Source organism: Globicephala melas, chromosome 13, assembly GCF_963455315.2.
Source record: "Globicephala melas chromosome 13, mGloMel1.2, whole genome shotgun sequence".
NCBI lineage: Eukaryota > Metazoa > Chordata > Mammalia > Artiodactyla > Delphinidae > Globicephala > Globicephala melas.
The window spans coordinates 19989920-20062008 of NC_083326.1; the positions used below are offsets into that span (position 1 = coordinate 19989920).

A 72089-nucleotide genomic window follows, 5' to 3' on the forward strand; every position below is an offset into this window, starting at 1 on the left:
ATTTTTAGAGCATCTGATGTGCTCCAGGTGCTTTCTCAAATATATCATATTGAATTTTTACATGATAGGAAATATTAATCCTGTTTTAAAGATGAGAAAATGAGTATCAAAGAGGTCAAACAAGTTACACACTGGCATAAGGAAGAACCCTGGTCATTGAGAACTGCTTTTGCTTCTGCCCCTGTCCTGAGAGAGCCCTGTTACCCCATCATGCTGTCCTGTACATGGCTTACTTTTTTACAGGGATAGTTCTGGACAAACTAAAGAAGATGCTTCTGGATACTGTAGGGTACACTGAATAAGGAAGTTAACATTTATAAACACACTATCAATGACCAGAAATGAGGGATGCCAACAAGTATAACTGGGTTTTCCAGAGGCTTTTGGTGCCTTTATTTAGAGCTTAATTCTTAAATATCTGTTATTCTCAAAGAGATCTTAAATGGAGCAAGTTACTGTAGAAAAAAAATTAAATCACATTATAAAATTACTAAAAATCTCAAGAAAAACTAAGATATACTTGAATCTTCTGACATTTTGGGGAAAAGAAATTAAGGAGGAGATAAACAGAAACTGTGACCAGCTTAATTATAAGGACGTATGCTGTGCCAGCAGAGTTGGTTTATTGGGACAGTGACCCCTGAATAAGTGTCACGTTTCCTACTGATTTTAAATTTTAGCATCCCCAGCTCTGTTAGGTGAATAGCGAATAACTAGAATTCTAAAATAATTTTAGATATTTATCTGAATTTTCAAATCTTATTATGTGCTGCTTGGATGACAAAGTTGTTAAACAGAATAGTTAACTGCTTTTTTCTATCATTCCCTACTTTTCCTGAGAAAACAAAATGCTTTTCCCTCAATAAAGGATGGTATTTCTATCCTCCAACTATACTTTTACAAAAGGAAACAAAGACACCGTCTGTAGGAACACTCCTTGGAAATAAAAGTCCTCCATTTACAGCAAAAAAACAACCATTTGAAAATTTGGGGAATATAAACTTCATTAAAAATAGAAAATGAGTTGCATAGAACCCTGTGAACCTGTAGAAAATCAGTTTAAAAAACATGTGATTTAAATGCTCAGATATGTAAATCCTGTACTAGTTGATCGACTTTATCACCAGTTTATACTCTTATCATTGGCAGCAGATATCTGACTATATTCACTTTGATTTACTCTACAGAGACTTCTTCAGATTTAAACCTCTTTAACCAAGACAAATGGAGTGACAAATGCAATAAATTAGATATGCATTATACAAGCAGACACATTTTAGCCCTGTAGTTACTGAAAAATAAAAGGCAAAGGAAAACAAAGCCTCAGACCTATTCTTCATCTTTACTAAAAGGAGATGCCAAAGACCCAGTTGGGGAGAATGCAATTTTGAAGAAGTAGCAGTCATTACACAGGAGATGCTTCTGTGGATGTTGATGATACGGGTTCATTTTTTTCCTCTCCTTTCTATTTCCTTCTGCCTCCCCCACTACCCCACAAGACAGCTTGGAAAACTTTGGCAGATGTTACCCTTCCAGGGTAGTGCCAAGCAGCCATCTCTCTTCTGCTGTGACAGCTTCCACAGGAGGGAACTGCCTGTCCCACTTCGTTCAGTATGTTTGTGAATATTTGATTTTCACAGAAGACAAAAGAGGGTAAGACGTCTGGGATTCAATAGAAGGTCAGAACGGCGATCTATTTGCCTGGTCCAGCTTTCTTTTATACTCTGACATCTGGCACCCATTACCAGAACAAATTAGAGCAATTCCAAGCAGCAGCAGAGGAGGACTTCCTGTTCTCAGGCAGCACAGTTATCAACGTGAACACAGGAACTGAGGCTCAAAACAATGCAGCCTTAGAAATAGATTTGCGGCAATTGCTTTGCTGACTTAAAGCACAGCTCGTGGTAAGTGTAATTAAGAAGAAGATGTATTCTATCACAGAGTCGCAGTTATATTGATGAGTTTCTGCTAAATTTTCATGTTATTATAATATATGAAATCCAGCTATGTGGAATCCCACTATCAAAATCTAAACATTATATTATCAACTTTTGTTTATCTAGAGAGAAGATGATCACCAGAAATAGTATAAAACCCAAGAATTTAACTGTGCTCTTAGAATGCTACGGTGTGTTTACGTAGGTCATTCATAAAATTCATCGTTTAATAGGTCTTTCTTCTATTTAATTATTCCCATTTTCTTTATTACACATATTGGCTGTCTTCCCAAAATACCCCTTGGATTTTTCATGCCTAAATATTCAATGGGAGTAGCTAAACTCCTTTAATATTTGTTTTTCCTCTTTGGAAATAATTTTCAGCATCCTTTAAAAAATTCTTATTTATTCAAAAGAAAAAAAAACTCTTCTAGGGAATTGCTACAGACAAAAGTAGCAAGCAACACTATTTAAACAGAATATAGAAATGAAATTTCTGGGTAACTAACTCAATGACCATGCTAGGTTTTCATCTAATATTTTGTGATATTAAATATACAAATCACAGGGCTAAGTCACTAAATGGTGGCTTAGGATGGCATACTGTCTCATAAAACAATTTTGTGATTTATTTTTAAAATGTTTAAAATAAATTTATAGTCATGAGGGTGTATTTGAATTATATTTTAAATCACAAGAATAGGTGTTACTCTAATCAGTGGACAGAATGAAATGTATTCTCAGAGCTTTAATTTTTCATTATTGATTATATATATTTAAGATATATTTATACATATTCATATATGTATAAATACATAAACACATGTATACATATTCCTCATTTATTATCACAATTTCTACTTCTTTTCTATACAGGTTTCTTCTCTCTCTGCCTCATAATAGATTTATTTACGTTATCATTTATATAAACTTCTGACATCAGAGGTTTTTTTCCTATATATATTTGTGTTCTATATAGTAGGATGGGAATTTATTAAACACTAAATAACAAATTATCTCTTTTCTACTCAAACATACAGTTATTTAATTTACATGTAGGAAGCTAAATGCTGACACTTTACCTGTACTTAAGCAAAAGCCTGATGTCAAGAGGCAGAAAAAAATTTGGTGACTCACCAAAAATTGTTCTCTTACTTTTTATTTATTAATTTTTTTAATGCAGCATCGTCAATTTGTTGGCTGAACAGAGAGGGATACCTACACAATAGAGGAATGATACATTGTCCAGCTGCTCCATTTGCTGTGAATCCTATGGGCAGTTGTCCTGGACAGCTAGGACATGGGTGCATAGTGATTGAGTGGTTGAGGTTTTGACTGTTCTGCATTGTCTTCCTAGAGTCTATTTGTTTCTGGTAATTTAAAAAAAAACATTTTGTCTCTTTTTGTTGTTATTTATATCTGTCTATTAAATGCTTGACTAGTTGGGTCTATGATAGCAGTAAGATGGAAAAATCCTCTTGTATCCTTTTATAATTTCTCTACATAATCCACAAAGAAAATGAAAACTTAATCTCTCAAAATAAGAAATACATTCAGGGCTTCCCTGGTGGCGCAGTGGTTGAGAGTCTGCCTGCTGATGCAGGGGACACGGGTTCGTGCCCTGGTCCGGGAGGATCCCACATGCCGTGGAGAGGCTAGGCCCGTGAGCCACGGCCGCTGAGCCTGCGCGTCTGGAGCCTGTGCTCTGCGACGGGAGAGGCCACAACAGTGAGAGGTCTGTGTACCGCAAAAAAAAAAAAAAAAAAATATATATATATACATATATTCAGTTATTTAAACAGGAAATTCATATTCTAATGTGGAAAAATGGTCAGATGTTTCTATTCAATTTTCAAATATTCTATATAATAATGTTTTCTCATTACATGAAGTTTAGATTATTTTGTCCAGTTAAAACAATTTAGATTTTATCTAAATCTACCGTGGAATTTATTAATTTGTAGTAGATCAATGTTAAAATTCATGTGTTGAAACCAATCTTTAAGTGTGAAATATAATGTTTAATTTTTATTGCTATTTTACCATATAACTGTATGCATAACATTTTTTACACATATCCTTATGTCAGAGATTCACACATTCTACAAATGTCTATAGATCATAAATTCAATTTCAAAGAATTTAAGGAAAGCATGATATTATTTTAATTCATTAAGTTGCCAAGATATTAAAGCTTATAATTAACCATAAATGTCTGACCAATATTCAATTTTACAGGAACAATTTTTAAAAAATTGATAAAACAATCATGAGATATTACTAAATCATGTTGTTGAAATAAGCAGTGATTTCACTTTGAGTGTATGAGAAATACAATTGGAAAGGTCTTGAGCCACTAATAACAGCAAAAGCTAATTTGTGAGAATTCCCATGTTACACCTTTAAAATCTCATATAGTTCCCAATTATCAGTGCAGTGATAATAAATACAAGATCAAAGAAAGTGACACCTTTAATAGACTTTTGCTGATAGTTATGTAATTAAATATTTCTTCTTGGCTTACGTAAAATGACGGCTCAAAATTAATTCTAAATTTACACCACCCTTAATATTTCCATAGAATAATATTTTCCATAACTGCTGAAAACTTAAATTTTATATGTGCTATTTTCCAAGTTTATTAGAATTCTTTTTCCCTACATTTCAAGTAATGAAATTTTTAGATTGAATTAAAATTATTTTGATTACATATTCATCAGATATTTCTTGAGTATAAAACTTTTGCCCAGTACTGAAGTAGCTATAAGGTAGGATTGAAAACAAAGGAAATGTAAAATTTAAAAAGTTCCAATGGGGCTTCCCTGGTGGCATAGTGGTTGAAGGTCTGCCTGCCGATGCAGGGGACACACGTTCGTGCCCCGGTCTGGGAAGATCCCACATGCCGCGGAGCGGCTGGGCCCGTGAGCCATGGCCGCTGAGCCTGCGCGTCCGGAGCCTGTGCTCCGCAATGGGAGAGGCCACAACAGTGAGAGCCCGCGTACCGCAAAAACAAAACCAAACAAACAAACAAACAAAAAGTTCCTATGGCTTGGAAGCAGGGAGAGGAGTAACACATAAACAAATATAAAGTATAATAAAGCCTAAGTAATTGAAAGGCAAAAGAAGACACAACCACTTTTTAGTAAGCAGGGACACCCTCTTTGAACCATTTGAAAAAACAGACAATTGTTTATATAGATGATTCATTTATTCTTTGAGATTTTGTAATTTTTCTTAGAAATTCTCTTTGGTAATTCAACTTGGCAACCCTAGCTTTATAGTGAACAAAAAATTTCTATGAAATTTCTATGAAAAGGAAAATTATCAACATAATAGAAATAGCTTCCATGTTTCTCCAACTTCTTAGACTGACTTAATGCTCTTTATACTCAATATTATCTACAGTCCTGTCTCTGTTTTATATCTATCTACATCTGTATCTATATTCTATGTCTAGTCCTAAACATATCTATCACTATGCCTTTATCTATATCTACATCTGTAGTTTTATATACACATTTATTGTTTCCCTACTTAAAATGTTATTTATTGTGGCTGGCTTCATACAGCTGGTGCCTAAAATTTTGTCCCTAGCATCTAGTAAGCATACAATAAATGAATGAAATATTAAGCACGGAGCAATATTTAATCGCACTTCACTTATTTCAGCAATGTGTTTGTCAGTCACAAAGTAGTAAACATGACCCTGCTCTTCTCTGAAACTAGGATATTAAATGTATTCCTCTCATAAAAGATATTTAGTGCAGACTTATTTTGATGGTTTACACTTAGGCTACATGAAGTCCAACAAAAAATGTTGTTATCACCAGCTAACTACAACATCAAACAGGAAAGAGATGTCTATCTCTTTACAAACACCAGTAATTTTGCACATTTTCACAAAAAAAGTCTTCACAATTGATATCCTATCTAACACAAAAAGGGGAGGGGAAATAAAAATTGGTTATAAATAGGTACCTGTCTTTTTTCTTTTTTTCTAGTTTTATTATTGACATATATCACTGTATACGTTTAAGGTGTACAGCATAATGGGTCGACTTATATATATTGGGAAATGATTACCACAATAAGTTTAGCTAGCATACATCATCTCATATACAATAAAAAGAAAAATACGAGAAATACAAAGATAGATACAATAAAAAAAAGGAAAAACAATTTTTTGTGATGATAACTCTTAGGGTTTACTCTCTTAACATTCATATATACCATACAGCAGTGTTAACTGTAATCATAATGCTGTACATTACATCTGTAAGTACTTATTTATCTTACAACTGAAAATTGGTACTTTTCGACCACCTTTCTCTAATTCCCCCCCCCCATTTCCCTGGCACCTGCCATTTTCAAGGAGAGTTTTGTTTGTTTTATTTTTGTTTTTTTAAGCTCTGCAGCTGTAGCTTAGTTAAAAAGTGTGTTTGGAAAGATGCAACCAGGTATTAAAACACATTGCAGAACTTCTGGGATGAAAAATGCATCGGTTTGGGCTTCCCTGGTGGCGCAGTGGTTGAGAGTCCGCCTGCCGATGCAGGGGACACGGGTTCGTGCCCCGGTCCGGGAAGATCCCACATGCCGCAGAGCAGCTGGGCCCGTGAGCTGTGGCCGCTGAGCCTGCGTGTCCGGAGCCTGTGCTCCGCAACCGGGAGAGGCCACAGCAGTGAGAGGCCCGCGTACCAGAAAAGAAAAAAAAAAAAAAAAAAAGCATCGGCTATGTATGAGAAAAGAAAAGGTTTGCTGTATTTATCTTACACGTGTCTTACGTTATGTACAAGCCATATATGACTGTGTAAGGTCCAGTTTTGTCCTCATTGTGCCTTGTTTAGTACAATCAGTTAAAGGAAATTTAGTTAAAGGGAGCTAATTCTAAGGTCTGGAAAATGTTATTAGAAAAGAAAAAACTTGCTTTTAGCTGGAAAAAACATCATCTAGCTGGGGGATTCAGGACTGTGAAAAATGATCTCTTAAGAAACAATATTACTCTATGCAGTCTTAAAAGAGCTTCTGGCCTTTCTAGGAATTTCAAAGATTCCTGGCATTTAGCAGATAGAAGGTAGTTTTACTTGAAGCTAAAGCTAAGAAATACTTTGTTGCTTTCACCAATTTTGCAGCATAAAGGTCTATGACATATACTATGAGTTTGATAGATTCTAAATTCATGACTGTTTCAAGTAGAAGGGATGATCAAGTGCTATTTTAAGGTTTTGTATGATCAAGTGTGTATATAAATTCCTGTTAGCTTCATATAGGATTAACGTAATGCTTCCTGACTCAACTTGGTGCACGGGCTTGCTCCAGTAATTGACTTCTAGTTGGAAAGATAGAGGTTAAGTTGGTTCAAGGTCTACTGCAGTGTACTCAAGAATATTAATTCTTATCATCAGAAAATCTGCCTAAATAAATATTTCCATCATCCTTGCCAACCAATGATTATACAGTTAAGTTACTGTAAAACTCATTGCTGATAGGTGTGGTTGGGATTGTCATTGTTACCCTTTAATTGTAACACACTCCAAAATGCCCTGGCTTCAGGGATGAATTATATATTTACCCTACTTTAAGTCCATCTAGCAACAGCTAGTATATGTGAGTTTGGCAATAATGAAACTGTAGAGGGAGCAGAGTGGTGATATTGGTCATTGTAGAAAATTAGAAGTGTAATTTATCAAAGAGTAAAAATTATATTTTTACATGTAGTTTCCCTAAGCAGTCATAAGAAATAGGCAACAAAGAAGAGAATCTGTATGCCTAACTCTAATGTCCAAATATTTGCTCTGTTTCTATGTGCTGATTTTCTGTTCTCTGCTTTGGTTTTGCTTTGCTGGCATAAATTGTTCATACCATTACCTTATAATCCTTTTGTATCTTTGTAAGTTCCATAGTGATTTCCCTCTTTTATTCCTGATTTTAGTAATTTGAGTCTCCTCTCTTTCTTTCTTGGTCAATCTACCCAAGAATTTTCAATCTGTTGATTTTTACAAAATTGAGCTTTTGGTTTAATTCATTTCCTCTATTGCTTTTCTATGCTTTATTTCATTTATTTTCTTCCTTCTGCTTCCTCTGAGTTTAGTTTGATTTTTGTTTTTTTTATTTTCTTAGATTGGAAGGTTAATTCACTGATTTGTAGTTTTTCTTCTTTTTTAATGTAATGTTCAGAGCTATAAATCCCTCTTAAGGCCAATACCCTTTATGCTATAATTTTTGGTATGTTGTGCTTTTATTTCCATTTGCTTCAAAATATTGTTTAATTTTCCTTATGATTTCTTCTTTGGCCCACTGGTTATTTAGAAGTGAGTTTAATTTCCACATATATGTGAATTTCCCAAATATTCATCTGTTATTGATTTCTAACTTATTTCCATTTTGGCCAGAGAACATATTTTGTGAAATTCAATCTCTTTATATACATTTATACTTTTTTTTTAAAGTTCTAGTATATGGTATGTATTGGAGGATGTTCAGTTAGCACTTCTGAAGAATGAGTATTTTGCTGTTGTTGGATGGTGAATTCTATAGATGTCTTTTTGGTCTTATTTGTTTATAATGTTGTCAAGACTTTTATTTCCTTGTTAATCTTCTACCACATTGCCTTATTTATTATTAAAAGTGGGTGTTTTGATGTCTGTAATGATGATTGTTGAATGTGTATATCTTCCTTCACTTCTTTCAAGGAAGTGAATTCAATATGCAAGACTTTTTTGATTCCTGCATATTGGGGTTCTGTTTTTAGGTGCATGTATGTTTATAATTGCTGCTACTTCTTGATGAATGGACACATTTGTCATTATGAAATGTCCTCTGTTGCCTCTAACAAAAGTTTTTTTTAAAATCTATTTTGTGAGGTTGAAAGAAAAATGGAAATACAATCTTTTTGACCATGTTTGACTGCCATAGAGTTCTGTGTCATGGGGCTGGGTGGATGAGAAAAGTAGGTAGCCTGTCCTTCATAAAGTAAACCAGTCTCAGACTGAAAGCTGGAGGAAAATGAGACCCCAACTTCTTGGTCATGCATGCCCAAAATAAAGCACCGAGGCAGAGCTCGGAGAAGGATGATAAAGCTTCTTATTCTGCCATTCTGGAAATCTTTCCCTGTCCCCCTTTTTTTTTTTAATTTATAGGAGAGATTTATCTGAAGAAATACTACCATGTATAAAAAGCACATGAAGTCTTAATTTCCACTCATACAGTGGTAGATTTTACACAATGTGTAATAAAAAACTTTTAAAATCCAGAATGCACGAAGTGCTGCACAGTTTGATCACTAAGTCATTAGTTGATAAGAAAATGTTCACAGCAAAATTGAGTGGAAGTACAGAGTTTTCCATCTACTGCCTGCCCACATGCACCCAGACTCCTCCATCATCAACATCCCACACCAGAGTGGTATATATATTACAACCCATGAACCTATACTGACACATCATTAATACCCAAAGTCCACAGTTTACATTAGGGTTCACTGTTGGTGCTGTACCTGCTATAAATTCAGACAAATGTATAACGACATGTATCCTCTATTATAATACCATAGAGAGTAGTTTCACTGCCCTAAAAATCCTCTGTGTTCTACCTATTCATTCCTCCCAACCCCTTAACACTTAGCAGCTACTGATCTTTTACTGTGTCTATAGTTTTGTCTTTTCCAGAATGTCATATAGTTGGAATCATACATGTGTAGCCTTTTCAGATTATGTTTTCACTTGGTGATATGCGTTTAGGGTTCCTCCAAGTCTCCTCATGGCTTGATAGCTTAGTTCTTATTCTGTATAATTTTAGATATTTTCTTTTGCATAACAAGAAAATGAGGATTATTCCAAAGATGCATTTATATCTTATAAGTCAAAATATATTTTTCATATAATATGGTTTTCTCTGTTTTGAAAAATATTTCATGTTACCCTAATTTAGCAAGATTTTCTAGCAGTTAATTATGCTTGTGCTTCCAACCATTAGAAATCTCAGACTTTTGATGGATCCACTGAATTCACATCATGCAGTCAGGTTCTTGTGGAAAATTACAGCACATTTATTTCTCATCAATGCTGAAGTTACCTTCTGGTTAAGTACTTAAAAAACAAACACTTTTCAATCTTTGAAGCCATTCAGTACTACTGAGAGACAGTAAAATGTAAATGTTTTTAAAGTAATACCTATATAGGTATATATGCGTGTATATGTATAATCTGACATATATTATCCACTAATGAAGTTCATTACATAACATTGCCGCTCCGCGGCATGTGGGATCTTCCTGGACCGGGGCACGAACCCGTGTCCCCTGCATCGGCAGGCGGACTCTCAACCACTGTGCCACCAGGGAAGCCCATTGCTGTAATTTTAATAATGGTCTTGATTACTAACACAGTGAATTTCACTACCTTAAAGAAGAAACAGCATTACATCAACTGTTAAAATAAAGCAAAAAATATGCTAGTTACTTATTATCTGTCATATCTTTCATGATATTAAGTACTATTATCTCTCTGTTAAAAATACATTTTTGCATCTATTTTTTCCTGATAATACACTCTTTAATGTTAAATAGTAATTGTACATCATAACTATCTTGACAGACCACTAATAAGACTCAAGCATCGTGGTAAAATGATGAGTTAAAATTGTCACTTCTTGGGCTTCCCTGGTGGCGCAGTGATTGAGAATCTGCCTGCTAATGCAGGGGACACGGGTTCGAGCCCTGGTCTGGGAAGATCCCACATGCCGCGGAGCGGCTAGGCCCGTGAGCCACAATTACTGAGCCTGAGCATTTGGAGCCTGTGCTCCGCAACAAGAGAGGCCGCGATAGTGAGAGGCCCGCGCACCGCAGTGAAGAGTGGCCCCCGCTTGCCACAACTAGAGAAAGCCCTCGCACAAAAAAGAAGATCCAACACAGCCATAAATAAATAAAAATTAAAAAAAAGAGTTCCAATTTCAATGGTCAGCTACTCTTACAAATTCCCACAATCAGAAAATGCAAACTTTAAAAAAAAAAAATTGTCACTCCTCTGCCTTCTTTTTTCTTACTAAGAGCATTCAGAAAATATCTGATTGCTATAAAATGCTTACATGGCAATATCTCTCTATGATATAGTTTAAAAGCACTACCAGTTAAACATGACCCATGTGATGAATACCTACTACATTATTAGTAGTTGGAAATCTTTTTATTTCTATTCAGCTTTCTATTTTTTATTCCTTAAATTTGAATTTGGAGTAATTAATTTCTAGTTCCCCTGAGCAAACAATAACAATATTGGGGACCAAATAATAAATGATCTCAGGTAACTAAACCATGTCACGAGATTGTCTTACTGCAGTTTGATGTTTCTTGTATCATTATAACAAAGACCAGGCTGTTTTATGCACATAAAACTACACTGACATCCAGACAACCAATTATTCTACATTCTTCAGGCTTCTGTACTACGTATTTTTGTTGTGTTTTAGCTAGAATGTCTTTTTCCAATGCTGAATAGCTCACCCTTTGAATACCCAAAAATATCTTTGTAAATTTTCATACCAATGAAATAAGAAATAGTCATGAAATTTCAATTATACATGTCACAATGATTCAGTATTTAGGTTTCCATGTATCCCTAAAAATTTCTTCCACAAATATATAAATAACATTCTGTCTTTACTTTTTCCTCTCAGAATGTAATTCTATGTGAGTCTTAAAGAGAAGAATAGTGGTCTTGATTTTCCTAATTCATACAGCAGCAGACAGGGGTGTGCAAGGATAAATAGGCCATGTAATCTTCCATCCAGAACAGCACAGAATACTGGAAGAGATAGACATGTGAACAATTATGACAATTGGACAACTGAAGTAAGAGATAGCTACAAAGTACCATGCAAACACAAAATAAGAAGCACCTCAGCATCACTAAGGAGATAAATAACATCTTCAGATTGGTACATTTGAGTAATTGTGAATAATGAGTGGAATTTTTCCAGAAAGGTAGTCACTTTAAAAGGAGACTGAAAAAATACATATTCTCAATCAAATCCAAAATTATCAGTTTTATAAGAAGACATATACTAAACCAGAATGTCAGAAGCAGTGTGGGTAAATACTTTATTTTGCTGCAGAAGCTAGTTCCTTTACTCTATGACCCATGCAGGACTGGGGAAATATGCAGTTTCTACAAATAACTCCTCAGAGTGAAAGGCATAATCATTCTTGCATTGAATATGAAAACTATCAACTCATGTACTCTGCTCTTTCACAGATATATGCTTCAGGATATATTGAACTGTGATATGGAGGCAAAAGTTTAACATGGTTAAGACATGAAAAACCAACTGGGGGGCTTCCCTGGTGGCGCAGTGGCTGGGAGTCCGCCTGCCGATGCAGGGGACACGGGTTCGTGCCCCGGTCCGGGAGGATCCCACATGCTGCGGAGCGGCTGGGCCCGTGAGCCATGGCCGCTGGGCCTGCTCGTCCGGAGCCTGTGCTCCGCGGCAGGAGAGGCCACAGCAGTGAGAGGCCCGTGTACAGCAAAAAAAACAAAAAACAAAAAAACAACTGGGAACAAATGAGTAAGGTGGCACTCCAGAATCAGGGAGCAAGTGTATCCTGCACGATGTCATATAAGAAGGTCTAGCTTTGGGGGTGGCAGAGGGTTGAGGTGCATGAGAGTTGAAGGCAATATTATTCTTTTTTAATAAATTTATTTATTTATTTCGGCTGTGTTGGGTCTTCGTTGCTGTGTGTGGGTTTTCTCCAGTTGTGGCGAGCGGGGGCTACTCTTCATTGCGGTGCATGGGCTTCTCATTGCGGTGGCTTCTCTTGCTGCGGAGCAGGGTCTCTAGGTGTGCAGTCTTCAGTAGCTGTGGCACGTGGGCTCAGTAGTTGTGGTTCATGGGCTCTAGAGCACAGGTTCAGCAGCTGTGGCACATGGGCTTAGTTGTTCCACTGCATGTGGAATCTTCCCCGACCAGGGCTTGAACCCTTGACTCCTGCATTGGCTGGCGGATTCCTAACCACTGTGCCACCAGGGAAGTCTGAAGGCAATTTTTAAAAAGTCAAAATTCATAATATATATGTACAAATGAAGGCACCTGGAAATCCTGAGAATCCAATAAGCAAAACCTTAAACTTTAATATGAACTATTAGGAATGATTATTCCCATTAAATATTTTCTTCTATCTTTCTACACTTAAAAATAATTACTCAAAGGGGGTTACTTTCTTGGGCATGCTCTCTGGTCTTTTTGCACTTATTTTCTAAAGAGTAGCTATCTTATGGTAATTATTGGACTGATATTCCACCTCATACACCAGTATAGCCTGTTTACCAGTCTTCTCTGATTGGTTCATGTGTCCATGTTAATTGGATGGTAGATTGATTCTTATTGGTTGATGCTATTGCAGGCTAGTTGTTAAATACTTTCAATACCTCTCTTGGTTCTGATAGGCATTAAAAATATTAATAATACCATTCATTTTGTTTCATTTAAAAGGTTAACAATTAACTTTGCCCACTTTTACAGCATCTACTTACATTTCTCCAGTCATTTAAACAGAGTGACTTAATGTATTTTCTTTAAATAAAATCTAAAGTTTTGAAGTGTTTAATTTTGTTTCTTTGCTACAGTTTACAAGGGAAGTAATGAGAAATACAGGACCAACATTTTTCAGATAAGGGAAATCATAAATGTTTAGTCATAAAAATACATACATTGATAATACTATATGCAGGCATACACATTTCTAATTAGAAACAGATACAAAGCCCATTGGTAAATTGAAATAATGTTAATTTTTTTCTCTTTTTTTTTTTGTTTTTTGTTTTTGTTTTTGTTTTTGGCGGTACGCAGGCCTCTCACCATTGTGGCCTCTCCCGTGGCGGAGCACAGGCTCCGGACGCGCAGGCCCAGCAGCCATGGCCCACGGGCCCAGCTGCTCCGTGGCATGTGGGATCTTCCCGGACCGGGGCACGAACCCATGTCCCCTACATTGGCAGGCAGACTCTCAACCACTGCGCCACCAGGGAAGCCCAATGTTAATTTTTTAAAAATAATTTTTCTTTCATCAAGTAAGCAATTATGGCTTAAAATTTCATTTATGTTTTCTACTCTCTAATGTAAGGGACTTTCTTCCTTTTCATACATTTGTAAGAAAGATTTTTTTTTTTTTTTGCATATTACATCAACCAGTATGTGGGCTTGTTAAAAGCTGACAACTATATACATATTTGTATATTATATAAAGTTGGATGTATATGCATCAAACTTGAATAATATTCTCCAAACTTAAGCATATATACCACCTCATAAAATTAACTTCTAGATTATAAAACTATGACTGTATGTTTTATTTAATATATTTAGTATTTGAAATACAATAAAATGTTATTCATGAGTTTAAATCAAATGTGTTATCTCTCTCTCACATAGAAATTTATATACAATTTTTACAATAGCTGACCTTGAAAGAAAAAAAGTATAGAAACCTATTTCCCTCTCTATTTTAAAGACAAGATTGCAAAGTATCCAAGGAAAATGACAACAGACAAATTAGGTAACCTAATTTAAAACGTCAAAAAAATCATTTAATCTTTTCCATCAAAATATGTTCTGAATTGTACTTTTGAAGCTTTTCAATTTGTACATCAGTGTGTAACTTTCTCAAAGCAAATTACTTTGGTTTTATTTGAAAATAATGCTTCTCCCACAAAGTCCTCTTTTCTTTCCTACTAAAGGCAATTACATCAGAGTAAGGTCTTTGTTGCTTAAGGATTAAAATGCTTTAGCTACTTAGTCAGACAGTGTGTTCGTAATTTCCATGTCATGCAGTCAGTTAGTCATTGGGAATTATAACAGTACATTTTCTGGAATATTGGAATATTGGGTAAAAATGCAGTTGAAAGAAAGAGAGGATAATTAGTCCTGATTATCCAACTCTCTCTCCGGTATCATCAGGACTAATCCTTACATATCTTCAAGAATCCTACTCTTCTCTGATGACCCAAACCCTTCAACTCATCACCTCTTCAACACTAGTGTGGATTATGATCTTTACCAGCAAAAGTCCTAGGACACTGCTTTCAGAGGATTTTTAGAGTGGTTGTTGTATATTTCTAGCATTTTTCACACACTATAGTTTCTGGAAGTGAGATAAGTGACTTTCAATGGAAGCCAACCAGAGGATGATCCAGATACTGGAATTAGCAGATAAAACCTTACAGTAACTTTTAAAAAAATGTCTAAACAGTTAAAAAAAAAAAAACAACATTATGATTGTGGAACAGATGAGGTATCTCAGCAGAGTAATAGAAAAAAAAAAAAGAACAAATGAACATTTTAGAGCTAAAATTTACAACATCTGAACTAAAAAAATCACTGAAGGGACTTAAGATCAGGCTAAGTATGGCAAAAGGTAGGATCAGTGAACATGAAGATAGAATAATGGACATCATTTAATTCACAGAAAAGATAGAAAAATAAAAGCTTGAAAAGAAAAGTGAGGAGAGTCTCAGTGAACGTTCAGACAGTATTAACGGAGGTCCAGAAAAGAGAAAATGCGGCAAAACATTTTTTCAAGAATTAATGACTGAAAATCTTCTGGAGAGTAAATACTATCCAGAAGAAATATTCTTCAAAAATAAGGCAAAATGCCATTTTAGAGATAAAAATTGAGAAACATTTTTACCAATAGACCTGTACTTCAGGAAACATTAAAAGAATTCCTTCAGTATGAGCAGTGTTGACACCAGATGAAAACTCAGATTTGTAGCAAGGAATAAAGAGCACCAGAAAGGGAAAATGTGGGAAAATATTTTTAATACACATTTTTGTCTTAATTTATTTAACACATATAATTGTTTAAAGCAAATATTATAACTCTGTATGACAGCGGTTAATACACACACACACACACACACACAAATACTGGGAGAGGAGTGAATACTCTGTTTCAAGTTTCTTTTATTTTATATGAAATAGTATAATAGAAACTTTAAGTGGACTATGATAAGCTAATAATGTACAATTCCTAGAGCAATCACTGAAGAAATGAAATAAGAAAGTGAATGCAGTCATAGCTAAAAGTCAATAAAAATTAAAATGGCATGCTAAAGTTAATTCAAATAAATTTCTAAAAATTCCTTGCCCCTACAAGGACATTCAATCCATTGAGGTCCTGCCCATCTACTCCCTCATATATTCTCATTCCTCCTTTTCCATATAGGATTCCAAGACTTCTAAAATCAATCATTCCTTTGCACACACCTTCAACTCCCTTGTCTGTCTGTCTGTCTCTCTCTGTTACATTTCTCTTGAAAGCTACCTCTACTTACTCAATGTCTGTTTTTGAGCATTTCAAGATGAAGTGTTGACCATTCTGACTTATCTGAGTTAAATTTATCACCACAACTTCTCATTATGGGTGAATGAATCTTCTAATTTTCTCTAGTAAAAACACTCTTCCTTTTTCAAAAAGGATTTGTCTCTTTACATCTCCATCACAGTCTCTTCCTTTCATACTCACAGATGATGCCCTTGACTTATGTCACTAAGGAAGGAGAAGCAACCAAAGGAAATGGTTCATCTTGCCATCATTAGATCTTTCATTCTGCCTGGACCCATAACTGTACCCATATGCCCTCTTGTAAAAATGAATGCCTGTCCTGCCTATGTAAGGTTAACCACTCCACTTTTGCAATAGATCTCAAATAATTCTTACCTATATGAGAAAAATATTCCAGAAATGAGCTACAGTTTTTTTTTTATCATTTACTAGAACACTTACATCACAATACATTTTAATAATGAAAACCAATTAAATAAACAAGTAGCCAGTATTATAAACAAAAAAAAAATCAAGCTCAAATTGAAATAATGTGATTTTATTCAGGATCTCAGAATTCTTACTGAAATATAGAACTGTACTTCTTTTTAACAGGACACAGAAAGAATGAGGGATAATCTCAACTGTGAAGACTAAATTGTTTCAAATTTTCCTAAAGATTATAGGAAAAAGTATTAGTCATATCATTGATAAGATTTTGGCAAGAAAACAAGTGCAACATGAGATGCTTCAAACCGAATTAGGTAAAGATGTATGTGTCTATGTGTGTGTCAGTTTTTCGGGGTGAAATAAATGGCTATGTAAATTTGTGTGCTTTACAGTCACAGAAAAAGAAGAGACAGGAGAAGCTTATTTAATTGCAGGAATAGATTCATAATTACTCATAACTCATAAATATATCTTCTATATCTTTGAAATGTCAGTAAAACAGAAAAGAAAATATCAGATTTTATAATTCATGTTTTACAATCAACATAAGGGAATTGCATTTACCTTCTATAAATTACTTCATATCACAGCATCTTTTAAAATTTTCATTAGGCATCATACCAAATTATTAATAAAAGTTCTCTGATTTCTTTTCAGTATTTCTTAAATGCTGCAACATCTTTGTTTTACCAGAACTTGAACATCATTACTGAGAGTAAATTTTCATAAGTATGAAAGAAATGTGTTCAGAAATGAGTTCTGTCTCATATCTAAGAAGTTTAAACTTTTTCCTGCTTTAGAATGTATAAAATGGCTTCTCATTGCCTGTCTGTTAAATCTGAGCTCTTTTCATTTTTTCTGAGACACTCTCTGATTTAGTTCCACTCGATTATGACTTGCTTGTCTTGTCTGTTGCTTCAGTCAGACAAGTCATCTCTCAGCCTCCTCACAGGCCACTGCCAGTGAGTTCTACGCACGGGTAAAGAGTCTCAGAGAAAATGAGTGACTCTTTAGTTGAGGGAACAAAGGCCAGAGCACCAAAGGCAGCAGAGGTCAGGAACAGAATTCAATGAAGAGAAAGAAAATGGAAAAAAATGGTTGAGTGGAGGACAGTAAAATAAGGGAAAGATTTGTTAAATGTAAAAGGAAAAAATAATGTTTTTTTTCCCTTAAATAAAATGTTTGGCACAATTAATGCTTTGAAATAATCTATTTCATATTTTTTTTTTAGCAAATATTAGACACACTTCAAAAGAGAATTACAAACTAATGATTTAAATTTTAAAATATCTTTCCTAGAGCTGAGAGTCCATAGACATGAAGAAAAGAACATTTGGATTTTCACCATGCTTCGCCCTGCCTTTACCCAGGTATGGTCTGAAACAGCAGTTTACAAATGGCAGAAGAGATTAACGAAGAGTTGACTCCAATCATGCTGTCTTTAACTGACCAACCAAAATCCAGAGATACTAAAGGGGGAATATATCTTACCTGTTTATCTTGTTTTGGGCTGTAAATTCACAGAGCTTGCCAATATTTCATCTGAGGCAGGATAAATGTTTCCTCCCCTAAGTAAGTACAATGAGAGACAAATGAATTTGCATTTTTATTGCATTACACAAGCCATACTTGTTTGATCTTATTAGTTGCACTAGTTTGCCTTGATGAGTGCCGTATCTTCAATCTACTTATTATATGAAATATTAGCATTCAAGACGAGCATTTTCTGAATTTACACCTGAGAAAGATTGCTGACTTCCACAACAGTTTCACACTTTTACGTATGCTCGTGGTGACTAACGTTGATGCTTCAGATGGCATAGAGGTTGGATTTACTTCAGTCCTTTAGGATAGTAGGAATTTCAGTTTGAAAGGTGAGTGACACTGGAGAAAATGGAAAGTTAGGAGAGTCCTAGGAAGTATGACCACGCATAATTCAGGAAGGGGACTCTAGCAGGGACTGGGAAATAGCAGGGTATAGGGGAGTGAGTCTAGCAGGGGTCCAGGAGGCTTCTCTGCACCCTATGAGAACCTTTTACACTATCTCTAAATTGCAAAATGAAATGGAAGTATGATTGCACTGTATCTCTGCTACAAACTTAGCAAAGTAGCACAACTAATTGGAAAGAGTTAGCTAGTATTTGCTACATTAATGAGTAACTCTGGCTGTTTTGTTTGTTTGCTTGCTTGTTTTTAAAGCCCATTAATTATTTTTTTCTCAGCCTCAGGTTATATTGTCAATAGATATCAGACTCTTTATGAGGGAGACATCTTTTCCAATGTCATTTTATTCAAAACACTTAAAAATATAACGATTATCTTCATTGAAAACTCCCCCTTCTCCCTCAAAAAACATTACCGTATGAGATAAGCAATGTATTTTAGGCAACATTATAAACTCACTACAATCGCTCATATTTTTCCCCAAATGAGTGAGTTTAACAATGATATTAAAAACGAGGTGAGAAAGAAACACAATTTCAGAAGGCAGAGCATAGCATATATACGGGTGTCGCTTGTGAATGAAGCTATGTTTATGTCACTGATAGTCAGTTTCAGCATGTGCTGTCCTGAAGTCTACAAGCTGGACAGAAAACTGAAAAACAAGATCAAGATATGTGGTGTGATTGTTAAATGCTGGGAATCAATAAGAGGAGATAGCTCATGCTGGCGCATCTCAATCAGAAGTGGAGTGAAAACACAGGAGGTGGGTGTACCAAAGGTAGGCAGCTTTGCAAGCAAAGCCCCAGGAGCAGCTCATTCACTGCGCTCAGAGATCTGCCTTTTGCACAGCTGTTTACTGTAAAACTTGGGGGTTTTACAGTAGAATTTTTTTCACTAAAGCACAGAGTTGTCACTGATTTTGGAAATAATGTATAGAAATCACAACCAAAAATTAAAATTGAGAGGACCCTCTGAAATACCAGTAGGATGGATGATTCTGTCTAAATTCATTCCAGGTATAGTTAGTACAAGCTTTTTAGGGTACTTGGTATGTGAAAGGCATTGGGCTTGGTGTTAAAATTAAAAGGATGGATGAAACTAATTATTGTTCTCAAAAACAGCCTACTTTGCAAAGGAAAGAAATTCACATCAATTAACATTTTGATATGTTTTGGTAAATAACACAGTTGGCTTACACAAAGGGTCCTGTGGGAGGAATATCTACTATGTAAGACCAGTAGGAGAGCTTTGAGGGTCACCCCCTGTGCAATATTTTGCTACACAAATGGGTTTTAAAAAGGTGCTTGTGTTTTAAGGCATAATAATGAAATTAGGCACTGTTATGACAAAAACATTCATAAGAGTAAGTGGGGGAAGCTGAGGTCCTCATCAGAGCGGGGTGATGTAATCTGATGTACATGAAGGTGCCTGGTGCCCATGAATCACAGCCCTTTGTAGGTAGATCAGGGCTAGGTAAACACTTCCAGGTGGTTTACCAAACCAAAGATGACTGACAAAGATGGACTGTTTGCTTAATCAATTTAGTTTAGTCTAAAATTTTATTTATGTATTTATTTTAGGATGGTGGTTCACAGGTGGAACACAATAACTTCGATGACCTTGGGACTCAAATGATAGTTCGAAGTAGATAGTTGGAAATATTGCCTCGAGCAAATCAGGAATGCCTCCTAAGAACTTCTGCGGTAGTTTTTGTGTCCAGGAGTAGGATACATCAGGAGATTTATGGGGGAATAGAGCAGAAGTGTCAAACGCTTCTGAGATAGATATTCAAGGCAAAGGTGTGATGAATAAGAGGGTGGCAGAGGGATTCCTTTTTCCCCAGGGCATGTACAATACTATTCTACTGTATTTCTGTTGTTGTTCTTTTGTTTTGTTTTATCCCCTAACCTATCTATATTTTTGTCTTTTCTTTCCTAGATTTGAGTTCTCAGAAGCCAAGGTCCTCTTCTAAATGTCCGTCTTTTCCCAACACAGTGTTATGAAATGTTATGCTAAGGGAAATGAAGGGCAAAGCCTTCTGTATCTGACTGGAGGTAAACCTTGGTCACAGTTTCACTAACACTTGGACATTGCAGGTAAGTGGAGCACTCATCTGTGCAATACATGCGTGATAACCACGCACACAGCCAACAGGCTGTCCACTGTTGATCAAGTTCAAACATGCAGCACATTGAACAAACCATATATCCTGAAGCACACATTCACAATGATTGAGGAAAAATGACAAGACAAAATATTGAAAAGTTGGGCTTCCCTGGTGGTGCAGTGGTTGAGAGTCCGCCTGCCAATGCAGGGGACACAGGTTCGCGCCCCAGTCCGGGAAGATCCCACATGCCGCGGAGCAGCTGGGCCCGTGAGCCATGGCCGCTGAGCCTGCGCGTCCGGAGCCTGTGCTCCACAGCAGGAGAGGCCACAACAGTGAGAGGCCCACGCACCACACACAAATATATATATATATATATATATATATATATATATATATATATATATGTTAAATTTGATATAAATTGTAGATTTCTGATTCTCTCAACTGAAGTAAATACCTATACACAGAATAATACAAAATGATAGATTTATACTTGCAAATCAGGGAAAGGTACTGGCTTGAAGTCTAACAGACCATGTTCAAAACCACGCTCTGCCTTTGCTGGCCTCTGACCTCCAGCCACTTACTTAACCAAAGCCTCGCTCACTTAACACGACAACTGGACATCCTCACACAAGTTTACATTCAATGAATCTTGACTATTATTATTTTTCTGCAAGTGGTATAGATAAGGTGTTTCATTATATGCTTCTGAGGATGAACTCACAAGTTAAGTTTCAGAGATTAGAAGCCCTTTTGGAAAAGTAAGATAAACACATGAGAAATTTAATTTGGGAAGCAACAAAAATGTGTATGTGTGTGTCTTTTGTTTGTATATATTACTCTAAGTATATTAGAGGTAAAGATAGTACATGGTTAGTGTAGCCATAAGAATAAAAATATAACAATAAAATACAAGGAATACATGACAATGGAGAAAACTCAATATGCAATCTAACCTTGAAAAAGGTGTAGCAAATTTCACCAACTTCACAGATATTGTGGTATGTTAGAGACCGAGAATAATCTGATTTTTCAGCCCAGATTGGGGTAAGTCAAAAATAATACCAAAGCTTACTGAAAATTAAAGAATCTGATAGCAGATGGGGCCTAAACGTTCCCTACCATAGAGGTCAAGACAATATTGAAGGACACTTTAACGGAAGAGCTGGGAGTCCACCTATATGAAGGTATCCTAAGGGCAATGATGATTTCTAGTCCCTACTTCAGAGCAGGAATTGGATATAGAAATGAGTGCAGTTTGGCAGTATGTGGGCTGGACAATGGGATAGTATTGGACAGTTGTTCTTGCCTTTGACAGTCTTAAGCTACACCACTAACTGAGCTTATGATGAAGCACCTTCTGTGTTTTTGTTATATTCAAGCTTATTTTCCTGTAACAAGTATTTTTTCAGACATATTTTCTTAAAGGATTTGAATACTATTTCATGGAGAACAACTAATGACCATGTAGTTGGTGTTGACATCTTTATAAATGTCTCAGTATTTCAAAATAGAACATTTTATCATATATATGATGTTCAAAATATGTCCAGACTCGATATGCCGTAAATATTTGTCACACTCAAGAAATCAAAGCACAGCTAATGAATACAAAAAATAAAATTTTTCTTCATTTTCAGAAAAATTTTAGTCAGCAGTATTCATTTTTATTTGTCTAGTTTTACAATAGAATCATTTATGAGATTCTTTTTTTTTTTTTTTTTGCAGTACGAGGGCCTCTCACTGCTGTGGCCTCTCCCGTTGCGGAGCACAGGCTCCAGACGCGCAGGCTCAGCGGCCATGGCTCACGGGCCTAGCCACTTCGGGGCATGTGTGATCTTCCCAGACCGGGGCACAAACCCGTGCCCCCTGCATTGGCAGGAGAACTCTCAACCACTGCACCAGCAGGGAAGCCCCCATTTAGGAGATTCTTATCTTAACCCATCCATCAGTCTGTGTAATTTGTGAGCAAAATTTTATATAAGGGAAATGTACGGCATCAGGGTTACTTTTTCTAGCATTATTTGCTCTTCTCTTTTATTTATTCTTAGGCCACCTCTCTAGTCTCTGTAAGGTCTTAAATCATTTCTGATTAAAATTTACTATCTTGAGAGTATAATTTAGATTTCACCTCTGTTTTTCCTCTCAGCAACATTTAAATAAGGGAAACAAGAGAGGGATGTCTGTTTATCACCTAGTTTATCATTTTAGAGATTCCTTACTAGTTTTGATTAGAATTTGTACTGTTTTCCATAATATGCATCACACTTCATATCAATGTCAATCCATAGAGTTATTTGAAAACTTTATAAAATATTTCACTAGATGGAAATTCAGGGACCATAAGTGTAACAGATGAAAAAATTGAAGTTGATGGATGTTATACAATTTGCCCAAGAGTTAGTTGGCATAAGAACTAGAAATAAGACCATTATATTCTGAGTTAATCTATCAAACAGTCAGTAGGTAAATATGGACAACCTACCAAAATTATTATAGTTTTTCATTTTATTCTCTATGAGTTTTGCATTTTTCTACTTTAGCTGCAATTTCATGTTGCCTTTTTTCCCCTATATTTGATAACATAAGTTTGGCACTGATTTAGAGGAGAACAGCCAGGACAATTAAGAGGGATAGAAAAAAGTAGAGGGTGTAACTCAGAGATGGTAAACGTACAGTTCGGGGAATTCATGAGGAAACCTCCCCACCAGGACCCTACCCCAGTTGTGATTTCTTTTCTTCTTCCTTTTGCTACATCATTTCTCAGCCATCAGTTTTGTTACATTATTCTCCTTAAAGTATCATAGTTATTAACATTTGGGGGTATATCCCAATCTATATGTTTATACAATACACTGATAGAAAAGAGTAACCATAAAACATGCTATAAGCAATGTGTTGATGCTTTTTTTCATGCACATCTTCTTATCATTCCACTCATTTCATATTTTGTTTTCCATCATGTGATGAACATTTCCCTTATTTTGTAATGTTGCTTGGAAAATGATTCATAGCTCAAGGCTATGACCAAAGAGTATAAAGGCAAATTTGTTTCAAAATGCCATTTTTGTGATCTAAACCCCTAATGTTTCCAAAGCAGCAACTTGGGAACATTGGAGCTATTCAGTTTTGGTTCACAACAGTCAGTCTCCTCAAAGGTTGCATTGTGCTCTGCTTTTATGAATTACTTGCCTAGTAATATTACCTTCTCCAAACTCATAGCCACATTCATGTCCAAACTTCAGTATCATTCTGCTCAATTCTCCTAACAAACAATAAAATGCAATTTTTTTTTGCCTGTTCAGACAGTAATTATCAACTTTAAGTTAAATAAGAATCAATATTCCTTACAGAATGAAATGCAAAAGCCAATTTGAGCATATTTCTTAAATCTATAACATGTGAAATCTGGACCACTTGCTGAACAGGATCCTGATTTCTCAGGAAGGTTATTATACATTTACCATTCAACCATGGCAGGAATCAACTTCATCTTTGTGAAATATAAAATAAAACAGGACAATTATGAATCATGTTTCTAAAACAGATAGTTCTCTATAGTTGTTATACATGAAAACTAATAATTCAGTGACTGATTTCATAATACTCTTTAGCTAGTAAGATAAGAGCATAGAATGTCCTTGAATTAAAGGCTCAAACTTAATAGAAAGATCATGTCTTCTAAACTTGAAAGAAGAAACCAAGAAGGTTCAGTTAATTTAAGCAAAAAACAGCTGCTCATACTGATAAATATACTTTTCAGCTACCAAGGAGTGGCAGAGCAAGGAAGAGACATATACATTTGAGAGGAAAAAAATCATAGGAATGGAAGTAGTGTTTGTATTGATTATAAACTCTTTAATTATTCCCAATATGGGCCCTGAACTGAAAGCAGCATTTCGCTTTGGCTAAACTATTTAGTCAAGCAAAGGCAATAGAAATCAGCATTTGTTTCTTTGCTATTTGATTTTGTTTGTTTTGCACACATTTGTTTTCTTTCTCCTGGGGAGTCTGATTTCTATGTAACTGGGGACAGGCAGTTGGGCTGTTGGTTAGGAAGTTGGTGCTTTCCCAGAGAGTTAGATCCTTCGAAATAAACATGGGGCCCAAGGTATACCATGTGCCATGCCACACTGCTATGGAATCAATCTGTCCAGTGCAAATCATGAACAAAATATTAAAATGAGTATCATATAAGATGCACTGCCTTTGCTGTCTGATAGACCTAAATTTGAATCTTAATTCATTTTTTTACAAGCTATGTAGCTGCCATTTAAGAAACATATTTACCCTAATGTCTTATTAAAATAGGGATACTACATTCTACATCAAAGGGCTGTTGCAAGGATAGAAAATAATATAAGTAACATTAACTAGGCCAGTAACAAATACATCAACTTTCCTTCCATTTTGTGCAAACCATTCTATAAAGTATGCCTACTAGCTGCTCCACTGATTTGAGATTTTATTTATTACAAATTTATTTATGTTTAACCTATTTATGGTAGATTTATGGTAAGCTCTATTTATTTTATGTATCTACACAAGAGTTATTATTTCCAAAGCAACCTAATTCACATCTAGAGAATTATATAGCTGCTGAGAAAGTCAGTTCTCTGTAGCTTTTACAAATTGGCTCAACCAGGGACACTTTTACTTAGTTTTAAAGAAAATCATAATTCTTCCAATGAACTAAGAAACATAATACAAAACTTGGCAAGTCAACACTTAGATAAGGCTGTGTTTGGATGACATTTAAAACCAGACACTGCTACTGAACATATGCTGAAGATTATCACAAATTAAAGCTTTGATGGGGTCTTCTTCCATCGGTACATTTGTTGCTTGTATGTTTTTTAAAAACATACAATTGTATGTACAAACAACAATATACAAACAACAATTGTATGTACAAACAACATATACAATTTTCTTGTTTGTATACGATCTGGGATGCAATAAATGTTTTGGAAAGTTAAGCACACTAAATCCATTTAGCTTTGGCAACATCTGAATGTCTGTGTTTCCAAGTTTTATATTGATTCAGAAGCCTCCATTAATGTTTCTGAAATCTGAGAAAACAAAACAGTAAGCTGTTTTATTCTTGTTTTTCTGTGTCATTACTCATAAAATGTCAAGAAAAACTTTCTTTGAATGTTATGCAATTTAACACATCACATATCATTGACATCATAAAATAAAAGCATGAGTCTTATTTAGAGATACCTAAGCATACCCCTCTTATATGTGGAACTTTCAGAGCAAAGGCAAAGATATTTACTTTTTGGTTAAGAGAGTATGTTATGGAAAGTGATATAGAGCATCTTTAATGAACAAATACATTTGATTCAAAATGTCACAACTTTTTGTTTCCAGCTCCTCTATTGAATAGAGACATTGTGAAATTACATTCAGTGTAGGACATCATATATTCATTGTGACTTAAATCTGTTTCTTTAACCAATATTTGTTATGAAACAATCAATAAGCTTTCAGCAGATACAGCGTCTTTAGTTGGAAAGTTTATAAAGCATATTGTAAAATACAGAGGTAGAAAATATTTCATTTCTGAGTTATCTGAATATGAATATACCTGAATATGAATACACGAATAAAAATACATCTGAAACAAACTAAGAGCAATATATGATTCTTTTTTTTTTAATTGACTGAATTGTGTTCTCTCAAAACTTATATGGAAAATCGTAATCCTCAATGCCACTGGATTTAGAGACAGGACCTTTAAAGAGGTAGTAAAGGCTGAATGAGGTCATAAGGGTGGGACCCTAATCCAATAGGACTGGTGTCCTTATCAGGAAAGGAAGAGACACCAGGGAGGTATGAGACAGAAGAAAGACCATGTGAAGACACAGCAAGGTGGCCATTTGCAGCCAAAGACAGAAGTCCTGGAGAAATCAAATCTGCCAACACCTTAATCCGGCACTTCCAGCCTCAAGATCTGTGAGAAAATAAATTTCTGTTGTTTAAACTAACCAGTCTATGGTATTTTGTTTTGGCAGCCCTAGCAAACTAATAGAGTATTTAACTTTTTTCAATATAGAAGGTCGTTGACTTATGATGGCTTGACTTATGATTTTTTTGACTTGACAATGGTGCAAAAGCAATACATATTCTGTAGAAACCCTATTTCGAATTTTGAAACTTGATTTTTTCCCAGGCTAGCAACATGTGGTATGATCCTCTCTTGTGACGCTGAGCAGTGGCAGTGAGCTGCCGATTCTAGGCAGCCACAGGATCCCAAGGGTAAACAACCAATATGCTTACAGCCATTCTGTTTTTTACCTTCAGTACAGTAGCCAATCAATTATATGAGATACGCAACACTTCACTATAAACCAGGCTTTGAGTTAGGTAATTTTGTCCAACTGGAGGCTAATGAAAATGTTCTGAGCACATGTAAGGTAGGCGAGTCTAGGTGTATTACATGCATTTTCAACTTACAATATTTTCAATTTACACTGGGGTTATGGGAACATACCCCACTGTAGGCAGAGGAAGGTCTGTATTTAAGTTGGGATTAACCTCTTAGTTTATCTTTTTTAATCTTTATTTATTTGGATTATGACTGTCGATTTATAACCAAAACAAAATTCAGAATTTTGTTTGAAAAATACGTTCATGTCAGCTTAAGTAAAGCCATTGGACTAGCAATATTTATTGAATGCCAAATATTTTCCATGCATTGTAACAGGTTCTAAAAACACCAAGATTAATTAAGCATAATCCTTGTCCTCAAGGCACGTATGGTCTAATGAAAGATACTGACAAGCATTCCATTACTTGTATCAAGAGCTGCAGCCAGGAATCAAGTTGAGAATCCACTTGAATCTAAGCTTTATTCATAGGTGATATGGAGAAGTGTCTGATGAATTGGTGGGCAGGTTATATTAGCCACCTCAGACCACTAAACTCTAACAGGAGAAGGAGACACGTATGTTCCCGGAACAGAGTCTCTTCTGTCAGCAGCATCAGGGTCCCTTCAAAAGGTCTATTTCATTAGCTTTCCACATATTTGTTGCATAAGTAAGACATCTGCTGGAAAGGCATGTTGCCTTCTGCTCTGTCCTGAGGAGTAAGCCTTTATGACTAGGGAACAAATCCTGACTCTCAGACTTGAGAGATATTTTGGAATAAGTCACAAAAATATTCCATCCCACGATTAACAATATATTCCTTGCTAATATTACTCCCAGATACATCCCATGCCTACTCAATATACCAACCAATATTGAGAACACAGCTTGCAAATCCCAGATGATTTCTGCTACCTGAAGACAATTCCGTTGATTTGACTACTCACTCTTTGTTTTCTAACAATTGTCTGTGTAGGGAGGGTGGGGGAATGACTTTCTTCACATTTTCAGGATAAGTGCCTTGGAGACATTTTTACTTCTTCTTCTTTTTTTTTTTTTGGTACGCGGGCCTCTCACTGTTGTGGCCTCTCCCGTTGAGGAGCACAGGCTCCGGACACACAGGCTCAGTGGCCATGGCTCACGGGCCCAGCCGCTCCGCGGCATGTGGGATCTTCCCGGACCGGGCCACGAACCCATGTCCCCTACATTGGCAGGCGGACTCTCAACCACTGCGCCACCAGGGAAACCCGAGGACATTTTTGAATAGCAGTTTTCAGCCTCTGTAAAACCGGTAACTGCCCTTTATGAAGAAATTAACTGGAGTTACCAAAGTCAAAGACCTTACTTCCAGGGCTTCCCTGGTGGTGCAGTCGTTGAGAATCTGCCTGCTAATGCAGGGGACACGGGTTTGAGCCCTGGTCTCGGAGGATCCCACATGCCGCGGAGCATCTGGTCCCGTGAGCCACAACTACTGAGTCTGAGCGTTTGGAGCCTGTGCTCCGCAACAAGAGAGGCCGCGATAGTGAGAGGCCCGCGCACAGCAATGAAGAATGGACCCCGCTTGCCACAACTAGAGAAAGCCCTCGCACAGAAGCGAAGACCCAACACAGCAAAAATAAATAAATAACTTAATAAACTCCTACCCCCAACATCTTCTAAGAAAAAAAAAAAAAGACCTTTGTTCCAAATATCACCTTGCCATTGGAATGGTAGCGTCACATTTCCCTTTCCTGCATGCATGCTGGGTGTTAGACATGAGACCACAGAGAGAGCACAGTCAGAAACAAGGATGTATACCTATCCAAGCAACAAATAGCAGCCTGAGGAAATCAGAGGTGAGACAGCTGTTCTCTCTTTTTTTATATAAATTTATTTATTTTATTTTTATATATTTTTGGCTGCGTTGGGTCTATGTTGCTGCACGTGGGCTTTCTCTAGCTGCCGCGAGCGGGGATTTTTCTTCGTTGCAGTGCTCGGGCTTCTCATTGTGGTGGCTTCTCTTGTTGAGGAGCATGGGCTCTAAGCACGCGGGCTTCAGTAGTTGTGGCTCATAGACTCTAGATTGCAGGCTCAGCGGCCATGGCTCACGGGCTTAGTTGCTCCACGGCATGTGGGAATCTTCCCAGACCAGGACTCGAACCCGTGCCCGCTGCATTGTCAGGCAGATTCTTAACCACTGTGCCACCCGGGAAGTCCCTGCTGTTCTCTTGAGTTACTGAGTATTCCAGATGTCACAAAGATCCTTCTGTTAATTCATAGTCTGGGCTTCACTTTTATTTACAAAAACCCCTTAAAGAAAAAAAAAAAAGTATCCTTCATTTGGCTGTGATGATATAGGTCAAATATTGATATTACATTTGGGAAATATTCCCTTTAGTCCTTACAGGAAGTAGGAGAAGGTATCTGTGCCTTTCAGAAAAGGCACTTATTTTAAGGCTACAAAAGAATAAAATCACCAAAGAAATTTCTAGGATGAAAGATTCAGAATTAGTAATGCCCGATTCCTACATTTGGTTGTGTGCGCTGACAGCCATCACTGATATAGGGAATATAGCTACAACAAAAGAGTTGGAGTGAAGAATAACTCAGCCTGAGATTTGCATTTCAGATGCCTGGAAAAGCAAATTCAAGAACTTTAGCATACTGGTAGCTACACAGAACTTAGTAAGTAGACCGCAGTTAGGCAATCAGGACTCTGCATAGAAGTAGTAATTGTACTTCAATATGCTCTATAAGATGGAATAAGTCCTTGGCCAAGTAATAGTGTATGTAGAGAGGAAAAGGAAAGAGCTTACAAGAGAATCCGGGGTTGCAGTAAAAATCAACAATAAACAAAGGCCAAGGGGTTGGGGGTGGAAGGCAAAGGAGTAGAAAAAAGGAGAAAAAAAAGGTTCAGAGGAGAGAATGATGTCAAGGCAATCATGGGAAATGAAGATTTCAAGGAGGAAGAAATGATTCACTCAATTCACCTACTGCAGAATCTAATGTCAGCTAACAAGCAAAAGGGCCCTTTGGTGTAGGAATGAAAATGTAACAATGCACAGTGCTAAGCAATGCAAAATGCACTGTCTTTGGGGCCAGAAAGGTTTAGACTGAAAGTTAGGTTTGATAGTTTCTAGTTCCAGGACCACCAACAAGTTATCCTTTTTCAAACCTGAAATTCTCACTCTATAAAATAGGGGTAATAGTCTCACCCTCTTTTCCAGGGGAAAGGTAAAGAGTAAATGCGAAGAACTTGAGAAGTATCATTTCGCGGGTAGATTTCAGCTTTCCCTTTGAATGTTATCAAACATCTCACAAAGAAACATACCTGACTCCATAAGAAATTGGGTTGAACCTATAAGCTGCTTCTATTTCAACCTACAACCTCTGTGTCAAAAATGAGGTGGAGCTTGGATCCAGAACTGCTCAAATTCTGCCATCCATTTTCATTTCCCTTTCTCATTGCATGAAGCGTGAACACAAAATCTTTCAATTCAGGACTATGTGAGTCAACTACTTTTCAATTTCTAAATCCAGTCTTGATGAGCATGTGGAGAGGAATTTTCTCCCTCCTTTCCTCTTTCTCTGTCTTCCCTCCTCTGCCTCCCTCCCTTCCTTCTTTCTTTCCCTCCTTCTTTTTTATTTTCTTTCAGAGGAAGACAAAATTAGTTTTTTTTTTTTAACTGAAAGATGTTATGCAAATTGAAAATAAAGCCTACATTTGGTTTTCCTCTGATTTCTAAGTTGGAGTTTTTAGTAAATCTTTTTTTTTTAATGGATCTTTAATGGAGTATAATTGCTTTACAATACTGTGTTAGTTTCTGTTGCACAACAAAGTGAATCAGCCATATGCATACACATGCCCCCATATCCCCTCCCTCTTGAGACTCCCACCCATCCTCCCTATCCCACTCCTCTAGGTCACTGCAAAGCACCGAGCAGATCTCCCTGTGCTATGCTGCTGCTTCCCACTAGCCAACTATTTTACATTCGGTAGTGTATATATGTTGATGCTACTCTCACTTTGCCCCAGCTTCGCCCTCCCACCCCATGTCCTCGAGTCCATTTTCTATGTCTACCTCTTTATTCCTGCCCTGCAACTAGGTTCATCAGTACCATTTTTTTTTTTTTTTAGATTCCATATATATGCATTAGCATACGGTATTTGTTTTTCTCTTTCTGACTTAACTTCACGCTGTATGACACTCTAGGTCCATCCTATACTCTATAAATAACTCAATTTCCTTTCTTTTTATGGCTGAGTAATATTCCATTGTATATAGGTGCCACATCTTCTTTATCCATTCATCTGTCGATGGACATTTAGGTTGCTTCCACATCCTGGCTATTGTAAATAGAGCCGCAATGAACATTGTGGTACATGACTATTTTTGAGTTATGGTTTTCTCAGGGTATATGCCCAGTAGTGGGATTGCTGGGTCGAATGGTAGTTCTATTTTTAGTTTTTTAAGGAACCTCCATACTGTTCTCCATAGTGGTTGTATCAATTTACACTTCCACCAACAGTACAGGAGGGTTCCCTTTTCTCCACACCCTTTCCAGCATTTATTGTTTTTAGGTTTTTTGATAATGGCCATACTGACTGGTGTGAGGTGATACCTCATTGAAGTTTTGATTTGCGTTTCTCTAATAATTAGTGATGTTGAGCATATTCATGTGCCTCTTGGCCATCTGTATGTCTTCCTTGGTGAAATGTCTATTTAGGTCTTCCACCCAATTTTTAACTGGATTGTTTGTTTTTTTGATATTGAGCTCTATGAGCTGTTTGTAAATTTTGGAGATTAATCCTTTGTCAGTTGCTTCATTTGCAAATATTTTCTCCCATTCTGACGGTTGTCTTTTCATCTTGTTTATTGTTTCCTTTGCTGTGCAAAAGCTTTTACATTTAATTAAGTCCCATTTGCTTATTTTTGTCTTTATTTCATTACTCTAGAGGGTGGGTTAAAAAAAGATCTTGCTGTGGTTTATATCAAAGAGTGTTTTTCCTGTTTTCCTCTAAGAGTTTTATAGTGTCTGGTCTTACATTTAAGTCTTTAATCAATTTGGAGTTTATTTTTGTGTATGGTGTTAGGGAGTGTTCTAATTTCATTCTTTTACATGGGCTGTCCAGTTTTTCCAGCACCACTTATTGAAGAGGCTGTCTTTTCTCCATTGTATGTTCTTGCCTCCTTTGTCGTAAATATGCAACTCCTTACAAACAGAATAAAACACAAAACAGCAACAACAAAAAACAAGCTGGCTACGACTCTACCTTTAAATGGAGGTACATTCAAAGAAATGGCAGTCTGACCAAAAATTATTCAAAACAAAATTTTTTTATTTGATCTAAGTCTATGGAGAAAACGCCGAGCAGGTACTGAATTTCTGTACAGATCGTAAAAGAGAAACAAACCTCTAAAAGTCCTTACTCCGTCTTTGTTGCCAAGTCAGGGCTGAGACGGAGGTAAAGCAAGTGAGGTATGAACCTTAGGTATAAAGTTTAAGTAGGCACTGAGAATCTCTATAACAAACACAAATTGTATTTATTTCAATGCACTATTGAAAAATCAAAGTTAATGCCAAAGAAAATCATGATGAACAAAATACTGAGATTTTACATAAGGATGGGATCCAGTCTTGCACAATTCACCTCCCTTGTGTCACCTCTAGTCCTTGCTCTTTTGTTGCTCCAAACTTCTTCTCTCACACATATGCTGACAGCCTCTCCAAATTCTTATTCTTGGTGCACACTATGCTACAAATACACACACACACACACACACACACACACACACACCACTCCCCCTTTTAATTCCACTTGAGTTTGTTCTCTCATTCAGCCTCCTTTCTTTATCATATATTAGCTATTTTTGGCATAATATCCATAAAATCCTCTTGGATTTCTCTAATTTTTTAACCCCCTTTATTAACTGTATTTGGCACAATAAAGGAGGGACCAATGACTGACCCAGGGAGAAAGACTCTTGTCTTTAGAGGAACTGTATCTAGGATTTATGATGAGAGAGATGTAAGATAGAGTAATAAATGATAATGGTAAATGAACTTACATTCATAAACACGTGTTCATTTTTTCAGCACTTTCACACATGGTATGTTGTGTGTTCCTTCTCTGTGACTGACATAAGGAGGGTATTATTACTACCCCTATTTTACAGATGAGAAAGCTGAGGCAAAGAGAGGTATATTTCCTTGTTCACCTATTTAAAAAGCATCTATGCTTAGCAGATAAGTTGTGTAACCTGATCCTTTACTCACTGTTTTTTATTTAGAATTCCATATTTGTAGAACAAGTTAAGATTTTGATTCATAATTGGAGAATTATTATTCATGTGAATGCTTCCTGTGTGTTGTGAGAAATTTGATAATGGAATAGACTAGGTGAATATGCTGCATATAACAGCAATTATTCTGACTCTGCCTAATAAAACAAAAGTATACAATAGGTTTGTGTCTGTTTCCAACCAGCTTTGACAACAATGATGGTACGTGCTGTCAAAAAAAAAAAAAAAAGCACCATCCAAAAATAGTTTTCTTGCCTTTTGGGTTGATTTATCTGTCAAAATGATGAACCAATTGTGCAAGGAAAATCAGCATTTAGGGGGTATCTTTTTTACCTGTCACAGCAGTCTGTCCTGCCAAAGTGTAAGCTGATAAAAATGCCTGAAGTCTCTCCTTATCAGCCAACTATAGTCCTGATTTTAAAGAAGGAAAACTAAGTGCAGAGCAAGATGCTCAGGAAGTAATATAATGAAGTGAGTCCTGAAAATAAAGGAAGCAATAGCTTTTTAAATCTGTCTATATTACAATTCCTTGTAATTAAAAGAAAATAAGGGAAAATCAGAATGACAATGATTATTACTAACCCGTTTCTCATATATTCATCCATACTTGATACCAAACTCCATACCAATGTGCTCATATAAGAGTTCAACTGGCAGCCATTAAGGAAAAGGGTCATACCCCTCTGGAATGCACCAAAAAATGTATCAAATTATTTTCTAAAATAGCCCAAAGCAGCTCAAGTAGTTTCAGGTTGCTTCAGGCATTCTTAAATTCTTAACTGACAAGTGTTACGGAATTTAGCTGTAATCATCTTTTCATTCAAGAAGTTAATAATTGCAAAAAAATAGAAACTAGCTTCTCCATATTTGCACATTTTAAAATGGAGAACAAAGTGTACGATGCCCTTCAGATAATATTTATCTCTGACCAAAATTGCTAAATAATGCTGACTAGAGAAAACTAACAAAACAGATTTCTTCAGACAGTTCTGACTCTAGAAGGCATAATCTTCTTTAACGACAGCAACTGGGAAATGAACTGCAACAATAATTGTATTGGGGTGAAAATTATCATACTTGTATACAGTTTTCTGAAAAATAGTCTCTGTTAACTCACTAAGAATCAAGCAAAATAGATTACTGTGGTTTACTGAACCTGAGTCATTTAATAAAACTAGAACTCATACTAACATGTCGTAGATCCCATTATAGCTACATATTGCTGAAAATAATTTGGTATATTTTCCATATTCACTGACAGCCAAGGATCTGACTGTGTTCCATAAATGATTTGGGAACAACCTTGAAGGCAATAAAATGTGTCTTCTACCTCATGCTCACTTAGGGTAAATAGGCTGTTAAAGATCTCACATCTCTTCCTATCCAAGAATATTCCAGGGAGATAATCATTCACGTTCAGCATGAACTGCTGCTAATAGCAGAGAGCTTACTAGCCAGCTCTTCCATTGTCAGGAAACTATTATCCTTCTTTTTTTTTCATTATTTTGAGCCAAAATCTGCTAACCTTATACGTTCTTCTCATTGTTCTTAAGTCTGTCTTATGAAACAGTTTTAAATAATTATGGGATTTTTCCAAATATCAGGTCATCAAAATCTGTAAGCTGCTATCACCACTCTTCCCTGTCTTCTAATGCAACCATTTAAATATCTCCAATTTCCTCAACTGTTGCACTTATAGCATACAAGTTAGACATCTAAACTCCATGTCAAACTCCAGATTTCATTTTTGTATGTTTTCAAGTTTGTGAGACACAGGGGTGATCATAGAAATTCAAACATATTTATATAAAAATAGAATTGATTTCAGAACTAATACAGTAGAACTGAGCTCCTGACAAGACATTCCTCCCTCCTCCCTCTCTTTCCAAATTTAATATGGTGGAAATTACTTCTTCCTTCAGAATGTATTCAAATTCTGATCACCTCTTATTTCCCTCATTGCTATGACATGGGTCATCATCACTCGCTGGATTATTGTAAATAACCTCTTCACTAGGCTGCCTGCAACTTCCCTTGTTATCTTATCAAAGATAAGCCCTGGAGTCCAATATTATATCCGGCATTTCTAACTCCAATATAGAGCTAAGTGCTCTTCAATATAAAGAACTATTCTTAATCTTAAGTTTATAAGTTTATCTTTCCTAGTTTTTAGTGTGGATATAAAAATGAATTAACTTCAAAGTTTGAAATTTATATTTCATTCTTGTCAGTTAAAAATTTGAATTTTCAAAAATACATTTCCTTGGGCTCCCCTGGTGGCGCAGTGGTTGAGAGTCCGCCTGTCCATGCAGGGGACACGGGTTCGTGCCCCGGTCCGGGAAGATCCCACATGCCACGGAGCAGCTGGGCCCATGAGCCATGGCCGCTGAACCTGTGCGTCCGGAGCCTGTGCTCCGCAACGGGAGAGGCCACAACAGTGAGAGGCCCGCGTACAGCAAAAAAAAAAAAAAAAAAGTTACTTATGAAATGTCCTCATGTGGATTGTTACTAAAATGATGTACCCAAAAGCATGTTATAAGAATTTCAAAGAAAAATGAATCTGAGAACTTAGGTTTCAAATGAAGGCAAAGGAAAAAAAAATCTATATGGACAACTGAAATACAAAAGAGAGAAAAGTACTTATTTACCAAGTTGTTTAAACCAGTATATTGGCTGATAGCGTAAACCCTTCTGAATTCTTTACCCTGCCCATTCATTACATCTCTGTGTTCTGCTCGCTTTTATTTCAATATTTTTCTGAAATCAGTTCCTTCCTTTTCATGGCCTTTTTCACTCTACTGGCTTAAGTTATCATCATTATAGCAATATCTACCAAACTGGTTTTCCTACTTCTACTCCTGTAAAACACAAATTGATTTTAACACAGTAGCCACAAATATCCTTTGAAAATGAAAATATAATTGTGCCAGTTCTCTACTTAAAAACTTCTTAGTCAGTTTCCATTGCCTTCAGGCAAAATTCAGACTCTAAAACAGGATCATAAAGATGTGCATTATCAGGCTCCTGTCTCATAATCCACAGACAGCTTTCTAACCGTTCCTGTGAACTCAGAATTCACATTTGCTTCCTTAGTCCCCCAAATTCTCCAAGCAAGCATCTTTTCAGCTCAGAACATTTACATGTATCATTCTATCTGCCTGGAAGATTGGAACTACTCTCCATAGGCCTAAATCTATATTTGTCCTTCAGGTCTCAGCCTAAAGTTCACTAACTCAAAGAAGAGTACATGGATGCTCCTATCCAAATTAAGTCTTCCTGGTGATTCTTTTCAAGAATGACCTTTTCAAGGTCATCTGTACTATTTCTTCATAGAATTTATTTTAATAACTGCTTGATCTTAATGCCTGTTTGTTTACTCTTTTTAACAAGATTATAAGTTTCATGAAGGCAAACATTTTCTTTTCTGCTTCATTCACCAGTGTATCCCTGAAACCTAAAAAAAAAAGTCTAGTACACAGAAGGCACTAAATATTTTTTATTGAGCAAATGAATCTGAAAAAAATTTTTTAAATCTATTACAAGTACTTAAAATCATTATTGAACAATATAAATTACCCAGCCTTCAAAATAATGTATATGGAGATGTAGAAATTTTCAATCTACCAAACTAAGAGTCTGTTGAAATATGAGGAAGAAATAACTAAATAAAGCAGTTTCTTCATTTCTTTGCTATAATCACACTATACATAATATGTGGGAGATAACCATCTAAGTATTTTGACAGTTAACCAGTGTTTCTTCTACTACTCAAGTCATTAACAGAGATGTATGAGGAGGATGTGTGTGGGGTGTACATAAAAGGAAAGTGAGAGAAAAATTTAACATTAGAAATATACTTAGAAAAAAAATAGCATGGCATTAATTACCTGAAACAACTTAAATGTGTATTAATTAATACATTTCTTTGAGTAATTCAGAGCATTATCTGTAAATCTCCTTTCCAGACCTAGGAAGTCCTTGCTAATCTTTGCCTGCAGGCGCTGCTGTGTAACTGAACACTGGGTGGTAATAGGTTCATTTGCTCCACTGATTGCAAGACTTTCTCCATGGGCCTGATTTTACCACAACTGACATGTGCATAATTCCACCAGAAGCCAGTGGTAGTTTTGCATGATTAAAGATGGCAGAATCAGGACCATACATACATTTCCATGCAATGTGCTTGAGAAAATAGCATACAATACATTAGGTAAACATATTTAGAATGAATAAACACACTCAGGTAAATTTCAAACATCAAGCTCCTGGCAGCACTCCAATTTGCATACCTAACTCCTTTTTAAACAGGGCTTAATTTTGCCCTCTATATTATTAGATCATAGTAGCTTTTGAACTCCAAAATACATAACTTGCACTGTACAGATGATGCTAATTATCATTTATAAAATCCAACTGCACTCCCTTTTAGCTTTAGACTTCCTTCTGTCGTTGTAAGCGAGAAGGGCACAGCAGGGTCTATGACTGGGGGAGAACTTTTATGCATATTCCAACTCAATTCATGTGTTATCAAGAAAAGGACTGAGCCTTGAATTATTTGCCTAACTGTGCTTCCAGCCATATAAAAATGCAGAACTTCTAACCACAAGATGCATATTATACCCACTTAATGGCATAAACCTGCCATTGCTTGTAGTTTATGTACCCTAGAGTTCAAACAAGCAGTGTTGTACCAGTTTTATATTTTGTTTTCTATTTTTATTGAGCATTCCCTTCCATAATCTCTGCTAGTTTCTGCCAAAAGCCATACAAATATATAACATATAATCTAAGTAAAAATACCAGGGCTTGCTTTGAAAGCAAAGCTTCAGAATAAGAATCCCAGTTTCCTTCCAAATGGTGATGAGCCTGGAGCAGACAAGGCAGAGATTCATTTGTTTCCTTGGATAAGACCTGTTTTAAAAAGATGTTACTTGTGTAAGAGCTGTTAAGACTACAGTAGACCCTTGAAGAATGGGGGGGTTAGCAATGTTGACCCCCTCTTTCAAATGAAAATCCTCAAACTGCTATCTCTGCTTCAAACCCAGATGAATTGACAAATGACTCACCCAAGGGCAGGACACTGAAACAGTTTACATAGCATCAAGACTCAAACCCCAGTTCTATTACTCCATACACTGTGATCTCTAATTGAACAAAAACTTTCTCCCGTACTTAGTTACTTTAAAGATATGTAAAATGAAAACACAAGTACTATATTTATTGAAAAGTATTCATGTGTAACTGGATCTGTGCAGTTCAAACCTGTGTTGTTCAAGGGTCAAATGTAGTTTAAAAATGAATGAAGCATAGTAGTGTATGCCACCCCAAAATATTCCACTTTGACATAACAATTGTTTTCAGCTGAAGGTAATTAAGAAGCAACAAAGGCCGGAAAAGCTCTATTTTCTTCTTCTTCTGCCTAAAGGCAAGATATAAATTCTCCTTTTACTGGAGACAGGCACTTATTCCATTTACATTAAAAACCTTACTCTTGTAAATAGTGCTGCAATGAACATTTTGGTACATGACTCTTTTTGAATTTTGGTTTTCTCAGGGTATATGCCCAGTAGTGGGATTGCTGGGTCATATGGTAGTTCTATTTGTAGTTTTTTAAGGAACCTCCATACTGTTCTCCATAGTGGCTGAACCAATTCACATTCCCACCAGAAGTGCAAGAGTGTTCCCTTTTCTCCACACGCTCTCCAGCATTTATTGTTTCTAGATTTTTTGATGATGGCCATTCTGACTGGTGTGAGATGATACCTCATTGTAGTTTTGATTTGCATTTCTCTAATGATTAATGATGTTGAGCATTCTTTCATGTGTTTGTTGGCAGTCTGTATATCTTCTTTGGAGAAATGTCTATTTAGGTCTTCTGCCCATTTTTGGATTGGGTTGTTTGTTTTTTTGTTATTGAGCTGCATGAGCTGCTTGTAAATTTTGGAGATTAATCCTTTGTCAGTTGCTTCATTTGCAAATATTTTCTCCCATTCTGAGGGTTGTCTTTTGGTCTTGTTTATGGTTTCCTTTGCTGTGCAAAAGCTTTGAAGTTTCATTAGGTCCCATTTGTTTATTTTTGTTTTTATTTCCATTTCTCTAGGAGGTGGGTCAGAAAGGATCTTGCTGTGATTTATGTCATAGAGTGTTCTGCCCAGGTTTTCCTCTAAGAGTTTGATAGTTTCTGGGCTTACATTTAGGTCTTTAATCCATTTTGAGCTTATTTTTGTGTATGGTGTTCGGGAGTGATCTAATCTCATACTTTTACATGTTTCTGTCCAGTTTTCCAACCTAAGTGCCCATCATCGGATGAATGGATAAAGAAGATGTGGCACATATATACAATGGAATATTACTCAGCCATAAAAAGAAACGAAATTGAGCTATTTGTAATGAGGTGGATAGACCTAGAGTCTGTCATACAGAGTGAAGTAAGTCAGAAAGAAAAAGACAAATACCATATGCTAACACATATATATGGAATTTAAGAAAAAAAAATGTCATGAAGGACCTAGGGGTAAGACAGGAATAAAGACACAGACCTACTGGAGAACGGACTTGAGGATATGGGGAGGGGGAAGGGTGAGCTGTGACAAAGCGAGAGAGAGGCATGGACATATATACACTAACAAACGTAAGGTAGATAGCTAGTGGGAAGCAGACGCATGGCACAGTGATATCGGCTCGGTGCTTTGTGACCACCTGGAGGTGTGGGATAGGGAGGGTGGGAGGGAGGGAGACACAAGAGGGAAGAGATATGGTAACATATGTATATGTATAACTGATTCACTTTGTTATAAAGCAGAAACTAACACACCATTGTAAAGCAATTATACCCCAATAAAGATGTTAAAAAAAAAAAAACCTTACTATTAGTTTCCTCCCATATATTTACCTTCCCACACTTTGCCACGCTTAGAAGCCTAAAACTGCTTTCCTTTGTTCTGCCATTATTCTATTGATATATTATTTTTTGTAGAAGATGCTGTAAAAGCCAGAGTTCTAAGCCATCACTTTGAGTTAATTTTGTTTTCAGGTTTCTTTCATGTGATGCCTACTCCATGTATTAAAAAACTATTTGTTTTCCTCTTGTTAATCTTTTTGTTAAAAGGTCCCAGCTGCAAACCTACAATGGTTGGAGGTAAAGTTTGCATCCTCTACACTGAGTGCTTCTTACAAATTCTCTTTTCTCATTCTTATTCTCAGAAAAAAACTACATTTTTCACTTGTGAATCTTTAAAATATGGATATTTCCTCTAAAATCCAGGTACGTCTTTAAAAAATAAATTAGTGATGTAAATATTGCAAACAATTATAAAAGAAATAATTATTATAATTCACTTCAGTTTAAGTCAAAGTCATTTACTCACTTACTCATTCACTCATAATTACTTGGACCTAACACTCCACCAGTTTCTGGGGACATGTTTTTTAACTAAATATATATAGGCCCAGTTTCACAAAGTTTACAATCTAAGAGGGATACAAGCAAGATACAGTTAACATACGTTATGGCAGTTCTATGATGGAGTGATATCCAAAATTCAAATGCTAGTACAAACATTGTTTAAAATTTCACTGATTACAGATGGCTGAGTCTCCAGGCATCCCCACTAAGGAGCAAAGCCCTACAGATGTCTCCAAACCCATCTATCTGCCGGATTAACAGTCAATGCTGCTAGAGCCAAAAACTTGCCCAATTTGAATTTTTAACAAGCACATTTTTGAGATATAATAAAATGACTATTGTTTTAAGTCTTTATTTTAGAATAATTTCTGACTCACTAATAGATAACTAATATAACATATTTTACCTGGAAGTGTAATGCTGTTTTAACTAAAACTAAACTATAAATTTCTGGCTTTGGGACTACATGGCAAGCAGAAGCTAGAAGAGCCTAGAAGACCCCTGTTGTAAAAGCTGCAAGGCCTCAGGAATTCTTGAGGAGAGTTGAAAAGACAGTGAGGGAACTGTTATTGGAGGCTAGAGAAATGGGCAGGATGCTTGGTAACATAGTTGTCTGTAATCACATGTAAAAGAAAATATAGCTAATGGCCTGTTGGACTGGGCTGAGATTTCCATGTTGAAAATGCTAAATAGTTATCAGAGGTATGGTCATAGTAAGATGTGCCCCAAAAGTAAAGATTCAGTTTCAAGCAGATTTTAGAAAAAATATAAAGGAGCCAGTGATTATTGCAATCTAATTAAAACCATTTCTTAAAAAACAAAACAAAAAAAACATTTCTTATGACCAGTTTCTCCCTCAAAAAGCTCCTCAAGTAAAAAAAATGTCTTCAGGGTGGAGGTGAAATCCAGAATACTTCCTAAAACTTAGACTGAAGGTTAAGATCTTAACACTGACAACTGAAGAAACTTTACTGAGATTTCAAACAGATTTAAGGGCAGGCCTAAATGGGCCTCTAAGAATCTTAAGTGTGTTGTTCGCATTGTAAACTGACTCTCAGCACAAAGAAACAGAATTGTCTAGACTGAGGTGAAATATTAGTGTGACTTTTGTCTAATGAATTATTTCAGTTCACAGAAATGCCACGAAGTGTTTAAGTAAATTTTACCACTTTGCATGAAAACGACAGAGACAGTATAATGTATTATAAAAAGTTTAGAAAGGGGCTTTTGTATCTTCAAATTTCTATAAATAGGATGCCGGCTGAGAAAGCTACTCAGCTTTAAACCCAAGTCAGAGGGTAGAATCAAGAGCCCGAAGAGTGAAGTAAAGACCCACAAAGAGTATTTTCCAGGCTGTAGAACTTGATCCTATTCAAGAAACTGGCAACATGTGCCAGTAGATTGCAAAATTACTATGAACCATTAACGATTCTACATGTTTTTTTCTTTCTTTAAATGGAAATCTCTATTATAGTTACTCTACGCATGACTCATCATTGTGTATTATATGTATCAGGGCTGAGGGGGGAGATGATACATCTCTGTAGTTTGTAGGTCTCAGTTCAAGAGAAACTGTATTCAAAGAAGTGAACCTAAGAAAACACATAGAAGGGATCTAGCACACACCCAGAAATGTTACAGGTAACACCATCCTAGAATTTGTGTCAATGCTGTATTGAATTTGTGACTTAAGACAAAGTATATATGCTATACTTTCTCAGTATAACAAGTTAAAAGCTTCAAAATTAAAATTTACTTTCTGCTTTACTATAATAAATTGACCAAGTTGAAGGGTACTTAAAGGATTGAAACTGAGAAGGTTCATCTGTACCTAGAACTGATTTAGAGGACAAGATCCTGAACTTCAAACCAATGATGTAATGAAATGAGGCTCTGGGGGTCCTTGGAGATAACTGAGTTTCTTCTGTGTGTGGGAGGGATATAAATAATATATAACCAGTGAGAAGACTCTAGTATATTAAAATGGCCACAATATTTTGCTACTTCTCCCATTGAGAGATAGAGTTTAATTTTTCTCTTCATGAATTTGGCTGGTTCCATCACTGATTTACAAATAAAATAAAACATTATAGATGTGCACTGTCAATTTCATGGACTAGGTCTTAGGAATGTGGCAAACTTCTTTTATTGTCACTTAGAACACTAACTCAAAGTTAAAAAGCTGCTGTGTAAGAAGCCCAGCTACCCGGAGACCATCTTGATGAAGAGGTCATGTGTAGCCACTCCAAACAATAATCCAAGGTGAGTTTAGCCTTCCAGCTGGCTCTAGCAAGGCACTCAAGATGTGAACAGAGCCAATTTGGACCTTCTATTGCTAGTCCATCAGTCCTGAATACCAGTAAGTGACTTCAGTGGATGTCACATGGAGTGAGAGAATGGCCAAGTGACACCTGTCCAAATTTCTGATCAAACAAAACAAAACAAAAACAAGACCAAACAAAAACCATGAGATGTAATAAAATGCTTTAAGACACTAAATATTAGGCTAATTTGTTAAGAAAAATTAGATAATAAGAACACAAGTGTTGGGTTACATGAAGATAGCCATTTGAAAAATATACAAGATAGTGTTTGAACGTTACTTCTCAGTCTGTATTATCTTTGGGCTGGTTTCTTTTATTTTATATATATTTGAAATCCTAAATTATTTAAAGATACTGATTGAAGTATGCAGAATATTCAGATTAAAATTTTTTTCATAGAATGGAAAAAATGTAAGAACAATATTATCAGTTGATGTCTAAGAACATTTACAAGAAAAAATCTGCAACATACTGCTTTGGCTCACCTATTACTATACACTTTAATAACCATTTAGAGGGGTCTTCTGAGATACATTAAGCAAATAATGATGAGTATCTTAAACTCTACTTTTATATTTTTTATTAGGTAAACCACATGTCTCATTTTCAACTGCATTTTTCTTTTCCTTTTCAGTGATTGTTTAATTTATAATACTTATTAAAGGGTGGATCAAGAAATTCTCCCTATCTGAACTTATAAAAAAGTAGATAAACTATTGTCTATCCCTTCATAAGCCTATTGTTATCACCTTAGTAACATTCAATACCTAATAGTCTAAAGTCACATTAATAATTTTATAACCTATATTTTGGATATATAATACTTGAAGTGTAATGGATAAAGCTCACTAATCACAATAAAAATACATGTCTCATTATAAGAATTTTATTACAAAGGTCACTTCTCAAATAATAATATGAATTTAATAGATTTTTCAGAAAGATGGAAGTAATCAGTAAAATGTGAAAGTAAATAAGGTAGTGAGGAGTATTTGAAGTAAAAGTTTAGTAGTGTTACTCTCCTAAGTTTGTAACTGTCTGTTCCACTACCATGCCACATAATGCTGTCTCTGAATTTAACAAAAATGTGATGGTTTTCTAAATATAATTGATATGATTCTATATATGGTCTTAATAACATATTGATATAGTTTCTGATCGGTAACTAAGCAGATTTTAATACTATGTAGATTTTAATACTATGCAGATTTAATACTATGTAGAAAGAAAAGAGAAAGCTCTTCTACAGAGAGCAGATTAAAATCAGTGCTTCTAATTATTTTTATAGAAAGTATTTCCATGTAGATGTCACCAAGTTCACTTGTATTTTATTCATCCACAAAATGTTCGTAATATTATAGACATTTATTAAGTGTGCATGTGATAATTATGAGCATTAATATGATAAAATTTAATATGAATTCTATATATTATATAATATTAATATATAGATATTATTTTATATCTTTACTGTGAGTAATTTTCAGTTTTCACCTTAAGAGTATGTTAATATTTATACATGGAAGAATTTTGGCATCAAAAACCAAAGCCTAGGGACTTCCCTGGTGGTGCAGTGGTTAAGAATCCACCTGCTAATGCAGGGGAAACGGGTTTGAGCCCTGGTCCGGGAAGATCCCACATGCCGCAGAGCAACTAAGCCCACGTGCCACAACTACTGAGCCTGCGTGCCACAACTACTAAAGCCCTCGCACCTAGAGCCCGTGCTCTGCAACAAGAAGCCACCACAATGAGAAGCCCAAGCACCGCGACAAAGAGTAGCCCCCACTCGCCACAACTAGAGAAAGCCCACGCATAGCAACAAAGACTCAACGCAGCCAAAAATAAATAAATAAATAAATTTATTAAAAAAAATCAAAGTCTATTAGCTATATTTGAATATTTCAAGAATAAATAGAATGCCCTAATAGGTACCAATGGAAGCAATATGTTTATAAGCAAGAAAAAAAATCCAGTTCTTTTTAAACAAGATATGTAAGCATATTTATTGTTCAACGCCCCTTGAATTACTCTTTAAGGGGTAGAGCATATGTTTTTACCCTAATACTTTAATCTTTTCTTGCCAAATGACTCAAAATCTTTTTACATATTTTTGAGCCAGGGTAGAGGAAGAATTCTGTGGTAAAGTAATTAAGCAATAAAAACTACCTATGTAAGAATGAGACTCATTAATTTCTTTTCAAAAATGTGTGGCTTTCCCATACACTCCTCACTGTCTTTCAAGAAAATCACCAGTGACTACAGAACATATTTTGTCTATTGGACAAAGAAAACTAACAATTTGTGAGCACTGTACATTCTACAATCTACATTCAATTTTATTCAATCCTTACAATTTCCCAGTAAGATTGTTATTATAATCCTTACATTGCTGATAAGGAAACAGAGGCTCAGAAAGTTCAGATAATTAGCCTAAAAGTAAACAGAGCCATCATTCAACTTGAAAGAAGGTATGTGAATAAAAAATATCAATCTCTACCACTGTATCCATTTACCTTATACCAGTTCTTCCAATCTGTGTGAGCTTCAGTCACAGCATATAATATTCATAGACCGGGTGTTTAAATTTACAAAAAGTGACACCACAGCTAAGATAAATATTTTTTAAAGTCAAAACCAAATTATTTGTGTTAAATATTATACATTTTCATTTTTATTTTTCTGGATCCAATGCTGGGATTTCCATCACTCATTCTCCAAAATGTACCCTTTTATTTCCAATATTGTATGGGTTGGGGGCTAAAGTCTCTTTCTAATGAGAAGGGCTCAGGGGTCTCCATGGTATCTACATAGTTTTGTTGATAATATACTATGCCCTTCTTAGAGCAAACAGAAAATTCTGGGGTACGGTGAGGATGGAGCTCTTTAGAGCCTGATTTCCTTTACCTATTATCAGTCTATATTATATAGTCACCAAGATTATTAACAAATTTAGTACAACCCCTTGTGTTAAATCGATATTGGTATTGACTTCAAATTTGAAAAAATATAAGTGACTAAGTGGGTTGGCATGAAAAAGTTAACCTAGTTGAGTATATAACCAAAAAAAAAGGACTGAAGTACAGTTCTGCTTGGAATGACAGAGTCCATGGTCTTCAGTTAAGCTTGTAGCTACCAGTTCTGAGACCACCTGTCTGAGATGCTGTCTCTCTCCTGGCTGGAGGGAAAATATAATCAGACATCTCAGGGGGAGCTGTGAGCTTCTGAGACAAGTTCCTATTCCCCTCCCATTTGGCCATCCTAAAATGCTGGTGAGATGTTTTACTTCCATTTTCTCTTCTATATTGAGGGGCCATGGGTGTTGGCAATGAAATAAATAATATGAAAAGCATCTGCTTTCTTTCTCATGTCAAGTAAAACAGAACCTGAGAGGACAATGTAACCAGGTCACACAGCTGATGATTGAGTGACAGTCTATGGCATCGTTAATATACTCGGTCTGGCAAAACATTGTTCCATACCCTTAAGTAATACTACAGATGTGTGGGTGAATAAGATCTACCTTTATGTGCAGAACTCTGAAATAACTAGGTAAAACAAACTGAAGATGTTTGAAAGATTATGCCATTTAAAAACATCTTTTCCATATTTTTGACTATGTGATAATGCCAAGGCAGCTAAAGCTAATGACCATATTTACTGCAGCACCCACGTCAAGATTTGGGGGCAAAATATGTGTCTTTCAGTTGGATGCAAATCTGGGGTAGTTTATTTTGGGCAGGAAAAACGTTCACCAGAATAATTTATAATCATTAGTTCAAAAGAGATATCCCAGTCGGCAGTTTAAGTGAAAGAAGTGCTTGAACTCTATTATTGAGGATTTTATTGTCAAGTTAAATGTGCAGATTCTAATCATTAAATGCAATAATTGTAAATAGACCTACACAAATACTTGTCTCTTTTTTATGTATTTTTTTCAAACTTTTTTGGTACAGTTTTATTTATTTCTTCTTCTTTTTCGCATAAAAAAATGAACCTCTTGGGAGTTAACAAGGTTAATACTGGTAAGGTGAGATGGAGGTAAGACATAGAAAAGCTTTGAGCATCAAGGGACTTCAGACAAAATCTATTTTTTGTTCTTTCATTCAACTGGTGAATAAACTGAGATCCACAGGAACTAAATTCCTTTTTGAGTTCAAAAAGCTGGATTCATTATTTTATTACAAAACAAAAGGAAAAAAAAACAAGCAAGGGATGCAATAGAAAAACTATAAACAAAACAAAATAAAAAACAAACAAGAATGTGCCTCTTTTCTGATTCTCTCCATGAAAATTATTTCACTAGTTCCAAGTATTGTCTCTTTCCTCACTCCATATTTCTAAAATAGTTCATTTAGCCTTCACGTATATAATTACACATTGTTTCAATAATTCTAGCATTGTGAATCTTTTCCTCATTAGTTCATATAACATATATTCATTGAGTACATGCTATGTGTGCTGTGCTGGGAAGATTGTCCCTGAAAGGACTAAATTCTATTATGAACCATATACATTTAAATATATTAATATGGGCTCCCCTGGTGGCGCAGTGGTTGAGAATCTGCCTGCCAATGCAGGGGACGTGGGTTCCTGCCCCAGTCCGGGAAAATCCCACATGCCGCAGAGCGGCTGGGCCCGTAAGCCATGGCCGCTGAACCTGCGCGTCCGGAGCCTGTGCTCCACAACGGGAGAGGCCACAACAGTGAGAGGCCCGCGAACCCAAAAAACAGACAAAAAAACCCCCACAAAAATATATTAATAACAGTGAAAAGGATAAGTACACAATAAGATCCATGCAAAGTATGCTATGAGAATGCTGACTTCAGTAAAGTTAATAAATATCTGAGTGCCTCTTTTCTTTTAGGTACCGTGCTTCTACCTAGAGATCACATAAATAAATAAATAAATCGGACATGCTATGTGGCATGTAGCATAGAAATAGATACGTCAACGAAACATACCAGGGCAATATTATGCATTCATTTATAGCAGTGGGAAAAGAGCTACCTCCAGATGCATTTACGAACTGTGCATCTGAAGGAATAATACCAGACCGAACTCTTCAAAGATGAGAAGTTGGCTGATAAAAAATGGAAAAAAAAAAAAAAAAGGTCTCCAGGCAGAGGCAAAGATAGAGAGGTGTGAAATGGTATAGTGTGGTCAGGAAACTCTGGAGCAGTTTTGTACCTTTAGAATGTGAAGTGCAAAAAAGAAAAGAGGCTGAATATGAGGTGGGGATGAAGTCTTTGAGGTCATAACACTTTCTGTTATGGAGCCTAAGCAATTTTAGACTTTAAACTGAAGGGAGTAGAATGATACGGATACTTTTTTTAATGTAGAGAATGCATTTCTTTAGAAAGAACAAGAAGGGTGGATTGATGTGTAATCGTGGCAAAGAGAAAGCTGAGAGACTAGATCAGTAAGAAGAATATGCCTGAAGGAGACGTGTTTCGGAAAATGATGGTTTCTAGAACATATTTGGGATAGGCCATCAGCAGTATATCGTTTATTGGATGTAGTGGTTAAGAGATAGAGAAGAACTAAAAAGATAAAACAAATGCTTTGAAGGGAAAAATTAAGTTAATCATTGTTTTTTACATTATGTATATAATATTTATTGTGCTAGCCTCTGACATATAAATATTAATAAGAAACGGACCAGGAATTATTCCAGATTTTTTAAAAATAAATTTGTTTATTTATTTATTTTTGGCTGCGTTGGGTCTTTGTTGCTGTGCGCGGTCTACCTTTAGCTGCGGCGAGTGGGGGCTATTCTTCCTTGCGGTGTGTGGGATTCTCATTGCGGTGGCTTCTCTTGTTGTGGAGCATGGGCTCTAGGTGCACAGGCTTTGGTAGTTGTGGCACATGGGCTCAGTAGTTGTAGCTCGCAGGCTCTGGAGCGCAGGCTCAGTAGTTGTGGCGCACGGGCTTAGTTGCTCCGCGGCATGTGGGATCTTCCCTGACCAGGGCTTGAGCCCATGTCCCCTGCCTTGGCAGGCGGATTCTTAACCACTGCATCACCAGGGAAGCCCATATTCCAGATATTTTTTGAAAACTATATAAAATAACAGAATATAGATCTAATTCTTAGGTATTTTATAGGGTATTTTATTAGCTTTCATTCTCTGAGAAAAGCTAAGATGAGCCAGAAAAGACAGAGCTTTTCTCAGTACCAAGATATGGCTCTTCCACTGTAAAGTTACTTAATTTATCCTGATTTTGAATGATCTTATCTACAAAGGAGACAGAAAATCCTTTAGAGTAAAAAGAGTTTGAGTGTGTTTATGGTCAGAGACTGCTCAGATTAATCAAGTTGTCAAACTCCCAGAACCATTATACTGATCAAGATGTTGGAGATACCTAGTAGAAAAATAGAACGTGTATCTTTTTTTCTACGGTAGGTATTAGAGAGTTGAAATGACTATATTATATCTCAGCTGTAGTGAATCCTTCCTACGCTACACTTGTAGAATACCTGAATAATTATGATAAAGAAAGGTAAGATTTTTACCCAAACAGTTAGGATGATTTTCATACATTAAAAAAATTCATTTACAGAGCCTTGAGTTTTGAAAATATCTGGAAAATTGCACCACGTCAAAACAGGGATCCGTTGGCTTAGCAGGTAAGTGTAAAACAAACCCACAGAAACATATGAATGTAGAATTTCATACTGAAGGGACACATGGTTAGGATCCAGAACTCCAGAGTCTGTACTAACTGCTAATTATACTTGTGGGACCTTGAATGCATCATTTCCTTTCTAAGACCTTTAGTACCATATTTCAAAAATGAGGTTTATAATTACAGAGGTGAAATAGGTGCTGTTGACAACCAAAGAAAGTGAAAATAAGCCTCGTTGAATACCAGGCTGATATTCCCAACAGAACACAAGCAAGGCTCAGAAAAGAGTATAGACAAGGCTCTCCAGATGCCACAGAAATGGTTAAATATGCCCCTCTTCTGACTAACAACTCTAGCTCCACTTTAATCCCTCTGCCTTCTGAATAAGCACTAAGATAAACCATCATAATTTGCTCCCCCTTCTTACACTGTCCAATCTGGAACTGGCTCTTGCTTCCCTATTCCCTGCTCAGAATCAGCCAGCACAAACCCAAACCCTTTTCATGACACTATCAAGGCTACTCTGAGTACCTTCTCCCATGCTACAACAAGTTAAATAAGACGAACTTTATTTGACTATGAAAAACATCATGTAGATAATTTTTATACCCTATGATTAGGTCTTGTAGAAAGATCACATCCAAGTGTGCAACCAGAGAAAGCTTCATAGGGTTGCAGTTATTTTAAACTGACATAAATAAGAGAATGTCAATGTATAAATGAAAGGCTGGAGATATAAGCTGATTCCAGGTTGAGAACAAACAGAAGCAAAGGCCCAAAGATGAAAAAAGCTCAGTTTTTAGGTTTAGCCAGTATGCATCATTTTATAACTCTGGGCACAAAATAAATCCATATTTCTTTCATTTTCTCAATTATCAATTACTCACTGGAGTAACCACCTATTGTTAAGAAACAGCCAAGTGTCTTTGTCTTGAAACCTCCCAGTCTAAAATTGCCCAAGAATTGGCTTATCCAGCCTGACAGAATTCGTTTTTTTTTAATGCCCCAAAGCCAGAGATAATTACTTCCAGAGCATTCCATAGTCTGTTTATTTACCACCACCATGCTGTCACTGTTAAATTCTGTACCTGTACCTAGAGAAACAGATGTGATAAGCATCTTATGTTTAGATTCCTGTGCAGGCACAGCAGTTCTTCACAAAAATAAATTGCTAAGTTTGGCTAAAGGTGCTTCCCCCTTTAGATTTCAAAGTTTACACCATTATTGTCAGCACTTATTCTTCAAAGAACAACCACAGTGTGGAACCGAGCAGTTAACGATTAAGACAATAAAGCCACAGGCTCAGTGTCTGATGCACATTCCTGCGTTGTTTTACAGATACTATAACTGCCAACAGAGGAAAGAAAGCTAACTGCATGATGACCAGACTGTAGCCATGACATAAGTTTCTCCAACTTGAGCAGTACTGAACTTGTGGCTAGCACAATCCCAAAAACTGGTCTCAAGAGAATGGGATTAACATTCTTGATCATAATAATCTATATCTTTGTGGGTATCAAAATAATTGTAGCTTGCTCTGCCCGTGTATGTAAATGGGCAACCACAACTGTCAGCAAAGAGATGCTACAGACTCACATCTACATCTTCAACTCTGAGAATACGGCACCTATGTCATCATGAAGAAGTTACAGAAGACAGATCTTTCTAATCCCATAGAAATGGAATGCTGTTCTGACAAGTGAGGAGTTGCAAGCAGCTCTTTACAGGAAACCACCCTCAGCAGGAAGCCCCTTTTCTTGTCATTTTAGCAAAGATATATTGCAACCAACTTTTAAAGAAGGCACTCCCATGCTCTGCTCACCTCCGGCCCAGTCACACCTTTCAAACCTTTTAACCACACAATACCTTGTCCAACTTGTCAGTTCTTTTCATAGATCAAAGAAATAGAAATAAAGGATAAGGAATCAACAGATGACCAGATCTCTTCCCTAGCTTCCCTTTAGTAATCTCCCGAGCAAACTGTGTGACCAAACTGTGTGAACAAGATGACATATAGAGGAAAATCACAAGAAGTGGACAAGCCTGCGCACAAGCCTGCACACGGTGGGGGGATGGTGACAACCCTGACCCCCCATCTCAATGATTAACTGAGATTACTTCTCTGCTTCCCTTTAAAACTTTCACGGCTGAGCAGAATCTTTGGAGGTGGTTTTGGGGGGTCTGAGACCATCATTTCCCCAGATTTCCAGCATTCTGACTAAAGGTAACTTTTCTTTCTGCTGACATCTGTGAGTATGGATTTTGTAAGTGGCGGGCGGTGAGACCCGATTTATTTGGTAACAAGTGTGGCGGAAATATAATTAAAAACAAAATCTCCCAACCTATAACACCTTTCCATAAATGTAGAAGAGGAAGAAAACAGTTTTATTATTGAATAAGCATTAAATCAGAATGAGATATGCATCACAGGCAATCCGCTATGAGCTTGCAAAGACTGAAAGAAATCTCACTGAGGTAGGAGGTCGATGGGCCCCAGGCTGAGCAGCTGGATCTTGTCTTCTGCTGACACTTCAAGTTAAAGATAAAGGCAGGAGCAAAGAGGAGCTGAACTCAGCTTGAGTAAAAAGATAAGACTGAAACCACCAGGTGGCGTTTCGGGGGCTCCGAGGAACTCCGGTCCTTTATGTTTCAGTGCAGAAGGAATTCGGTGAGAGGCAAAGTGATAGATAAGAAATGGTTTATTAGAATAGGATGCTTGTGAGGCTTACAAGTGGGCAGGTGAGTGTTGCGCTGCCCCAAGGGCTTAGTGGGTTACATTTTTATAATCAAAGGAAGAGAGGGGAAGGGGAGAAGACCACCTTCTTTTTCATTCTTTGAGTCTTCCATCATTAACTTCTCCTACATGTCGGGCAGGGGAGTTTTTGACCCTATATGGTGCATCCAGGACCATCATGGCACTAGGGAAAAATTATTTCAGGTCTCAGCACAATGAGGGCCTTTCACTTTGAAACATCACCTTTCCATAAATCGTTCTTTTTGTGTGCAGACAGCATGTCCTAGGGGTCATTACCTTGTTGACATCACTGGGAAGGTTGTAGGCCTTATTTTCCACTATTGTTTTATTGTTTTGGGGCATGTCTCATGCTTCTGTTGCATGGTTTTGTTGTTAAGCAAGCCAATCTGGCTTTGACGCTAAGTGACATGCTTTGCTTTATGAGTCAAGCAAGCCCACGTTGTTTCAGAATTTTTCCATTTCTTTCTTGAATGATCATTAACTTACTGTGGTCTCCCAAAGTCCCCTAAAGTTCCCTCTCTATCTATAATCCCCCAGTGGGATTTCTGAGCTAACTATTGATTATCCTACTCTAACCCTATCAAGATGACCACATTTTTCACTCTTGAAATCAAGGAGACCTTCCCAACTAAACATGCACAAAAAGGCTCCTCAGGGGTCAAAAAAGGGAGGGGACTCCAGCCCATAATATGTCCTGCCAACCTCCCAGAGACCTTCATGCTGGAATCCATCTTGGCTAAACTATGCATGGGCACACTGGGGAGGTCTGTGAGTCAGACCAAATATGGGCATGCAGTAAGATGAAGCAAGATGATTGGGCAGAGGGAACCCAGAAAATTGCCCCTATATGAACAATTTAAGCCACCCCAACAGTGTGCAACTCTCTCTGAGCCTGCCTGTGTCTTTCTGCACTTATTTTTCTTCTAAAAACAATTTACCTGCTTCACTACTTTCTGTCTCTTTGCTGAATTCCTTCTTCAAAGAAGACAAGGATTGAGGTCCTGCATCAAGCTCACTGGCCCTTGTAGTCTAGTGGTTAGCATTTGGCATGCTCACTTCCATGGCCCAGGTTCCATTCCAAATCAGGGAACTAAGATCCCCTTTCAACCTGCCGCACCCCATGGCCCCCTGAGATCACCACCCTTTATAGGGCCAAGCAGATGCAGCTCATTACATACATGTTCTCAAGAAAAACACCAATTAGCCCAAAGAGGATTTAACAGAACCATTCTTCATGCATAGTTTATCCTACATTTACGTGATAACTGGTGTGACCATATGTGTTAGCTAACTGGCTTTATCCAAAGGAAAATTAAACATCCCATGTTTTTATGACAGGAGGTAGTTTTGGAGCAAGTGGCTCTTTTTTTTCTTTGCGGTACGCGGGCCTCTCACTGCCGCGGCTTCTCCCGTTGCGGAGCACAGGTTCCGGACGCGCAGGCTCAGCGGCCATGGCTCACGGGCCCAGCCGCTCCGCGGCATGTGGGATTTTTCCAGACCGGGGCACGAGCCCGTGTCCCCTGCATCGGCAGGCGGACTCTCAACCACAGCGCCACCAGGGGAGCCAGAGCAAGTGGCTCTTTGAAGTTGGGTTCCTGCCCTCCTCCCATAGAAACTGTAAGACAGAGGCTGCACTATCTTCCTCAATAAATACATTTCAAAGAGATGACTCCCAAGTCCTTGAGAAAGGTATTCCTAGGTCTTACAGCTGGCAAGGTTTATTTATTTTGTTTGTTTTGTTTTTTAATTTAATTTTATTTATTTATTTACACAGCAGGTTCTTATTAGTTATCTATTTTATATATATTAGCGTATATATGTCAATCCCAATCTCCCAATTCATCCCACCACCACCAACCCCCCGCCACTGCTTTCCCCCCTTGGTGTCCATACATTTGTTCTCTACATCTGTGTATCTATTTCTGCCTTGCAAACCAGTTCATCTGTACCATTTTTTCTAGATTCCACATATATGCGTTAATATACGATATTTGTTTTTCTCTTTCTGGCAAGGTTTATTTAGCTTTTAAAATATTTATATATATTTCAAAGACACAGAACTTAAAAGTTTTCTAAAGTAAATGCTCTAAGAAAAGAGAAAAGGAAAAGTCTTTTTTCTTATTTTCAACAGGGAGAATTAAGACTTTTATTTTCAATATGTATATGCTCTTAAATGGGTTACTGATCAAAATAATTATATGCTAATCAATACTTTCCACAAAAGTTTGGATCCTTGTGTTGGGCCAAGCCTAAACTCCTCCAATGTACAGTAAGTCCCCTACATACGAACCTTCAAGTTGTGAACTTTCTAAGATGCGAACGTGTCATGTCACATCAACTAAGGTGTGAGTGAAATTGCACCTTGCCTTACAGTCTCCTATTGTTGATGATCCTTCAGCTGTACCATCTCTCACCTACTCTCCCTCCTCCAGTCAGTAACTCTTCTTGCCTGTTCACTGGATGCCAGCTGTTGTACTGTACTACTCTACTTTTTAAGGTACTGTACTGTAAGATTAAAAATGTCTTATTTTTTGTGTTTATTTTTTATGTATTATTTGTGTGAAAATTATTATAAACCTATTACAGTACAGTACTATCAATACATAGCCGATTGTGTTAGTTGGGTACCTAGGCTAACTTGGACTTTTGAACAAATTGGACTTAATGAATGCACTCTTGGAATGGAACTCATTTGTATGTAGGGGGCTTACTGTACTTTTATTTCAGAGACTTCACTGACTTTTCCTACTTCTAAGTTTCAGCTGGGCTAAACCAGGTTTATCCTGAGATTTTCTTAACACAAAATCTTGAGGAGATGTGGGTAAGAAAGTGATCAATTTTCTCTCTCCCAGAAATATTCAGTCCTTACTGACATCCAGGCTCCTTCACCAGGTTTGAATACCTGTAGTATCATGAGAGGCATTAGCATTAAGTCAAAGATTCTTTTATACTTAGTCTGAGTAGATAGCAGCCTTATTGCTCTACATTTGCATAAAATTGAAGGAATTTAAATGACTCATTCCAGAAACCGGATCTGATGCAGCTAACCTGAAGCCTTAATATCTGACACAGGAGTAGGTAACATTTTAAGAACCTCTTGGCAAGGGGAAATACTCCAAAGTCTCCCTTTCTTTTCCTCTTCAACAGCCTTGGGGAGAACAGGGTAGAGGGCTTAATAACTGTTTTTTGTTAATGGGAATCCTCTCTTCTCTTCCTGTTTTCTGTGATAGGAGACTGAACTGCATGGATTATGTCAAAGAGCTATTTGCTTTCTGGAATCCTGTTGCATTCATCCAATGAGGATTCCCAGCATGAGATCAGATGAAAAGAGGCTGAGTGAAAATATTTCAGGCCTGGTTCTCTAAGGTTACTTTGGGCTGGTTGTGCTCTCTATGCTTTGCTCTACCTCTCAGTGTGGTCTGCCTCAATGACTCTATCTTGATTGGACCAAAGAATGATGACATCTCTACTCCTCCAGTCTGAGTTCTTGCACTATCACTTGTAGTTCCAATGCAGCACGTCCAAAACTTTATAGTTAGCCTCTTGGTACATAAAGCATCCTCAGAGTATCCTGTTTTAAGCTTGCTGCCTCCTTCTGGGATAGGGACTGATACATATTTAAGTACTGGGGCACTAGGAAGCAGAATCTCAAAATGGAATTCTGGAATTGGCATGTTCATATGTGCAATGTATGTGCAAATAATTAACTTTGCTTTGGTAAATAAGACATATGTGATCCATCCTATGCAATACCAACAAAATTCTTCAGAATATCACTGGTTATGATACAGAGTGAAGAGGGGTTGGAAGGCAAAGCAGTGTGGCATCAGGTGGTGGTGGTTTTATCTTTTTAAGGCCACAGTCACGTTTCTCCTTAGAGTCATCTGGAACAGACACAGGGGAAATGAATTATTAAGGAAAGGTGTTTAAGAAGAAGACAGTTTTTCATGAGACCCTGTCTTCTGAAGTGATAAGAAAAGTATGATTGAGAGCAAGCCTCGATTCTGATTATAGTGAAAAATGAATCCTCAGCTGTGTCCAACATGAAGTGTATTTAGGGCTGAATGCTATAGGCTTAAGAGTGTTGTGAAGGATGCTATGATGGAATTAGATTCCCTGATCTCCACAGAAGTGAAGCCATCTCATGGCAGTGGAAGAAGTTGGTAGTACTTAGGTATCAGAGACAAGGCTGCCACAATAAACCATAAGATTGAAACAGAAATCAGAGCCTTTGGATGCACAGGGTGCTAGTTTGGGTAATTCATCTGTGGGCCACTTAGAAAATAAATGATTGAATAGTTTCCTAAGTTTTTCCATGACATGCTTACAAGAAAAAAAATCTAAGATTGCTGGGCAAGTGCATAACTAAAGTCGTTGTAACGGGGCTGTACTGCCTCTTACTCAGTTCTGAGATGGAGGCACTTTGGAGACCACCATACTCTACTTTGACTGCAATGCCAGGATCCTTGGGGGAAAGATATAGAACATGAATTTCCTCCAAAGTTTTCAAAAGGGTGATTATTTCCCAAGAAAACAGAAATACACAGACTTTCTAGGGGTAACTGTATATTGATACTGAAATTAGTTTTACCTGTAAGCTCATCTCTCAGAGCGAGGGACAATGAATGGAGGCAGGTGACTGAGGAGGTGGTCAGGGGTCTGGATGTGTCCTGACCCCAGTGAATCTAACAGCACGTGTAGTGGGACTATAGACGTATTCTGTAGTTGTTTGTCTTGGTAGCAAATATGTGGTGGGAATATATATACCCCTCTAAAATGAGAGCTAAGTTGCTGCATCTACCTACCATGATGAAAGGCATAACTCTGAGTGGATCCCTTTGGATTTGGGAGGCAATATATGTCACATTTGAACTTGCTTCTAGAAACCACTTGTGGGATAATCTGTGAAGTTGCCAGTTTTAAGTGGCAACCAACATACGAATAGGTGCTACAGAGGTCTCGACTGATGTGAGCTTCCCTGTCACTTGGAAATTAAGAATTACCAGTTTCAATAGTGTGGGAGGCAGATAGAAATGCAGAATAAAGTCTGACAAGCAGTTCCAATAGGAGAGTCACAAAATATATTCCAAGGTTTTTGGATAAGTCTATCCCTTCTTTGTTGATTAATACTGTTTTAAAGCAATTCTTGGTCTACTGCTAGACCCTAACAGAGACTGTACATTTGATCATGGAAAAAAGTAACTCTGTGATTTAAACTGCCGATCATGTATGGAATATTATATCATCCATGGAACTATAAACTTGGACATGCCCAGCACCAGCATTTTATTATAAAACAGAAATGTAATATAAATGAAGAGGGTTGAATACATCCATAAGGTACCCACAAATCAGGGACTTAAGACCTGATTAGAATAGAGTCCCTGAGAATGGAAATTAGATGGTATTTACCCTGCATGATAATTAGTTATAAGTAATAAAGGGAGGGGAAGGATTCAGTTAATTCCAAAGATTTGAAACAGAGTGAAAGGGAAGTTATTGGTACCAGTTATAGAACTAAAAAGGACAAGTGTTGTGGGGAAACAATATACTTTTTTGGAATGCCATTAAGTCTTGCATCTGGGTAAAGACATCAAAACTAAATAAGATCCTGAGATCCTGATCCATAGATCAGGATTCATCTCTCTGTATATGACTGTTGGGAGCTATTCTGAGGCAGAACCTTTGGAAAGTCTAAAATTAGTGGAAAAGAAAATATTTACTGAGGTAGTAACAAAAAAGTCAGAGAGATTAGAAAGTCAAAGGGCTATGAGCTTGAAATGAAAGGAGAACAAGGGCATAGAAAAAAGATGTGCTGAAATTGTCAATTGTCACTGAGAAAGTAAGTCACACGGGACTATGAAAAAAATGTTCTAGAAAGAAAATCCTGCTCTTGTTTGTATCCTCAGAGCCGAACGGAGTGCCTGGAACACCTTAGTATTCAAGAATTTGCTCGTGGATGCACACATGTAAACTAGAGTAGCCCTATATTCATACAGATTTGTTGGTGATCACCAAAATATCAAATACACCCTTGCTGTTTTGATTTCTACATCACTCCTGGCAAAGTTTCTGATATCTCATGGTGAAGCTGACACATTTTTTTTTTCCCCTTGGAGAATTACTTTTATTTTTCTCTGAGGTAATCCTCCCCAAATTACTCTAGTTGAGATATTCAAGTTTTATTGTTTTTATTTTACTAGGGGTTCACTGTCCTATGGTATTTATAATATAGAGTTTAGAATGGATTTCAGGGAATAGGAAATAACTTTCAATACTGCTTGGTTAACAGAAAGTCTTTCACTTGCCATTTCATAAATTCAGTCAGCACAGTGTCCTTTGCTTGTCTCTTCTGACTCATCAATGTAGAATGAAATCTAATCAATCCACGATCATGCTAATCAATGTACTGTGCTACTTCCATTGCAGCAAAGAATAATGTTGTTATAAACTCAGTTACATTTTAGAATAATGCAAAAATTGAAAGTGCTAATCTATGTGATATGTTAATGAAGCATTTTATGACCTGAGGCTTCACCGTCAAAATTCCATTTTGATCCATCAATTTTCATCAACAAATTAAAAGAACTTGTAACTCAAGAATGGGAAACAATGAATTTAAAGTTACAGCTTATTATTTATATGGAATGTTACAAAATAGATTACTCGTAACGGCAGTATATAAAAATACACGGGCATTGTGAAATCAAAAATCAAATTATTTCTGTACCACACTGAGACAAATATTATAAAAGGCTGTTATCTTCTAATTGACTGAATGGTTTTTTTTTTTTTTTTTTTTTTTTGGCGGTACGCGGGCCTCTCAGTGGCCATGGCTCACGGGCCCAGCTGCTCCGCGGCATGTGGGATCTTCCCGGACCGGGGCACGAACTCGTGTCCCCTGCATCGGCAGGCAGACTCTCAACCACTGCGCCACCACGGAAGCCTGACTGAATGTTTTTATAACTAAACCAATGAAATGTCCTTTTCTGATATGGAGAAACGAAGCAACGTATCTTCTTAGACTTCAGAAGAAGTTTCACTTACTTTTTAAGAGTACTTGTATTCATTCACATAGACTAGCCTTCACCTTCCTCCCCTCTTTCAGGGGTAATCATTTATATTTTGTTATTATAAACTGGAATACACCCTTTGTCCTTTTCTACATATTACCTTGGTCACAATTAAAAGATAAGATTCAATTGATCTTTATCACACAAGTACGTCCCACAATGCAGACATATAAATCAGTATCAGAATGAGTCTCACTATACATGTAATTATATCTATATCTATGCATATTTCTATTTATTTTTCCACCCTAACTTGTTTCTTCTTGAGTCATTTTTCTGTTTCATATTGAATTGCTCTTCCATAAAAACAATTATTCCCATATACATTCTTTTTGTCTTTATATATCCTTTAAATAAATCAACCTGCTTATGTATCTGATTCACAATTTTTACTAGGCAGCCCCAAAGGTGTGCATGGCTTTGTGCAGAGAATTAAGAAAAGCCCTGAGTTTGCAGGGTATACAGATGAGTTTTTTAATACTAGGAGTTTTATCTCAATATATATTTACCTTGTACTCCTTCCTACACATTTTTGAAGAAGCAGCTTCAGGGATGCACTTTCAATGAATAGCTCCATTAGACACATAGATAATAATTATGCATTCAAATAGATACTTGGACTCATTTTCAGTTATTTACCCCATTTGGACTTTATTTCATCAGAGAAATTACTAGAATGACTTTTATATCAAAGTTAATTCATGCTCTACAATCATGGAATAAAAGTGATATTAATAAATACACTTTGATGACCTGTAAAATATTTATAAGATTTCAAATCTTACACAATAAAGAAAATAGGAATTCAACATTTTATTCATGAGTATATTATTATATCAAAATATTCATATTAGTAATGAAATATTACTCTTGCTACTACAGTTAGTGCTAGCTTAGTACAGAGAGAGGAGAGACAGTACAGGTGTCCCTTAATTTTTTCCCATCTATTTCTATCTGCCCAAATTGGCTACAAACAGATACAGAAGAAACTTGCCATGGAAGCAAGTGATAATTTGGGATGATTAATACTCTTTATAAATAGTGTCTAACTCATAATGATCAATAAAAACTGTGAGCTATGTTCCCTCTAGAAAAGGTTGACATAGACATTCTCTCTGAAAAGGTAACATTAAAGCTGAGCTTTTAATGATATGAAGGAGTCAGCTTAGGGATGAATAAGGCAAGAGCATTCCATGGAAAGAGTACAGTTTCTGGACTGCTCTGAAAAGTAAGATTAATTTGCAGAATTCCTCCCAAAAAGAGAAGGCTAATATTGAAACGGAGAGAGCAAGTTATTGAGTATAATACAGGGTCTGAGAGGAAGATGGGAACCAACCAATTCATGCAGGGCCCTCCCTATAGGTCATTTTAGCACTATGGAATATTATTCTAAGTACAATGGAAAACTGGCATTAATTACTTTAGCTGACTGATCCAATATATATGTCACAAAAAATCAATCTGGCTGATAGAAAATGGATTGCAGGAGCAAGAGTCACACAGGAAAACTACATCAGAGGCACAGGCACTGGGTCCAATTAATGTCTGATGGCAAACTGAATTAGACTGTTGGTAGCAGAAATAAAATCAGAAGGAATTCAGCAATATTTAAGTAGTATGGGCAGGCTTGGTGATGAAACTGGTATGATTTCGAAGAAGAAATTAAGAAAGATCCAAGGTCTCTGGAATTCACAACTGGAGACACTAAATCATACCCCTGTAGATTTGATTCAGTTTGGGTCATTTGATGCATTTTGTTTGCCCCTGAACTCTCTTTATGCCATTCTCATTGCTGTACCTCAAATTCCTCTGACCTTTTGCCCTTTCTTACTGTGATGGTTAACTTTTTTGTGTCAGCTTGACTGGTCCTTAGCCCAGATAGTTGGTGCCCAGATATTTGGGTGCTCAGATACTTGGTTAAACATTATTTCTGGGTGTGTCTGTGAGGGTTTTTCTGGATGAGATTAACACTGGAATTGGTGGACTGTGTAAAGCAGGTTGCCCTCTCCAGTGTGGGTGAGCCTCATCAAATGTGCAGGGCCTGCATAGAGCAAAAGGCTGAGTAGGAGAGAATGTTTTTTTCTGCCTGACTGGGTAAAAAGATAGATAGATAGATAGATAGACAGATAAATCTAATTTGATTTTAAATGATTCGAATAGCTTAACAGTATGACTTGTTGATTATGTAAAACTTGACTGATTATTTTTAAATTCAGGCTGGGAAATCCATCTTCTCCCGACTTTGGACTGGGACTCAGACTGGAATTTACACCATTGCCTCTCCTGGTTCTCAGGCCTTTGGGCTCAGACTGGAGCTACAGCACTGACACTCCTGAATGTACAGCTTGCCAACTGTAGATCTTGGGGCTTATCAGCCTCCATAATCGTGTGAGCCAATACCTAATAATAAATCTGTGTATATGTATTGTGTTGGTTCTTTTTCTGTGGAGAACTCAGACTTACATGCTTACTAGATAATATCCTGTTTTATTCTAAGATTTGCTCTTGGGAGAGCAAGAAGTCTTTTGTTAGTTAACGGCTTAGTAGAGCTGCAGAACTGAAATTCTTAGATATATTCCTTTGGGGATAGAGACCTTTCCTTATCCAGGTAAATAATTCAGCTCTCCTAGTTGGTAAAGTATGCAACTAGTGGTCAAGCAGTTCCAACTCAGGTGACATTTCTTGCTCACAAATCATCTCTTTCCTAAATGAGCTTTGTAACTGAAGTATAATGCATGTAAATGAATATGTACAAATTATCATGTACATCTCAAGAAGTTATCATAAACATAATTCATGTAACTACAACCCAGGTAAGGACATAGAATATGTTCAATACCTATTACCTTTCTTTTTGTTCCTGCTCTATTATTGCTTCTTCCCTCTTTCTTAATAGTACTCATTACCCTGACCTCTAATATTGTGTAATTTTCACCTGTTTTTGAACTTTACTTGAATCAATTATATGGTACATTCTTTTGTGCCCATCTTCTTTCATCCAATATGATATTTATGAAACCCATTCATTTTTTTCTTGTAATGGTAGTAGTCCTTGTATTTTTTAAAAACAGGTTTATTATAATCAACATATGATAAACTACAAATATTTAAAATGTACTATGAGCTTTGGCATATGCATAAAGCCAAGGAATGTGTACATGATCCCCAGCAGTTTCTTTATTCCCCTTTGTAATTCTTCTGCACTCGCCTTCCCCCAAACCCTCACCCCCAACCTCAGGCAAATAATGATCAGTGCTGTTACTATTTAAATTGCAATTATTAATAACAGTTCATTTCATTTCCTGAACTTTTTCATAGTTTACAAAATGTTTTATGTATATGTAGTTCTGGACACACCTTGTGACATGGGTTGGATTAAGATTGAGAAAACAGAGGTTCAGGGGGGTTAAGCCATTTACTTAGGGTTGATCTACTAAATAACAAGTAGAGAACGTAGCCTAATTCAGGTCTTCTAATTCCAAGTTCTTTGCTTTTATTACATACAAAAATTCTAACACTGAACAATAACATTTTTTTCTAGTCTAACTTTAGATTTTCCTTATTGTGACAAAGCACTTATTTCTGAGGTTACCAATATTTGCATACTTTAAAAGTTTAATATTCTTAAAACAAAATTTTCCTACTCTCAGTGGTCTTCATACTTCCTAATGAGTATAGCTGACATTTAGGAAGGCATAATTAGTCAGGTTATCACTTACTACATTGTTGAAAGATCACTCAGGCATTTATGACTCTGATTTTCTAACAGGGGATGACTTATAGATTATATAAAACTTGACTGATTATTTTTAAGTAAAAGAAAAAGAAGGAGAGATAGGAAGAGTAAGACATTATACACTTCCTCATATGCTAACTATAATGATGAGGTTCGCTTTGACACATTCTCTCTGTCATCAAAACGATGACTGCCCATAAATATTTGTTATGTACTTGAACCTACGGCAGAGGGTGACAGATTCCAATAAAATATTCAGTGTGATGCTTTGAGGTCTTCAGAGGAACATGAAATAGTTCCCAAACTGCACATTACTTGTAGTTTTCTATTACATACCACACAAAATGTCCTTGACATTCAAGAGTGCACCATTGTATTTTAGTCTACCTCACTCCGGGGTGTATTTGAAAATACCCTCCATTTGCCTTTAATAATAATGACTTGTCATATGGAATCCAGATCTCGGCTAATCTAACATAATATGTACTTGATGGTTTTTATTAACGTCAAATGAAACCCAATAGTCATCTGAAACATTTTTTCCTTCTGTCATGCAATGGTTCTCATTTCTGACCATTAACGTAAAAGGTTAATAAATGCAACTACTTGAATATTATTAATATTCAAGGTGCATGGCAAGTGAATCATTTTGCAGACTTATGATTTTTAAAGATTCTGGGCCATTAATGTTACTATTTTGCAGGCTTGTAAAATTGCACCACGCAGCATGCATGCTATACTTTGAATGCTAAAAGGTCTGTGAAGAATTCTTGCTGCATTACACTTTACTCACCTTTATTGAAATTTGGACTCTTTCTTTGGAATGTAAAAGAACTCTTTCTCTATCTCTGTCTGTCTCTCTCTCTCGCCTTAATAATTTATTCTTAGTTGTTCTTATTCCTTATTAATAACTAGTTATGTTTAATCTATTTTATTTAATCCCTCGCTTTATAGGGTCTCTGATTAAAGTAAAATCAACCCCAGATTTTATCTAGGATCTATTTAATGGTCAGTGTACACTGTCATATAGATTAGTGGTTAAATATGTTTAACTACAGTTGTAAAATATGTCTCAAATATGAAAAGCATTTGAACTGATTTCAGGCAAAATTCACAGACTGCTACTCAAATCACTAAAGAGGTGTAGTGTTATAAAAATCATGGATTAAGAATGAGAATTTAAAGACTTGAGCTTTGCCTTCAAGATGGGTCTTTTAATTTTCTTTTTCTCAGTCTGAATATGAGGTACTTTTCTTCTCTTGAAGCTGAAATCCATTTCCTACAGTGCATTTTATTTTCAAATAAATACCTAACAATAAAAAAGGATACATTAGCTGAATCAGTCTTGTTAAAATAATTAGAACTAAGCAAAACATTCAATGCTTGCTAGAATAATCATGGAAATCTGTGTTAGGATATTTAACTAATCATTATTATACAGGAAAATGTCTTTTGACGGCAGTTGACAGAACCAAAGGAAGAAAAAAATTTACAGGGGTAGAGCCTTCGTTTTTCTCGGTATCTGTAATCAACTGCCAGAGGAAACCAATTATAAATGTTACGGATGCAGAACATAATTATTAGTTATCTATTGTTCCTGAAGTAATCCTGAAACAAGCAAGATAATTCTGGAAGCAGTATCCTGGCTAGGTTATTTGTCAAGTACATAAAAACATAAATAGCCACATATGTACACAGTGTAAATGTGTCCACAGAAATACTTTTTTTCTGTTGTAGTTTACAAGTATAGAACATTTTAAGAGTACTGTGAATCTTTACCTAAAATATAGTGATTAATATTATCAATAAGACATTACCCTATCAAGCTCTAGAGCAGCCATGCTCTTGACATAAAAGATTTTGACTCTAATTTTCACTTTGTATTAGCAAGTAAAAATCAAAGAGGTCATAGGTATCTTCTTCCAGGAGGATGGGGATAAAATTTATGGTGGAGCATAAATTCTGGTACCAAAAATAATTATACTACTGGAGTTCATTTGAGGTTGGTGTGATCTGAGGCTTTTAATAAACATTAAAGTTAGCAAGAAATCCATTGGAAACTTTTAAAATTCAACTGCAGCTTCATTGAGAGGTATTTGGTGATGAAAAAGAAACAAACGTAGAGGGAAAGATTTTTGAGAAACTGAGGCAAACATCTTAGGTAATATTTGATACAGAAAAGACTTTTTTATTTTTGCCCACACAAAAGGATTATCTCCAATATTGCACAAAGCAGAATTTTAGGTGAGTTTTACATATCAAAATACCAGTATTTGCATGGATTAATGTTATAACAAATAAAAATAGAAAAATGAAGCATTAGATTTAGCTTTTTTATGAAGATTTTGTGCTCTGAGAACCAGCTGGCAGATAATGAGAAGTAATTTTCAATTTCTGACTAAGGCCTGATTTTTAAAAAGGCAACAAGTTGACTTGAATTGCTTGGGACCACGCGGGACAAAGATTAAGAGATACCACTGAGCCTGACTTAATGACAAAGGAAAATCTGGATCCAAATCAATAGAGTCATCTCATGCCCACTACTTGCTATAAGATTCCTCAATACCACATGCAGGAGAAACCGACCAGAAGCAAATACAAATAGTTAAAATCTCATGATAATCAGGTAAGTACGTGTCCCTCCAAGTCTCAGCTCATAAATGTTGTTAATGCTATAAAAATTTCCCCTGGTTTTCAAGTGCAGATAGACAATTTCTCTTCTGAATCTCTATAACTTATATACATGTCTCTTTTAAGACACTTATAAAATATACGTTAAATGTTGGTTTGGAATTTATAAGTCCTCATTACTAGGGGGAAAATGCCTATAAAATAACTTTAAGAAATTGTTTTTAAAATCCATGAATTACCCATGTTAAGAGAAATGAATGAAAAATTAGTATCAGCTTCAGTTTTTACTTATACAATAAACATAAATTCAAGAGTTGGTAATTCTAATATTGATTGTAAAGATTCTCTAAGGATTTAAACATCTATAAATAATCTTTTAGCATTTTTCTACTCTGCCTAAAAAACTTAACTCCAAATACATGTGCTTTTCTTCCAGTTATGCAAAGTATTAGAAGACCAAGTAATGAAAATTTTAAGAGATGATGATAATATTTTAACAACAAACCTGGTGTTCACTGATTGCCAGTGAAGTAATGGGGAAATATCTATATCCTTAGCTATGTGTAACTCTCTTTAGAAACAGCATGACATATTTGATGAAATAAAATTTATAAAACCTAAATAATTCCAACTAGAATGGAAGTAATTAGCAATCCATAAAATTAAACTTTGTCATATATTTTTAAAAAAATAAAGTGATAGTTGCCATTGGGTTTTGTTTTGATTAAGGCTACAGGCTCATGGGAAACGTATCATTCCTATTTATCTTTCTATCTGCATCAACTGTTAAACACTTGATGCAAAATATATATTTAATATTCATAAATATATGGCTGAAAAAGGAAATTGAAGTTCAAAGATACCAACTTTTATTTGTATACATACAAATATATGGAAAAGCAGGGACTCAAACTCAAATATTCCATGTATTTATTTTTTCCAAGCATGATTAAAATATGTATATATTTAGGTTGTTCAATGTAATTATTTCATTTGCATATACATTGCTAAATGATTATCACAATCAAGTTAACTAACACATCCATCACCTCACATAGTTACATTTGTGTGTGTGGTGAGAACACTTATGAAATACTCTCAGAAAATTCAAGTATACAACACATTATTCTTAATTATAATCATCATGATGTTCATTAGCACTCCAGAATTTATTCATCTTATAACTGAAAGTTAGTACCCTTTAACCAACCATTTCACTGTTTTCCCCAAGCCCCCGGCAACCACTGGTCTACTCTCTGGTTCTGTGAGTTAGATTCTACACAGAAGTGAGATCATATAGTATTTGTCTTTCCGCATCTAACTTATCTCACTTAGCACACTGTCCTCTAGGTTCGCGTGGTTCATCCATATTGTCACAATTAGCAGGATCACCTTCCTTTGTGTGGCTGAATAATATTTCACTTGTACAAAAAATACATACATTTCATGGAATGAGCATGTTTGGGTTGCTGTGTCCTTGGACCTTAGCAGACCTCAGATTTGGGCCCCATCATTCTGTGTCAGAAGCTCAAGTTCCCCCCAGGGCCTTTGGACTCCTCAAAGGCTATAGATTTGTGGCCCACGCGTGCAAAGTTCACTCCCCCACTTTGGTCTCAGTTGGTCCCTCCCTGTACAGTCTTTGGGCCAGAGCATGTCCCCCCCTCCCCACCCCCCGAACCTGACAGGGCCTTGGGGTGAGGTGACACTGCACTGTGACCCTGAGTTGGGCGGGGTGCGTAACAAGAATTGGGGTTCATGATGCGTGGTGTGAGCCAACCTCCTTAGGGGAGAGGGCAGGTCCGGGGTCCCGCGGCAGCTGGGGCACCTAGGTGTTTCTCCTCCCAGCACTTGCCTACCGGCCCCCGTGGATCTCGCGAGATTCCACAAGATGGGGCTTCCTCAGGAAAAGACTGGTTGTGGCTGCAATGACTTGGGCCTCATTCTGCCTTTTGTTGACTCCACCCCGATGCTCAGTGCATCCCAGCATGTCCTCCCCCTGCCCCTCCACCAAGACCGGTGCGGACTTGCCCTACACACCCCAAGTCACGTAGTGCGCCCTGTGGGATCCAAATGCACCTTGTTTGCCTTCTTGGGAACCCCGACACTCCACCCACGCGAGGCAAGACAACAGCAACTATATATACATAAACACACATATATATATATATAAAATATTTCATTTTCATTTTCTTTATCCATTCATCTATTGACACTCAGGTTGTTTCCATATCTTGGCTATTGTGAATAACGCTGCAATGACTATGGGAGTGCAGATAGCTCTTTGAAGTACTGACTGAATTTATTTCCTTTGGAATATATACCCAGAAGTGGGACTGCTGGATCATATACTAGTTCTTTTTTTAAATCTTTTGAGGAACCTCCATAATATTATCCAGAGGGGCTGCACCAGTTTAGATTCCCATTGTCTCAAGCAGTACACAGATGGACAGCTGGGAGAGCGAACTTTCGTAAGAATTCTTACCTTTGCCGGCTTCGCCAGTTTTCCCGGGATGCTGTCTGCAGGCTCCAGAGTGAGCGGGGCATCCCAGAGGGTCTCACTTGGTCACCGGAAACTGTAGGCGAGGGAAATAATTTTCGCTCCACCCTTCATAGAGACTGCCCAGCTGAGGCCCTTTTCCTCGGGGGCCCCTCCTAAATGGACGAGCCTTTCTCGGTTAAAAGGCCTCCGCTGTGGGGCTTCCTTGATGGCGCAGTGGTTGAGAGTCCGCCTGACGACGCAGGGGACAAGGGTTCGTGCCCCGGTCGGGGAGTATCTCACATGCCACGGAGCGGCTGGGCCCGTGAGCCATGGCCGCTGAGCCTGCGCGTCCGGAGCCTGTGCTCCGCAACGGGAGAGGCCGCAGCAGTGTGAGGCCCGCTTACCGCAAAAAAAAAAAAAAGTTCTCCGCTGTGGCCACCGTAACTCATGATCATTCTTGGTCAGGGTACCTGCTGGGCAGCCTTAAAATAAAATTTTATTCAGCCGAGGCCTCACACGAGCCCAGCCCAGTTTCAGTCAGACCCAGTCCGAGGCTGGAGCCGGCCGGTGTACGACTTAAGACGGAACCAGTCTGACCCGGACTCCGTCAGAACTGGAACCCGGACTGCTTTCTAAGTTGCACCGGATCCGACCCTGGACCCCCTGCGGTTTCTAAGTCGGAACTAGGCCAACTCCAGTTGGTTTCGGGACCCAGTTTGGGGGAAAAAAAGACGCTCAGTCTGAAAGCTCGTGACGCAAAGCTGCTGAACGAGGACCGGGACCCGAGGGGACGTCCCCACACCTCCAGAGGCAGCGAGCAGGCAGCGGCTCCAGGGAGCTCAGCAGGTACCTCCGCCTGGTTGCTCAGGGCTCCTGGGGGCTGCTGGGGTCCCTTTGCTTTGGTTCTTCTGACACTAGAACTGTTAAAAGATAAACTGAGGCATATTCAAGTTTTTAAGAGTTTATTTGAACAAAAATCCATTCCAGTCAGGCAGCAGCAAACTGGCAGTGGTTAGGCGCGCTCCGCCGACAGGCGCTGAGGAGAGGCTTCCATAGAGGAAGTGTGGAAGCCAAGTAAGGGAATTGTTGGTTGGCTGTAGCTTAGAGCCTCGTTGGCTGTTTGTGATTGGTTGTCCTTAGCGTTTTGATTTCTCAACCTCGAGGCATTTCAGGCTTAGGTTTTGGTTTGCTTACGGAGGCCTCCACCTGGTTAGAGCCACAGTATAATGGCCTCCTTGCTTAACAGTTGTATGAGTTCCTTATAAATTTTGAAGGTTAAACCCTATGTTTTTAGTTTAACATAGTCCCACTTGTTCATGTTTGCTTTTGTTACCTGTGTTTTTGATGTCATATCCCCAAAACCATATTGTCAAGACCAAAGGCAAGAAGCTTTTCCTGTATGATTTCTTCCAGGAATTTTATGGTTTCAGGTCTTACATTTAAATCTTTAATCCATTTTGAGTTAATTTTTGTGTATGGTGTAAGATAAGGGTCCAACTTCAGTCTTTGCATGTGGACAACCACTTTTCCCAGCACCATTTATTAAAGAAACTGTTCTTTCCGGGTTTGTATTCTTGGTGCCCTTGTCAAAGATTAGTTTATTGTATATGTGTGGGTTTATTACTGGGGTGTTTGTTCTGTTCCATTGGTCTACGTGTCTGTTTTTATCAGTGCCATTCTCTTTTGATCACTATAGCATTTGTTTACATACTAATATGTGGAACAGCAGGGGATCAAACTGAAGTATTTTCTACTTCCATTTCTTAAATTATAACATTCTTACTATAATTTAGTTTTAAGACATTTTACAAATTTGAATAACTAAGGTTTTATAGTATTCAGGCAGAATTCTATATCAATAAAGACTCGCCATAAGAGGTCCTGTGTTCTTCTGACTTACTGTATTTGTACATAAAATTTTCCAAAACATAAAACATGTACAGTGGATATTGAGTTTGACTTGAGTCACTGGGAATCTCTCAATTCTTGATCAATACATTTGTAGTAACAATGATTTCAGAAGCTGAAGATTTACAGATCTCGAAAAACAGTTTACTCTTTTTTTTTTTTTTTGCAAAATATAAGCTGGTACTATTTGCCCACCATGCTTCTTTGCTCTTTTTGATTGACTGTCTAGAGGTCAGTTGCTCTGTGGTAATGAAATGAGTTTAGTCAACAGAGAAAGCCAAAATGGAAAAATACAAGAAGAGGTTTTTGAGAAATATGTAACTTTTGTAGCTTCAGTGAGGTCCAAAGATTGATAAAACCACTTAAAATATATTCATTTAAATGGTTGGTCTGTTTTAGGTTTTATAATGCTGGCTTTCTGTTACAGAAATATCCCTTCATAGATACAGATGTGAGTCAGAAAGGTGACATACACAGACAGTGTTCTAGTGGAGCTGTCCTTTACAGCTCCTCAAATCTTTCAAAATTTTGTTTCTGATTGTTTAGCTGGAATGACTAGAGATTTGGTCTCCATGAGGGACAACTGCATGCACCTGCTTGGATTTCTGCTGTGGTGGTTTCAGATTCGGGCAGTAGTGGAAAAAGTTGCAGTTGTTGTAGGCAGAGAAGCTATGACTATAGTCAGATATGAGGTGCAAGGATCTGAAAGATGAGGCCCACAGTAGGAAACATTATTTTGCAGACTTTAGAATAAATCGGGTAATTATGATACTAGTTCATCATCTCATGCTTAGATATTTCGATTTAAACATTTTTTTTCCCCTATGACTCTTTGGGAGAACATTTGGAATTTCAGAGCAAATAATTTATTTGTTTATTCATATAAAACTTCTATTGTGTTAGAGCCAGGAAAATAAGACATAAGCAAAAACAAAATATACTATGTCTGTCCTTTAAAACTTACAAATCAGTGAAAGAAAAAAGTAGACAATAATAATATAAGTGCTTAAATACAAATCTAAGCAGGATAATATATAAATCCAATAAATAAAAGTCTATCTCAAAAATGTGTGTGTCTTTCTCAGATTGGTGCTGAAATCCATTCTGCAGATGAGAGTTCTGCTACCAAAAAAAAGAAAAAGAAAGAGATGATTTCCTGTAATTGATTCTATAAAAAGTGTTGAAAACAATGAAGGTGGTTGTACATCTAGATTTTCTAATTTATAAGGAAAATAATGGATTACATATCTCTATACCTGAGCCACAGTTTTTGTATTTTGCATATTATATTGTTATGTCGAGCAAGCTTTGGATGATACTTAATCACAGAATTGACTTATTATTTAGAGTTTATTAATGTTAAGTATTTGGGTTTTGTGTTATTGTAGCATCATTATTTCAAACAACACAGAAATTAATAAAATATTCATAGATTATAAATTAGTCATGAATATTAAAAAGCCTCTAATTCACACATTCAATCAACTAATTATCCATAAAAATATATTTACTACTTGAGTTGCAGTCTACCAAGAGTAATTTTGGCAGATAGAGTAAATATTTCCTTCCAAAAGCAGTATTTCATCTTTTCTTCAGCAAAAAGAGAAATAAAGCACACAAGAGAGATAACAGTATAATAGGAGTATGGAAGCTGCGTCATAGTCCGTCCCCTTATGTGGGTAATTATAATACTAATATGTTCACGATGTGTTTTATTTTTATGAATATACCCTGAGTGCCATGCAAA

The 72089-nt window shown here is 36.8% G+C and overlaps 1 long non-coding RNA gene across 1 annotated transcript; it reads left to right on the forward strand.

Annotated features, from left to right (window-relative positions):
• The first annotated feature begins 1644 nt into the window (after positions 1-1644).
• Positions 1645-26365, forward strand: LOC132598343 (uncharacterized). Its single transcript, XR_009566400.1, has 5 exons — positions 1645-1904; positions 16861-17009; positions 17995-18065; positions 20578-20735; positions 22478-26365. It is a non-coding gene; the product is annotated as an uncharacterized lncRNA (long non-coding RNA).
• Positions 26366-72089: the final 45724 nt, after the last annotated feature.